This window comes from Gorilla gorilla, chromosome 14 (assembly GCF_029281585.2).
Source record: "Gorilla gorilla gorilla isolate KB3781 chromosome 14, NHGRI_mGorGor1-v2.1_pri, whole genome shotgun sequence".
Taxonomy (NCBI): domain Eukaryota; kingdom Metazoa; phylum Chordata; class Mammalia; order Primates; family Hominidae; genus Gorilla; species Gorilla gorilla.
The window spans coordinates 55,491,296-55,563,384 of record NC_073238.2 but is presented as its reverse complement, the minus strand read 5'-3'; the positions used below and the strand labels follow the sequence as shown (position 1 = coordinate 55,563,384).

The 72,089-nt window shown below is 40.6% G+C and overlaps 1 protein-coding gene across 8 annotated transcripts; it reads left to right on the top strand.

The window, feature by feature from the left end:
- Positions 1-21,702: 21,702 nt before the first annotated feature.
- MTRF1 (mitochondrial translation release factor 1) lies at positions 21,703-68,740 on the top strand. Of its 8 annotated transcripts, none has more exons than XM_063697282.1 (12): positions 21,703-21,916; positions 22,001-22,212; positions 23,154-23,271; positions 24,572-24,994; positions 30,843-30,934; positions 32,438-32,519; positions 32,716-32,823; positions 44,945-45,117; positions 51,376-51,493; positions 58,799-58,935; positions 62,020-62,118; positions 68,485-68,740. In XM_063697282.1, exons 2-12 carry the CDS (start codon positions 22,180-22,182, stop codon positions 68,596-68,598), a joined length of 1,497 nt encoding a protein of 498 aa, XP_063553352.1. In that variant the 5' UTR covers positions 21,703-21,916; positions 22,001-22,179; the 3' UTR covers positions 68,599-68,740. The 8 variants fall into 8 exon arrangements, with proteins under 8 accessions (XP_063553352.1, XP_063553354.1, XP_063553356.1 ...); XM_063697284.1 differs by lacking the exon at positions 22,001-22,212 and adding an exon at positions 23,662-23,796 and having other exon boundaries at positions 21,703-22,000; positions 23,150-23,271; XM_063697286.1 differs by lacking the exon at positions 22,001-22,212 and adding an exon at positions 23,662-23,904 and having other exon boundaries at positions 21,703-22,000; positions 23,150-23,271.
- Positions 68,741-72,089: the final 3,349 nt, after the last annotated feature.

Genomic DNA, 72,089 nt, shown 5'->3' with positions numbered 1-72,089 from the left:
AAAGGTTGTCTCTCCCCAAAATTCCAGAACAACAATTCACAGATCTCCTATTTTACCCTGCCCTAGAATTCTACCCTTACCTTGCACTCATAGCAGTAACTCTCTGTCTGAAAGAGTCTTTGTACCTCCTAGCCAAGGAGGATACCAGCTTCAATAAACCAGAACTTTGACCAAGATGGGAAGTTTATTGATTCTGAAGGAACTCGTCTGTAGCATCCAGCAGGGCCATCAAGTTCAGGAATGCAATGGGTTTGTTGCCAGGCACCCTCTGCCTGCAGAGGGTCAGAAGCCATGCTGGGTGATCCAGGGAAATCACTCTGAATTCCTGCCAGCTACACCAAAAATGTCAGCCAAAATTAAGGCTGTTGGGACAGAAAGAATTTGATAAAAGTTTACTGGAAAGACAAATGTGAAGATCAACCCAGGAAGACACGCCAACCAAGTTGGGAGTTTTCCAGAGTCTGTTACAAGTTGGAAGGCTTTTATAGGAGAGTTTAGAAGAAGGGAAGAGGACTCCTCATACCAGAGTTGTCCTTTTTCATTAGAGGATACCATCATTGACTACAGATTGCAACATATAAGCTAAAATGTCCACATGCCAGACAATAAGTAAAACTTCATGATTCAGAAATAAATCAGCATCCTTTTCATTTCAGTATCAGTAGATCATACATTAATCAGTAAGTCAACAATTCGAGGAACTCACAAAAAGATTATTTACTCAGGGAGATGATGTTGCCATGAATCATAATACCTCCTCAAGGGGAGTAAACTTAAAAGCCTGTTGACAGGCTGGGCACAGTGGCTCATGCCTGTAATCCTAGCACTTAGGGAGGCAAAGGTGGGTGGATCACCCGAGGTCAGGAGTTCAAGACCAGCTGGGCCAACATGGTGAAATCCCGTCTCTACTAAAAATACAAAAGTTAGCCAGTTGTGGTGGCGGGTGCCTGCAATCCCAGCTACTCGGGAGGCTGAGGCACAAGAATCGCTTGAACTTGGGAGGCACAGGTTGCAGTGAGTCGATATCACGCCACTGCACTCCAGCCTGGGTGATAGAGGGAGACTTTGTCTCAAAATTAATTAATTAATTAATTTAGAGCCTGTTGACTATTAAAGTAAACTGCCAAATGTATCCTGTAGATTATCAGAGAAATTTTTTTCCTTTTTTTGAGACACGGTCTCACTGTGTCACCCAGGCTGGAGTGCAGTGGCCTAATCACTAATATTTTTTTTTTTTTGAGACAGAGTGTCATTCTGTCACCCAAGCTAGAGTGCAATCTCTGCTTACTGCAGCCTCTGCTTCCCAGGTTCAAGTGATTCTCCTGCCTCAGCCTCCTGAGTAGCTGGGATTACAGGCCTAGCTAATTTTTGCATTTTTTTTTTTTAGTAGAGATGGAGTTTTGCCATGTTGGCCAGGCTGGTCTCAAACTCCTGACCTCAGGTGATCCTCCCGCCTCAGCCTCCCAAAGTGCTGGGATTACAGTCATGAGCCACCGTGCTAGGCCTAATCAGCTAATTTTTAATTTTTTTTGTAGAGATGGTGTCTCCCCATGTTGCCCAGGCTGGTCTTGAACTCATGGGCTGTAAAGTTCTAATGGAGGCTACAGATAGGAAAGTGTTGATAGAATTAAGGTAAAGGTTTATAGAAAAGTTAGTATGTTTGAACACAATGTAATGTGGTTGCATCTTACCTGATTGTGTTATGGGGATGGACATTGTACCCAACTGGGGAATGTTTCCCCCACCTAGTGCTGTAAAACAGGAGGCATGTCAATCTGCCCTTTAAGCAATATTATTTGAACATGCTAAACGGGAACAAATAAGATTGTCAGAGCTCACACAGAATGTAGAGTAGAAGCTGGAGTCCTGGTATGAACAAATTCTCTGTTTGTTAGCCCTATGTGGAATGTAAACTGGAGCTTAAGGTAAAAGTCTGTGAGCACCTCTCAGTGACAATTAACTGGAACCTTGGACTAAAGAATTTCCAATGAAGGGGCATTTGCTACCTTGATATGGGACATTAATTGAAGCTACCCCCATGACTGAAGGACACAAATGATCTTGAAACCTGATGTCTTGGTCGGTGTCAGAGAGACACTCTAATGGGGACAGCAGTGCCCAGAGGAGTTCCATGATAAAATGGAAATGGTTTATACAGGATCAACCACCTGAGGAATACAAGGAAGGGATAAACAGAGAAAACTTTTCCCCCTAAGATTAAGTCTCAACTGTGTGAAGAGCTGCTAGATTCTATCATCGCATGGATAGTGCCCAATGACCAGCTCTCAAATGACTGACAAAGATCTGCTTAGCTTGTGAATGGCAGTTTCAAGGTGAATGGACATCATCCTATTTGGGAGGATACCACCCCAATCAAAGAAAGTAAAAACAAATCAGCTTGGTGGGCAGAATTATGTGCTATTTTCCTAGCAGTGATGGAAGAATTGAACAGTGGTAAAAAAGTCCTTATGTTTGGGTTTTTACTGACCCAAGGGCAGTGGCCAATGACCTGGCCACACAGTCAGGCAGGAGGGCAATGGAATCCAATTAAAGGGAAGCCCATATGGGGCATAGCCCTATCAAAATTTGAGGCATTCATTAAGTAGGACATGGCAATGCCCATCAAAAGATACCCCTTCCAGATTTGGCGGGTGATAAGAATTATCAAACAAATATCCCCATGTGCTCTCTTGAGATTGTAACTAAACTCAGGTCCAGCCACTCATTGCTTGAAAGCCAAAAACTTAAGGAACAAGTTTTGGTGAAAGGAAAGTTAACTTTATTCAAGAAGCTAGCAACGTAGGGAAGGTAGTCAACTAGCATTCAAAGACTACCTTTCCAAGTTGGGCCTCCAGATCTGGGGCTTTTAAGGGAAATTAGGGAAATGATGATCAAAACATTCTTGTGAAATGTGCACAGTTTCAGACAGGCAGTTAATTATTACTTCTCTTTTTCTGAGACAGGGTTCTGCTCTGTCGCCCAGGCTAGAATGCAGTGGTGCCATCTCACTGCAGCCTCAATCTTCCAGGCTCAAGCAATCCTCCTGCCTCGGCTTCACAAGTAGCTGGAAGTATAGGCACATGCCACCATGCCCAGATTATTTCATTGATTTTCAGAAGAGATAAGGTCTTGTTCTGTTGCCCCGGCTGAATCATTGCTTTCTTGTCAATGTTTTGTGACCTTCTGCAATCGCCATTAGCCTATTCTTACCAGCTGGTCAGCCTATTCCCAGAGCTGTTAGTCAGAGTATTTTCTTTTTTTTTTTTTTTTTGAGACGGAGTCTTGCTCTGTCGCCCAGGCTGGAGTGCAGTGACACAGTCTCAGCTCACTGCAAGCTCCGCCTCCCGGGTTCAAGTGATTCTCCTGCCTCAGCCTCCTGAGTAGCTGGGATTACAGGTGCCCGCCACCACGCCTGGCTAATTTTTTTTTGTATTTTTAGTAGAGATGGGGTTTCACCGTGTTAGCCAGGATGGTCTCGATCTCCTGACCTCGTGATCTGCCTGCCTCGGCCTCCCAAAGTGCTGGGATTACAGGCATGAGCCACCGCGCCCGGCCTGGGCAGAGTATTTTCTTTTACCTTCATTGAAGATCTTGTTTTCCTCAGGCTGTTTTTAGTAAATAATCTACAAATTCAAGCAAAGCAATAATTCCATTCTAGCAAACAAGCTTTTCTCTAACATGGAGTCAGTACTGTTACAAAGTGGCCACCTGGGTCCATGGAATGGGTGGATATGGGGATACTGCAACAATGCAGAGATGGGCTAAATCTAAACACGTTCTTTTTCACCCTCTCAGGCACATAATGCCAGTAAAAACTGTTGTGTCTATCAGCACAAGATATAGAGACTGCCAGTGACTATGGGCAGATTCCCTGGTGGCAAGGCCCTGAACATGGTTGGCAAGTGAGATTGATACTGGTAGCACTTGGGACTACAAATGGGCCTTCACAGGAGTAGACATTGACTCTGGACCTGGCTTTGCTTACCCAATGGAAAATACAAATTCCCAAAGTGCTATTTAAAAAAACAAACAAACAAACAAACAAACAAAACAAACCAGAAGATATTGCATGGATTTGGATGGCTGACCACAATTTCCTCAGACCAAGGAACACACTGTACAGCCCATAACGTCTAACAGTGAGCGGGAAAATCTCCTCCTCAGAGTAATAGTTTGATAGAGGAGTGAAACTGGCAATTAAAACATTGGTTGTCTAAAACAGAGAAAGATAAATGCATGAAGGGCTGGCTTACATGCCTTCCTGAGTGTGTGCTCACACTCGACATGAGGGGTGTCCACACTGGATTCTCCTGTTACTCTGGTTGGTCTGGGGAAGAGGAGGTGGGGACAATGCTGGTATGATATACAATTCTTACCAAGGGAGGTGTATACTGCTATAATGATTGTAGTTTCTTTTGTTTCTTCCCCACGTCACCTCAACTTTTTCTCCGCTACCTGATGCAAGAGTCTTAGGATCAGGGATGCAAATACAAATGCTAGAAGCAAGAATGATTCCTAAGCAAGAAACTGCCACAGTGTGTTTAAACCTTACGCCAAGATTCCTAGGGACCTGATGGAGGTGGGTTGTACCTTCACCCCATCTGGCAAAATTGAGGTGTCAATAAAAAGAGTCAAGCTCTGTAAAATATTTGAAGAGATTTATTCTGAGGCAAATATGAGTGACCAGTGGCATGTAACACAGCCCTCAGGAGATCCTAAGAACATATGCCCAGGGTGGTCAGGGTACAGCTTGGTTTTACACATTTTAGGGAGACATAAGACATCAATCAATACATGTAAGATATACATTGTTCCAGAAAGGTGTGGCAACGAAAAGAGTCAAAATCTGTAAAATATTTTAAGAGATTTATTCTGAGCCAAATATTAGTGACCACAGCCCGTGACACAGCCCTCAGGAGGTCCTGAGAACCTGTGCCCAAAGTGGTTGGGGTGCAGCTTGGTTTTATATATTTTTAGGGAGGCATGAGACATCAATCAAATACATTTAAGAAATACACTGGTTTGGTTCAGAAAGGCAGGACAACTCTAAGCCGGGGGGCTTCCAAGCTATAGGTAAATTTAAACATTTTCTGGTTGACAATTAGCTGAGTTTATCTGAAGACCTGGGATCAATGGAAACGAAAGTTTAGGTTAAGATAAAGGATTGTGGGCCGGGCGCGGTGGCTCACGCCTGTAATCCCAGCACTTTGGGAAGCCAGGGTGGGCGGATCACAAGGTCAGGAGTTCAAGACCAGCCTGGCCAACACAGTGAACCCCATCTCTACAAAAAATACAAAAATTAGCCAAGCATGGTGGCACACGCCTGTAGTCCCTGCTACTTGGGAGGCTGAGGCAGGGGAATCACTTGAACCTGGGAGACGGAGGTTGTGGTGAGCTGAGATCGGGCCACTGCACTCCAGCCTGGGTGACAGAGCAAAACTCTGTCTCAAAATAAAATAAAATAAAGGACTGTGGAGACCAAATTTTACTTTGCAGAGAAATCTCTCAGATACCAGTCCTCAGAGAGAGAGCAGGTTGTAAAATGTTTCTTATCAGACCTAAAAGGGTGCCTCTTAGTTGATTATATCCTAGATCTGGAAGAAAGGAAGGAAAACAAAGGGGAAAGGGGATTTTCTATACAGTGTGGATTTTTCCCATGAGAGACCTTGCAGGGCAATTTCAAGGTATGGCAAGGAAATATATATTTTGGGGTTAAATATTTTTTTCCGTGTCTCATAATGTTATGCCAGAGTCAGGTTGAAAAGTAAGTCATGATATATAGGGTCAAATAAAACCCATCTGATGAGAATTTATGGTTTGTAGGGCATGACTCCCTACACCCCTTAGGTAATAATTTGGGCAAGATAAAAAATCAGAGCTTAGTCCTCAGGAACTAGAAGGGAGGCTTCCAGGTTATAGGCAGATTCAAATATTTTCTGATTGACAATTGGTTGAAAGAGTTATTATCTAAGGACCTGGAATCAACAGAAAGGAAATGTTTGGGTTACGGTTAAGAGGCTGTGGGGGCCAAGGTTTTATCATGCAGATGATGCCTCCAGGTAGCAGGCTTCAAAGACAGAATCATTGTAAATGTTTCTTCCAAGACTTAAGAGTTGGCTGGGCACGGTGGCTCATGCCTGCAATCCCAGTACTTTGGGAGGCTGAGGCAGGTGAATCACCTGAGGTCAAGAGTTCGAGACCAGCCTGGCCAACATAGTGAAACCCCATCTCTACTAAAAATACAAAAAATTAGCTGGGCATGGTGGCAGGTGCCTGTAATCCCAGCTACTCAGGAGGCTGAGGCAGGAGAATTGCTTAAACCCGGGAGAAAGAGGTTGCAGTGAGCTGAGATTGTGCATTGCACTTCAGCCTGGGCAGCAAGAACAAAATTTCATCTCAAAAAAAATAAAAAATAAAATAAAATAAAAAATAGTTTGTTTTATCAGTAATTCCGAAAAGGAGGAAGGGAAGGAGGGTATAACAAGTCATGTTCTGCTCCCCCTTCCCATCATGGCCTGAAACTAGTCTTTCAGGCTAACTCTGGAATGCTCTTGGCAGAGGAGGGGTCCATTCAGATGGCTGGAAGGCCTTAGAATTTTATTTTTTATTTACAGGGACTAAGAGTCAATGTAGCTATATTGCCTGTTGGTAAAGATGGCTTATTAGTTCTTCATCTGTGTTCTTATCCTATCTGAATGAGAATGGACTGAGGGGAAGTAACTTGCTAGACTTGCCTGCAATCTAGACCAATGCAGTGGCCGATACTAGTATCTCTTGCAAAGGTGGAAAAGTTTGGATATTAGTGGAGAGAAGAAGGAATAGTGAGGCAGGGTTTGGAGGCAGGGAACAAAAGGCCAATTCACACTTCAGCTATAACAGGAAATAGCCTCTCCATAGAGCATAGGCCGTAAATGACTTTGTAACTTTACTTCATCCTCTCCATTTACATAGGGCGTATCTCAAGTAACCAATGGAATCCTAGGGGGTATTTAAACTCACAGAAACTCTGTAACAGGGCCTTTGAGCCCCTATACTCAGGCCCACTCCCACACTGTGAAGTGTACTTTCATTTTCAATAAAACCCTATATTCCTCCCTTGCTTTGTTTGTGCATTTTGTCCATTTCTTTGTTTGAGATGCCAAGAACCTGGACACCCTCCACCATTAACAATAGTAGAGAAGGAGGTTAAAGGAATGAATAAATGAGTTATACCTTGAGGGAAATCTAAAATTGCATTAACACCTTGAAAGAGGCTTGGAGCATCTCAGGAACCTGACAAGATGGAATGGAAGCTTGCAGACCTGAGTGGCCTCACTCTGGCAGATATTCACCAATATAATGAACTGGACTGATTATCAATGATTAAATGGGATCCTAGTAATATAGCAGTATCTTTTGAGTTGTATATCCCTTTGATGTAAGAGATTTGTGAGTGGACTGTAGTACAGTGAAATATACATTTGGTCTTTGACCCAGTGTCCTGTCATATAACTCCTAAAATCCCCAAAGTGATATCTGTTGTATGCCAATGAGTTGACTGATGGCTGGCAGCCCCTAGGTAACTTTAGGATGGAAGCTGGTCACCAGAAAGACCAAGGTAGGATTAGAGGGTTGGGACTTTCAGCCCTACTCCCTAACATTCAGGGAGGGGAGAGGGGCTGAAGGCTAATTTGGTCACCAATGGCCAAAAGTTAAATCAGTCATGCCTATGTAATGAAGCCTCCATAAAACCCCAAAAGGACAGAGTTTGGATAGCTTTTGAAGAGCTAAGCATGTGGAGGTTTCTGGAGGGTGGTGCTCCTGAAGAGGACATAAAAGCTTCACACATCTTCCCCATAGCTTGCCCTATGCATCTCCTCTTCTATATCCTTTGTAATATCCTTTATAATAAACTGGAAATGTAACCACCTGATGGGTTCTTCCTGCCTGCTGCACAAATAAAGACCATGGCATTGCAGTAAAGAAAGAGTTTGGCAGGACATGGTGACTCATGCCTGTAATCCCAGCACTTTTGGAGGCTCAGGTAGGCGGATCATCTGAGCTCAGGAGTTCGAGACCAGTCTGGGCAACATGGTGAAACTCCATCACTACTAAAAATAAAAAAAATAGCTGGGTGTGGTGGCATGAACCTGTAGTCCCAACTACTCAGGAGGCTGAGGTGGGAGGATCGCTTGAGCCTGGGGGCAGAGGCCACAGTGAGCCAAGATTGCACCACTGCACTCCAGCCTGGGTGACAGATAGAAGGAGACCCTGTCTCAAAAAAAAAAAAAAAAGTTTAATTGATGTGAGGCCAGCCACAACACCTGAGAGACAGAGTTATTACTCAAATCAATTTCATCAAAGTCTCATAGGTTAAGGGTTTTTCAAAGTTAGTTAGAGGGAAGGGGTGGGGGTGGTTATGCAATAAGTGCTTGCTGCTGATTGGTTGGGGCAGAGATGAAATCATAGGGAGTTGAAGCTGTCCTCTTGCACTGAGTAGCTTCTGGGTGGGTCCAGGTGGAGCTATGGGTGTCAGATATGCAAAAAGCCTGAAAAGATATCTCAAAAGGACAATAGGTTCTACAATAGTGATGTTATCTGTAGGACCTTTGGAACAATGGCTGGCAGTCATTTATGTCTACTCCTTAGCAGAATTCAGGCTCCTCTCCTCCCCCTAGCCTGGAGGTCTCTCATTGCTTTACAAAGGCAGTTGAGTTTGGGGGAAGGCTCATTATCATTTAAACTGTAAACTAAATGTCTTCCAAAGCTAGCTTGAAAGCTAAAGGCAAGAGAGGGGTTGGCTAGATCAGATCACCTCCACTGCCATAATTTTCTCACTGTTATAATTTTTGGAAAGGTGATTTCAGTAAGTGTAAAAAAAAAAAATAACTAAAAGATGATGACAGTTGGAATGACATCTGCTTTCCTCACCATTGAGCCCCAGAGCTTAGCAGAGTGCTTGGCACATGGTAGGTATTTAATAAGAACTGATTTGGCCAGGTGTGGTGGCTCATGCCTCTAATCCCAGCACTTTAGGAGGCCAAGGCAGGCGGATCACTTGAGGTCAGGAGTTCAAGACCAGCCTGGCCAACATGGTGAACCCTCATCTCTACTAAAAGTACAAAAATTAGCCAGGTGTGGTGGCTCACACCTGTAATCCCAGCTACTCGGGAGGCTGAGGCACAAGAATCGCTTGAACCCAAGAGATGGAGGTTGCAGTGAGCCGAGATCAATGCCATTGCACTCCAGCCTGGGCGACAGAGTGAAACACTGTCTAAAAAAAAAAAAAGGAACTGATTAGATGAAGAGAATTTTAGTGACTTGCAATCTAGGCAGAGGAATTAGTAATGTGAAAATTCTTAAAGACTTTGAAATGGGTGAAAGATTATGGGGTGTCCTGTTATGTAAACTGCCTTTAAGCCATGTTACAACTCCTATAAGTTGTAGAAAACTGATAAGAATGCAAATGATTATTGTCCCTAGAAATTCAAATTGTGTATAATGGAGGGGCAAGTGATTATGGTCTCGCAGTTGTTCATCTTTTAACCCTTTTCCCATTTAGGAAAAAAAAAGTGCAATTAACGCTTGCTTAATTTGACATAAATATGCTCTTTGAGCCTGGAGCAAATCTGACTGATTTTCAATGTGAAAATAAAATATAAAAACTGTTCTTAGGCTGGGCACAGTGGTTCACGCCTGTAATCCCAGCACTTTGGGAGTCTGAGGTTAGCAGATCACCTGAGGTCAGGAGTTCAAGACCAGCCTGGCCAATATGGTGAAACCCTGTCTCTACTAAAAATACAAAAATTAGCCAGGCATGGTGGTGCATACCTGTAATCCCAGCTACTCAGGAGGCTGAGGATGGAGGATCGTTTGAACCCAGGAGACAGAGGTTGCAGTGAGCCAAGATCACGCTGCTGCACTCCAGCCTGGGCAACAAAGCAAAAACTCTGTCTCAAAAAAAAAAAAAAGCTGGGCACGGTGGCACATGCCTGTAATCCCAGCACTTTGGGAGGCCGAGGCGGGCAGATCACGAGGTCAGGGAATGGAGACCATCCTGGCTAACATAGTGAAACCCCATCTCTACTAAAAATACAACAAATTAGCCGGGCATGGTGGCGGGTGCATGTAGTCCCAGCTACTTGGGAGACTGAGGCAAGAGAATGGCATGAACCCGGGAGGCGGAGCTTGCAGTGAGCTGAAATCGTGCCACAGCACTCCAGCCTGGGCAACAGAGCGAGACTCTGTTTAAAAAAAAAAAAAAAATTATTGGAGTTATTTCTAAACAGAACTAACATCGGAATTGTCTGAATCATCAGAATCAACTAATTTGGAAAAACCTGATTCATCAAATGAATCTTCAGCCAACAACTGTTCGAGAACGATGTTAACATCATGCATAGGAATGCTAGGTTTTCAAGGATTTGACATTTTCAGTAATCAAGAATTACTATGTTTTGTAAATGGAAGTACCGCAACTAAAAACAGAATGCTATAATAAAATAATGTCTTTTGTTTCTAAAGTCGGTACACTAGAGTGATATGAAAATAATAATAATAGGCCAGGCACGGAGACTCATGTCTGTAATCCCAGCACTTTGGGAGGCCAAGGTGGGTGAATCACTTGAGGTCAAAATGGTGAAACCCTGTCTCTACTAATAATACAAAAATTAGCCAGGTGTGGTGGAGCGTGCCTGTAATCCCAGCTACTTGGGAGGGTGAGGCACAAGAATCACTTGAAAACAGTCAGCAGAGTGAAACTGTGTCTCAAAAAATAATAATAATATTATTATTATATATTTATTATTGATAATAAAATCAAGATATTTCATGTCAAAGTTATCGTGGAGTAAACATTCCAGCCGCAAGCACTGCCAGCAAGTATTCTAGGGCAAACAGGAAAGGGGTTCAACAAATTTGTTTCAGCATTCCTTGTGGTGTACTTATATGTCTTGGCATTTTCTTTAACCAGTTATAACATCTACCGGTTTTCTGATTTATTAATAAATTAATCATTTTGGCACATGTTCAACTTCATATTTGTACAAGGGTCATAACTTTACCTTTTAAAAATATGCTTTAGCAGTATGAACAAAAAAATTAGTTTGAAAGTGTGTTTTCAGGAAGTAAGTCATCCTCGAGCTGAAACATGAGGATCTTGGAGGATGTCATTAAAGTCACCTCACAGTGCTAACAAGAATTCTGGACAGAAATATAGTTATAATTAATCATTAATCCAGTAGCACCTTAGCCTACTTCCTTGTAACCAAAAGTCACATAGCACCAGATAGAGACCGTTTGTGTGTATTCCCATTGTTCCTGTGAAAGTAAAATAAATCTTGGGGCCCCCAAATCACTAAGCTAAAGGGAAAAGTCAAGCTGGGAACTACTTAGGGCAAACCTGCCTCCCATTCTATTCAAAGTCACCCCTGGGCTCACTAAGACAAATGGATATCTGATTGCCTCCTTTGCAGAGGCTAATCAGAAACTGAAGGAATGCAATCATTTGTCTTTTATCTACCTATGACCTGAAAGCTCCCTCCCAGCTTGGAGTTGTCCCACCTTTGCTTTGAGTCGCCCCACCTTACCAGACCAAATCAGTGTTCAGCTTACATTTTTTGTTGTTATTGTTGAGACGGAGTTTCACTCTTATTGCCCAGGCTGGAGTGCAATGGCACGATCTTGGCTCACTGCAACCTCCGCCTCCCAGGTTCAAGCGATTCTCCTGCCTCAGCCTCCCGAGTAGCTGGGATTGCAGGTGTGCACCACCACGCTCAGCTAATTTTGTATTTTTAGTAGAGACGGGGTTTCTCCATGTTGATCAGGCTGGTCTCAAACTCCTGACCTCAGGTGATCCACCTGCCTCAGCCTCCCAAAGTGCTGGGATTACACCCAGCTCATCTTACATGTTGATTGATGTCTCATGTCTCCCTAAAACATGTAAAACCAAACTATGCTCTGATCACCTTGGGCACTTCTTGTCAGGACCTCCTGAGGCTGTGTTACAGGTGCGTGTCCTCAATCTTGGGAAAATAAGCTTTCTAAATTAACCGAGACCTGTCTCAGATATTTGGGGTTCACATTTTGGTAACCATGGAGGGCTTCCTAGTGAAGATGCCTCTAAACTTTTTTTTTTTTTTTTGAGATGGAGTCTCGCTCTATAGCCCAGGCTGGAGTGCAGTGGCGCGATCTCGGCTCACTGCAACCTCCGCCACCCGGGTTCATGCCATTCTCCTGCCTCGGCCTCCCGAGCAGCTGGGACTACAGGCGCCCACCACCACGCCCAGCTAATTTTTTGTATTTTTAGTAGAGACGGGGTTTCACTGTGTTAGCCAGGATGGTCTGGATCTCCTGACCTCGTGATCCACCCGCCTCGGCCTCCCAAAGTCCTGGGATTACAGGTGTGAGCCACCATGCCCAGCCATAGATGCCTCTAACCTTTGACAAATTTCCTGTTGGTGCTTGGTAACAGCATGAACTAATTTTATGGCTCAAATCCATGGGACAATTTGCTGAGGTCTGGGAGCACCCCTCCAGAAAATCCCTGATCTCCCAAAATTTGGTCAAGATCTAAAGTTTATTTTGCTGTGCAACTACCCACCCCCTGCCCCCGCCTGCCTTTTTTTGGCATTTTTCTTGCTTCCAACAAGGAAGGCAAAATTTTCTGCTTCCGTGACGATGGAAGGTTAAGTAAATCCTTCATGTAGTTTGAACTTGCACCCAGCAGGGAAGATGAGTTCAAGTGTTTTTCTTGCTTCTAGGATGGTAGAAGGCAGTCTTTAGCCTGAGACCCATCCCTAGGTAAGTTGCTGAATTGGGATTTTGTCTTGACTGGTTTAACAATAAGCTGGTCTTAATTTCTCCTTACCATTAGAGTGCTCAGTGATGTGATCATATTGTTGGGTTTTGTTGTTGTTACAGTCTTTCTCTCATGAGATTTGACCAACTCTACCTCACTTGGTCAAATCTGAGTGAGAATTCCAAGATATGGGTAATAAAGCCTCTCTAATTTGGCTAAAATTCCTCACAGCTGCAAAAGAGGAAAAACAAAAACCAAAAAATCATGCACTTGGTTTCTATGTTTGCTTCCTATCTTTAAAACAAACAAACAAACAAACAAACAAACAAACAAATGTTCTTTCATTTACTTTTCTTCCACCCTATACCTCCTTCCCCTTTGCCATCTGCAGTACCAAAAAATCTAAAGAAGGTTTTTAATGACTTGAATCCCTGTAAAGAATTCAGAACAAAGGCACCACTGACACTTTTTGTGGTGTTCTGTTTTCTTTGTAAAGTTTCAAGAGTCATGAGCAGATTGTTCTTAGGTCTCAAGCTCTGTTTTTCAAGGTCTGTTTTACATGACCTGATCTCTTTGGTTTTGGGGGTACCAGAGATTACTTTGTACTGTGAGAGGATTTGACTGTGGCATGTGTAATGGCAGATGAGAGCTACAAAGTTAGGGGTGGCTGAGCACAGTTTACAGGAAGTGGTCTTGGCTGTGTTTTTTGTTTTTTTCTCCTAGGAAGTTGTTGTTTAAGGATCCTGATTCTAGTTCAGAGCTGCTTTCTAAATGGTCTTCTCTATTCCTTTTTCTCCTCAAGTTGATCTCAATTCAGCTTGTCTGTGTGCATTTGCATGAGGAAATGAACGGTTGTTTTCACAGGTTAACAGGAGACTGAGTTTTCTCAGTTCCAAAGAGAAAGGGCTTTTGCTCCTCCCAGCAGAATGGCACCCCTGGGTGACCAGGGGCCTTGTAGGAGTGTCTTGGGGGTTGACCCCTGTGATGTGCAGTGGCCCTACTGGAAAATCCCAAACAAAAATTAATTTTTAAACAGGCTCATCCAGGAAATGCACATAAGTGCTGATCACCAGGTGTTTTAAGCCCTCTCGGAGATCATAGACCTCTGGAGAGAGAAACTAAAACATGAAAGACGATGGAAATGACTCAGTGGTGGCACACTGTGTTGTCATGCCCACAAGCAGCACACATCGATCCACTACACAAAAACCCTAGGCCACAGCTCAGTTCCTCCTTTTAAGAAAAACAGTGGGAAACAAATAATCTAAGAATGAGGAGAAAGCAAGGAGAATGACCCCCTTTTGAGCATTCTGTAGGTTTCATGGCTTCTATACTTGCCAGAGTTTATGTAAAATGGAAGTAGTATGGTCTTTGTGCACATTTACATTAAGGAAAAAGAGCCCTAAGGTCAACCTGCAAACTCTAGAGTTCCTAAGTTCTCTTTTCTATTTTCTTTTCTGCCTGCTTTAAATCTGCTGTTATTTGTCTATTAAAATAAAAACCACTGTTTGGATCCAACAGGTTTTTTGCAAGCCAGTGAATTTGTATTTATCTCATATCTAAAGTTTTGAAGTAAAAGCTATATGATGTGTGTGTGTGTGTGTGTGTGTGTGTGTGTGTGTGTGTGCGTGTGTATTTAAAAGGCCTTTAGGCTGGCAGCAGTGGCTCACACCTAGAATCCCAGCACTTTGGGAGGCCAAAGCGGGTGGATGACCTGAGGTCAGGAGTTCAAGACCAGCCTGGCCAACATGGTGAAACCCCATTTCTACTAAAAATCCAAAAAATTAGCCAGGCATGGTGGCGCATGCCTGTAATCCCAGCTACTTGAGAGGCTGAGGCAGAATAGCTTGAACCAGGGAGGCAGAGGTTACAGTGAGCTGAGATCACACCATTGCACTCCAACCTGGGCAACGAGAGTGAAATTTCGTCTCAAAAAAAAATTAAATTAAAAAATAAAAAATAATAAAAAGCCTTTATAATTTGTACAGTTTTATGTTTAATTAGCAATTAAATTCATTTTAATTTTTCTCTAGCATGTCAGACTTTTTCTCTCTGTACCTTATCATGTAAATTTTGCTGTTTGATTTTCACCTAAGTTGTTTCCTTCAATATGCAAATTTAAAGCTATTTAGCTAACAACTGCCTAGGGTAGTGAGACAGGTTATCAAGAATTTGAAAGTATAAGAGCAAAAAAAGCTGTTTATGAATCTGTAAGATGTACTTCTATCAGCATCCCTAATATGTCTATGTATTTATGTGTTATGTACACAATGTTTCACTACTGAAAATATCTAAAAGAGCTCTAATTAATTAACTTAAGAATATAAAAATATGTGAATCAAATATTTTAATCAGGAAAAAAGACTAGTTAAATGCTTTTTCAAGTTTACATAACTTAAATAAAATCTTTAATAAATAAGCTAGCTTTAAAATTATTGGTAATGTTAGAAATGTCATAAAAATTGCCAACATAAATTTTTGTTTGCATTTATTAATCAAGAAATTTCATAATTATCCTAACCAAATACTATAAAGTTTCAAAATTTTGCATAGGGTTTACAGAACTATAAACCCAGCCCAAGATATAATAAACTTTGCTTATGTAATTTTTAATAAACAAGACATTGATATTGGTTTAATGGAAATAGCTACATCTTAAATTTAGTAAGATTACTATAATTTCTAATCTTGTGGCTTTAGGCAGTCTAGTCCACAGGCAGTAAAGTTTGTTTTGGGAAAGGACTGTTATCTTTGTTTCAAAGCTAAACTATAAACTAAGTTCCTCCCAAAGTTAGTTTGGCCTACGCTCAGGAATGAACAAGGACAGCCTGGAGGTTAGAAGCAAGATGGAGTCAGTTAGGTCAGATCTTTTTCACTGTCCCAGTTATAATTTTGCAATGGCAGTTTCATAACTTTAAATCATGACTATCACAGTTTTCATAACTAAAATAGGTAAATGATTAAAATAAAATAATTAGGTAAATGTAATGGGATAAATGTAGAAAAACTCATAATTTAGAATATAAAATTATATTAAATTAATAGATATTTTGTTATTTGGGTATTTTCTAACAAAAATATATTGTAGGGAAACATTCTAATAATAAAGTATGTCCTTTTTTAAAAAAGTGAACAATTTTTGTCTAATTGAAAGCTTATTTAAAGGTTATGTACAAACTAAGGTAAAAGGGCCGGGCGTGGTTGCTCATTCCTGTAATCCCAGTACTTTGGGAAGCCAAGGCAGGCAGATCACATGGTCAGGAATTCAAGACCAGCCTGGCCAACATGGTGAAACCCTGTCTCTACTAAAAATACAAAAATTACCTGGGTGTGGTGGCGCACACCTGTAATCCCAGCTACTTGGGAAGCTGAGGCAGGAAAATTGCTTGAACTCGAGAGGCAGAGGTTGCAGTGAGCCGAGATCAAGCCATTGCACTCCAGTCTAGGTGAAAAGAGTAAAACTCCATCTCAAAAAACAAAAAACAAAAAACAAGGTAAAAGGAACCAGGAAATAAGAGAGATGTAAAGGAAGTTATAAAAATAAAGAGGTTTTGTTTTTGGCAAGAAAGCTTAAAGAGAAATAATTTTATATAAGAAACAATCTTGTATGGTAAATTTAGTCCTAGAATAAAATGACTGGTTGTTTAAAAAAAAAAAAAAAAAAGGGATGGTCACGTCAAACCAGAAAGTCCAAGCATGTCATGAATGGTCTGTGTAAGTCACAAGAATAGGATTTATAAGAAAAAAAACCCGAAAACTTATATATGATCAAGTTATCTAAAATTAATGAGAAATTATAATGGTCTCTCCAGGGATTGGGCTTGATGTAAAAAAAGAAAACACTTATACACTAAATAATTAGAACAATAAAATTAATTTTCTTAAGGGATTGATTTACTCAAAAAATTACAGGAGATTATAGTTTTCTTAACAGAAAGTTCAACTTTTATTGCATCTTGTTTTTGGTTTTCTCTCCCCTTTTAAAGGACATGAAATAGGAACACTCTTCTTCAATTCATTTTCAGCTCATATAAGTTTTGTTTCCCCTTGAGTTCTGTTTGTTGTAGCCTGATGCTAAAATATTTTCTTAAAGGTCTAAAGGAAATGTTTTCTTTTTCTTTTCTTTCATTTTTTTTTGAGACAGAGTCTTGCTCTGTCACCCAGGCTAGAGTGCAGTGACGTGATCTCAGCTTGGTGCAATCTTCACCTCCCGGGTTCAAGTAATTCTCCTTCCTCAGCCTCCCGAGAATGACTTACAATGATCTGTGATATCAAATGTTTTTAAACCTTCGATATTTGACAAACTTTCTAAAATCAAATTATAAATTAAGTCTTTTTTTGATCTAATTAATCCTTTAAGATATTAGTTTCCCTAAAGTCCAAAAATGACATAATTTGGCTTATTTCGTATAAAAATTACACAGGAAGCATTGTCAAATATGAAATGGTGTTTGGTTACTCCCATACCATTACTATCTGCCTAAGTGATTGCTTCTTAATTCCTGAATCAATAGCATTTCTGATGTCAGAATTACAAGGCTTTTGTTTAAGGATTAATTTACATCCCCATTGCTCTTATAGATAGGATCTCTGATGTTAGAATAATAAGAAATTTGTTTAAGAATTGCTTAATATGGTTTTCAGATCCTGAATTTCAGGGGAATAGCTGATGCCAACCGGTTTGAAGATGCTGGGCAACATGATGAAACCCCTTCTTTACAAAAATACAAATAATAATAATAAGATTAAAATAAAAATTAGAAATCCTAGAAATTGTTCAGAAAGCAAGCTTTTTAATTTGATCGCCATTTTTTTTTCCAACAGTTTCTCACTCTGTCGCCCAGGCTGGAATGCAGTGGTGAATCACAGCTCAATACAACCTTGACCTCCCAGGCTGAAGTGATCTTCCCATTTCAGCCTCCGAAGTAGCTGGGACCAGAGGCACACAGAACCACACCTGGCTAATTTTTTTATTTGTAGAGGTGAGGTCTCGCCATGTTGCCCAGGTTGGTCTCAAACTCCTGAGTTCGAGCAATCTTCCCACCTTGGCTCCCTAAAGTGCTGGGATTACAGGTGTGAGCCACAGCGCCTGGCTTTTGATCACTTTTTTACTTTAGAAAAGTTTTTATTTTTCCTTTTCAAAATGACAAAGCAAAGACAATCAATAGCTGATGAAGCAACGTTTCTCTTTATAGAGGTTCTAGCTAATCAATGAAGAATGAGTAATAAAATATCACCATTTTGCCACACCTAGTGAAAAAATGGATCTAGGCAATGAAGAGCTTCTAATATCATTTTAAAAGACATAACTTTTAAGAGACTCCCATAAGCAAAGTACACATAACCACAGAGCATAACCACAGCTATGAAGTAGTTTTGCCAAAAACAATTTAAACCTGAATTTGATCAAGTTTCTAGACCAGTTTACAGGAGATACAGGGAACAAAGGACACATTATATACCAGAAGTCTAGAAAAATCTTAACTGTGTGAAACTCCTCAGGGCTAAGGATCCAGTTTCTTCAACAAATACATTGCAAGGAAAAAAAAAGAAGAAAAGGAGAATCTAAAGATTAAAATAAACCAACAATATAACAACCAATTGCAATCTATGTACTTTATTTGAATCCTGATATTAACAAACAAAATGCCACAAAAAAGAGAAAAAAAATCTGACTCAGGGAAATTTGTTTTTTTTTTTTTTTCTTTTTTCAGACAGAGTCTCGCTCTGTTGGCCAGGCTGGAGTGCAGTGGCCCCTGATCTCAGCTCACTGCAAACTCTGCCTCCCAGGTTCATGCCATTCTCCTGCCACAGTCTCCCAAGTAGCTGGGACTACAGGCGCCTGCCACCACGCCCGGCTAATTTTTCGTATTTTTAGTAGAGACGGGGTTTCACCGTGTTAGCCAGGATGGTCTTGATCTCCTGACCTCGTGATCCACCCGCCTCAGCCTCCCAAAGTGATGGGATTACAGGCGTGAGCCACTGTGCCCGGCATCACAGGGAAATTTGAACACTGACTGGACATTAGATAATATTAAAAAGCTGTAATTTTCTTAAGAGAGAAAGTCTCACTGTTTTTTGTTTTGTTTTTGTTTTTGAGATAGCATCTTGCTCTGTCACCCAGGCTGGGGTGAGGTGGCACCATAGCTCACTGCAGCCTCTACTTCCCAGGTTCAAGTGAGTCTCATGTCTCAGCCTCCTGAGTAGCTGGGATTACAGGTGCGTGCCACTGTGCTTGGCTAATTTTTGCATTTTTAGCAGAGATGGGATTTCACCATGTTGACTAGGGTGGTCTCAAACTCCTGGCCTCAAGTGATCCACCCGCCTTGGCCGCCCAAGGTGCTGGGGTTACAGGCGTGAGCCACCACGCCCAGCCCGATTTCTAAATTTCTAAGTTGTTCTGCATAGTCAGAACAACTTGGCTGCCATAACAAAAAACCATAGACTGGGCCAGGTGCAGTAGCTCACACCTGTAATCCCAGGATTTTAGGAGGCTGGGAGTTTGAGACCAGCCTAGTCAACATAGTGAGACCCCCATCTCTATTTAAAAAAAAAAAAAAAGCCAGGTGTGGTGGCTCATGCCTGTAATCCCAGGACTTTGGGAGGCTGAGGTGGGCAGATCACAAGGTCAAGAGATTGAGACCATCTGGCCAACATGCTGAAACCCCGTCTCTACTAAAAATACAAAAATTAGCTGGGCGTGGTGGTGTACACCTGTAGTCCCAGCTACTCGGGAGGCTGAGGCAGGAGAATTGCTTGAATCCGGGAGACAGAAGTTGCAGTGAGCCAAGATCAGGCCACTGCACTCCAGCCTGGTGACAGAGCGAGACTCCGCCTCAAAAAAAAAAAAAAAACCAAAAAAAACACAAAACCACCAGCTGGGTGGCCTAAACAACAGAAATTTGTTTCTTAGCCTCTTTCGAGATTGGGAAGTCTAAGATCAAGGTGGCAGCAATGTAGGTTTCAGTCTGATACCTCTTCTCTTGGCTTGTAGGTGGCCACCATTTCACAGTGTACTCACGTAACCTCTTCTTTGTTTGGGCAGGGACAGTGAGCAAGATCTCTAGTGTCTTTTTAGAAAGGCACTAATCCTATTATGTCAGGGCTCTACTCTTACGACCTCATCTGACCTTAATCACCTTAAAGGCCCTATCTCCAATACAGTCACATGTATTGGAGGGGTTAGGACTTCAATATATGAATTTTAAAAATAAATATTAGTAATATGCACATGATTATGAATATAAACAATTCAGTCCATAGCAGTAAGACTACTTTTTTTTTTTTTGAGACGGAGTTTCACTCTTGTTGCCCAGGCTGGAGTGCAATGGCGCAATCTTGGCTCACTGCCACCTCTGTCTCCTGGGTTCAAGCAATTCTCCTGCCTCAGCCTCCGAGTAGCTAGGATTACAGGCATGCGCCACCACGCCCAGCTAATTTTGTATTTTTAGTAGAGATGGGGTTTCTCCATGTTGGTCAGGCTGGTTTCGAACTCCTGACCTCAGGTGATCCACCTGGCTCGGCCTCCCAAAGTGCTAGGATTACAGGCGTGAACCACCACGCCCGACTAAGACTAATTTTTTAAGGAGAATAAAGCTTTATATATAATACTCAAGTTATATAGCTGAAAGCACAAATCAGAATAAATAATTAAAGAACTTTTTGGATAACTTAGGAGAATGACTTTATGTAGACCCTTTGGAACTTTTCCCCTACTGGAACATAAGCTCCATGTGGGCAAAGGTTTTTGTCTTTTCTGTTCATTGCTAAATCCTCATGACTAGAATAGTGAATAGCACATAACTGGTGTTCACTATTTATTGAATACATGATTGAAGGTTTTTTCTTTTTTGGAGCAGGGTGGCCCTGTATCAGAGCTTAGGAGCCACAGATCATTAAAGCACATTGCCTTAATTGAGTCTTGGCTCTATCACTTACTGTTTTTTACCTTGGAGTAGTTACTTTAGCTCTGTATGCCTTAATTTTCTCCTCTGCAAAATGAGTATTTTAAGGTTGTAAAAATTAAATGAATTAATAGGGTAAAACCATTTAGAACAGTATTTAGTACATAGTACATAGAAGTAGGTACCTTGAAGTTGCTTATAAACGTTAGATATTATTTTGCATATATAGCTAATTCTCCTTTCTATGTATGTGATTATAATCTAAGAAAATATTCTGTAAAGTCAGTAATATGGTACATTTTTTGCCTTTTCTTTCAGGAAGAAAAATTGAGGCGTGGAGATAGAAAGACTGTAAATTGTGATAGCCAAGGGCTGGATCCCACTGGATTAGTTAAAGTAGGACAATATGCTTGCATTTTCCTGCAATTGTTTATTAACTTGAGTTTTCATTTTTCATTTAATCAGTGATTCATAAGCTATGAATCTAGGTTGAGCCCCTACATTCCCATGTGCAAAGAACATTATAAAATCACTAGCATGTGGAAATACACGGTCTCCTAACTTTTGGGGCTGTTACTACTTTTAAAATACAAATTGATTTGTATTATCCTTTAGTCATTAGGTATTTTCTGAAGCAATGGAAGCTGAAAGTATAGAAATTACACGCAGAATCTTCTACATTTGTGGATGATGTAAAAGGAGACTTTATTTTTTTTAAATATCGGAAAACAGTGCTTTAGGGGCTTCTAATATATAAGGAAATTATTGTAATTTCACATGCAATATGTTCTAAATCTTGATCTCTTAATCAGAATCGTAAAGAATCTCTCTTCTAGGTTTGCAGTTAACGGTGAAAACCAAAAACTCCACATTTGGCTGGATAGTGAGTGGAGTGGGGGTTGGAGGCTGCCGCAAGGTAAACTACAACTCCCAGGATTCTTTGGTGGGCGCTCTGGGAGTTGTAGTTTAGTCCCACCTTGGCCCCTCCCTCCCTCCCACCATCTCCACCCCCGCTCTGGGCTCACGCTCTGGATAAGGACGGCGCGGGGGCGGTTGTCTGATGACAATTTCATTCTCGTTTTGTCATTTTTCTCATTTAGCTCATTTTTGTCATTTTAGTCCCTTGTTAGGCATGCTCGAGGACAACTCCTCCGGAGAGCGGTCGTGGCGGAGGAGGGGCCGGGAGCGTGCGTTAACCCGGAAGAAGTGAACCAGGAAGTGAACGTGATCTCGGGTTTCTCGGGCTGAAATGTGGCGGGTCTCGGAAGGTTCCGACCTCAGTAAAGAGAGCTAACGTGTATATTCTTCTTTTTCTTAGGTACTCACAGTTCTTTCCTGATCTTCCTCGCCGCCTCCTGTATTGCCTCTTTATGGAATCACTCCATATACTGAGTTACACAGCATGGTTTGCCCGTGCTGCTGCCCCGCGGGCTGTCGCTTCTGACCTGCCTACACTCAGAACTTTCCCCAAAGCATCAGAGTAATACTGTTACTGGGATGGGTAATGGAGAAGTCGTGCTGTTCTCAGGTGTAGTTAACCTTGGAGAGTAAACATCTTGTTTTGTTTTGTTTTCCTTAATGTTGAGATTCATGACCTTGAAAATTATGCATTCTACTACTGTTCCTAAAATGGAAATTTTAGCAATAAGTATTCGTACAAACATATATTTGTCATCCTTTTATTCTGTCTGTTAGCAAATGGATACACTTTCTCTAACGTGCTTGAAATACGGGGGTGGTGGAGTGTAACGTTTGTGACAGCTGGCCATTGGTGCTTTCTTCAACAGTTCTTTTAATAATGTGATGTAGTATCCTAAAATCTATCAGTAGAACTCTGGAAACTGAATATTTTAAAGACCATTCTGAATGTTTTATTTCCTAGGTGATAATGCTAAGTTAACAGACTTATAGTGAACAAATGAGCTAATATATCAGTGCACCTCCTAGCATAGTAGGATCACTGGAGACAGTAAAGTTTGATTTTGATAAATGTTGATCCTTCTTTTTTTGAGTTGAGTCTCACTGTGTTGCCCAGGCTGGCCTTGAACTCCTTGGCTCAAGTGATCCTCCTGCCTCAGTCTCCTGGGTAGCTGGGACAATAGGTGCATGCTACTGTGCGTGGCTTGAGCCTTATTTCAACTTTGAACCTCAGAGTTTTTCTTAGAACACTTTATATTTTCCCTTTCTTACTCAGTAAGACCATTGTGTACTTTTGTTAGCTCTTGATTATCTCTGTTGGAGGGGAGGAGAACAGAAAATTATTGTACACAGCCAATTTCACCTAACCTGTAATTTTTTAAACTAATCTTTTTTTATGATTATGAAAGTATTCCATGCTACATGTGCAAGAAACTTGGAAAACACTGAAAAGTAGAAAAAAATAGCAAGCAAAAGGTATTCATAATCTCACAACTAGAGATCATTTTATTAACATTTTGGTATGCTTCTTTTTTTTGTTTGTTTTGAGACAGCGTGTTGCTTTGTCGCCCACACTGGAGTGCAGTGGTGCGATCTCAGTTCACTGCAACCTCCGCCTCCCAGGTTCAAGCGATTATCCTGCCTCAGCTTCCCGAGCAGCTAGGACTACAGGTGTGTGCCATCACGCTCAGCTAATTTTTTGGTATTTTTAGTAGAGATGGGGTTTTCCCACGTTGGCCAGGCTGGTCTCGAACTCCTGACCTCAGATGATCTGCCCGCCTCGGCCTCCCAAAGTGGTAGGATTACAGGCGTGAGCCACTGCGCTCGGCACATTTTGGTATGTTTTTTATTTAACTTTCTTTTTAAAAAATACTCTATGTGCTTTTTTTTTTTCTTACATGTATACCTTATATTGTAGAATATTTTTTAAATGTAATTGAGATTCTATTTTGTTCCTTGCCTTTCTTGCTTAATATAATTGTCACCATTTAATATAATTGTAGAGCTTTTCACCAGCCCTACTTTCTTGGTCTATTAATACTTGAACTTTTCTTCCTTTAGGATCTCAGCTAAACGGGAAGCATTTTTGAAAAGTGATTGCACAATTGAGAGTGAAAATTACTGAGTCCTGAACAGGCAACTTACATTCTAATACCAGCTCTGTCTCCATCCAGCCGACTGAATAGTCCTGATTAAGTTACTTGACTTCCTTGGATATCTAGATCCTTAAAGTTAAAGAATTATACAAGATAATAATATTTTCTTCAAACTTTAGAAAATGACTTTATGAACCGCCTTAAGTTTGTATGTTTTCATAGCTTTCAAGAGCTTGTTTACACACTCAATTCTAGATTCTAGATACTTTCTAGAAAATAACTGACTTAACTCATTCAATTGATATATTTGTTAGTTGTACTCCTACTCATATGCTTCAGTTAATTATATATGTTGAACAGGTAGGAAGCAGTGCTGTTTTTATTTATTTTAATATGTTATTCATACATTTGAAGAATTATGTTCTTTCTGTAGGCAGCTGAATTTTTTTTTTTTTTTGAGACGAAGTCTTGCTCTTGTCCCCCTGGCTGGAGTGCAATGGCATGATCTCGGCTCATTGCAACTCTGCCTCCTGGGTTCAGGCAATTCTCCTGCCTCAGACTCCTGAGTGGCTGGGATTACAGGCGCCTGCCACCACGCCCGGATAATTTTTGTATTTTTAGTAGAGACAGCGTTTCACTATGTTGGCTGTGCTGGTCTCGAACTCCTGCCCTCAGGTGATCCGCCTGCCTCAGCCTCCCAAAGTGCTGGGATTACTGGCGTGAGCCACTGCTGCCGGCCGGCAGTTGAATTTTAAGACTGTGGAGCTGGCTGAGGCAGTAAATGAAACAAGATTTCTTGATGTTCCTTCCAGGTTTATTATGCATGTATCTTTAGAGCTGATTTTTTTTTAAAGACTGTGTTTATTGTATTTCAGATGCTGAGATGAATCGTCACCTGTGTGTTTGGCTTTTTAGACATCCATCTCTTAATGGTTACCTCCAGTGTCACATCCAGCTCCATTCTCATCAATTTAGACAGATACATCTTGATACAAGGCTGCAAGTTTTTAGACAAAACAGGAATTGCATTCTTCATCTGTTAAGTAAGAATTGGTCCAGGAGATATTGCCATCAAGACACCAAGATGCTCTGGAAGCATAAAGCACTACAGAAATATATGGAGAACCTGAGTAAGGAGTACCAAACACTTGAGCAACGTCTGCAGCATATCCCTGTGAATGAAGAAAACCGAAGGTCCTTGAACAGAAGGCATGCTGAGTTGGCACCTCTTGCAGCCATTTACCAAGAAATTCAGGAGACTGAACAAGCGATTGAAGAATTAGAATCAATGTGTAAAAGTAGGTAAAAGATACTTATGTGTCCTGCATAAGGGCTATGAAAAAAAAACCACACACTTATATGCGTGTGTGTAAGTACAGATTTGATTTTCTAAGTTAAAGCTTTATTGAACTTAGTCTTTGTTGTTTTTTTCCACAGAAGCAGGGTCTCACTTGTTGCCCAGGCAGGAGTGCAGTGACTCAATCGTAGCTCACTGTAACCTGTAAGTCCTGGCCCCCCACTTCAGCATCCTGAGTAGCTAGGACTATTGTGCCAGGGCTTTCCAAAGCGATATGATTATAGCCACCAAGCCACTGAGGCTGGCCTGAACTCAGTCTTTTAAAAAAACCTACAAGTAATAAGCTCAACACTTGGAAAGAACAGGACTCTGTACCCAGAGTATTTGACACACTTTAGCTACTAAAGATCAATGTACTAAGTAACCAGGCTCCTCGTGGTACTTCCCGTGGTCTCAAGGTCTGGGAGACAAAATGTTGGTCTTTTCAGAAGCTTTATTTTATTGAGCAGACCTTTATTGAACACTGTACCTACATACTAGGGCTACACATATAGTTCCTACCCCATCAGTGGGCTTCTATGGTCCAGTGAGAGAAACTTATTTAAGTATTGTTTATGACGTGAGACCTGCTCTACTAGAGGGAGGCACAGTTTCATGGGAGCAAAGAGGAGAGGGCACTCAAACCAGCCTGGATTTATTGGGTAAAGCTTCCTGGAGGGGACTGCGCGTTAGTGGAGCCAGGAAGGAAGCTTTTATTTTTTATTTTTATTTTTTTTGAGACAGAGTCTTGCTCTGTCACCCAGGCTGGAGTGCAGTGGCGCAATCTCGGCTCACTGCAACCTCTGCCTCCTGGGTTCAAGCTATTCTCCCACCTCAGCCTCCCAAGTAGCTGGGACTACAGGCGCCTGCCACCATGCCCAGCTAATTTTTTTTGTATTTCAGTAGAGACGGGGTTTCACCATGTTGGCCAGGCTGGTCTCAAACTCCTGACCTCAAGTGATCCACCCACCTTGGCCTCCTAGTGTGCTGGGATTACAGGCATGAGCCACCATGCCCAGCCAGTACTTTATTTCTTTTCATTACTGAATTATATTCCATTGTATGGATATACCACATTTTATTTATCCATTCATCAGTTGATGAACATTGAGTTGTTTCCACTTTTTGGTTATTATAAATAATGATACTGTGAACTTTTGTGTACAAGTTGTTTTGTGGACATAGATTGCTGGTTCGTGTGGTAACTCTATGTTTAACCTTTTGAGGAACTGCCAGACTGTTTTCCAAAGTGACTATAACGATTTTACAGCTCTACACACAGTGTATGAGGGTTCATATTTCTCCACGTACTTGCCAACACTTATTATCCGCCCTTTCAATTATTGCCATCCTATGAATGTGAAGTGGTATGTTATTGTGGTTTTGATTTGCATTTTCCTGAAGATTAATGATGTTGAGCATCTTTTCTGGTGCTTATTTGGCCATTTGTGTATCATCTTGGGAGAAATGACTGTTCAGATCCTTTGCCAGTTTTTAAATTTAATTGTCTTTTCATTATTGAGTTGTGAGTGGTCTTTATATTCTAGATAAAAGTCCATGATCAGATATATGATTTGCAAAAATTTCCCATTCTGTGGTTTTCCCTTCACTTTTTCGATACTGTCTTTTGAAGCATGATATTTTTAAATTTTGATGATGTCCAATTTATCTTTTTTTCTCTTGTTGCTTGAGTTTTGGGAGTGATATCTAAGAAAATTGCCTAATCTAAGGGCACAAAGGTTTACATCTGTGTTTTCTTACAAGACTGACGTATTTTTTATTTTTATCCCATGCCTTTAGGTCTTTGATCTATTTTAGTTATTTTTGTATATGGTGTATTTATTTTTTATGGTTTTTTTTGTTTTGTTTTGTTTTTAAGGGATGGTCCCTCACTCAAACTCCGGGGCTCAAACAATCCTCCTGCCTCAGCCTTCTGAGTAGCTGGGACTACCAGCTATTTTTTATCTTAGTTTTTTATTTTAGTATTTCTCAATACTGCTATTGCCTCTACATTTTTTCTCTTATGAAAATTTTCGAAAATTTTTATACAGAAGTTGAGAGAAAAGTTTAATGAACTAACCTATGATTCAACATTTATCCAGATTTGGCTATTAACTTTTAGTTTCTAGATTTTCTTCTGTGCTTCATCTTGTTTCATTTAGCCTTAGCAGTATTATGTGATATACAGACCAGTCACTGTTATACCTGTAAAGTCCTGGATTTTTGAAGCCTTCCATTTTTCTGCCTTCTATTGATGGTACCACAAGTCTCTTACGTAGGTTTAATGGAGATATTTTTTACTCTTTTGCATAATGCCACACAGATTTGTAGTTCATCAGTTTTGAGAAGGTTGCTTGTGTATAGTAGAAGTTTACGAAATGCATTCTAATTAAATTGGCATAACTTCTTTCAGCCTTGGTTGTGTCATGTATAATATTAGATTGGATTACATCATTTCTAAAGGCTCTACTACCTCTACAATTTTTCTATAATAATAGTAATAATAGCTACATTTACAAAGTCCTCTTATGTGCTAGGCACTAAGCTCAGTGCTTTACAAATATTATCTCATTTGAATGCTCAGGTAACCTTATGAGGTAGGATATATGATTATTCCCCGTCCCCCTTTTTGTTTCTTTTAAGAGACAGAGTCTTGCTCTGTGGCCCAGGCTGGAATGCAGTAGTGTAATCATAGCTCACTTTAACCTTGAACTCCTGGACTCAAGCAATCCTCCAACCTCAGCCTCCCAAGTAGCTGGGACTACAGGTGTGTGCAACCATTCCCAGCTATTTTTTTTATTTTTAGTAAAGATGAGGTCTCACTGTGTTGCCCAGCCTGTGTTTTCCCTCATTTTACACATTTTATAGATGAGGACATTGAAAGGTTAAATTTGCAAAGATCACTCAGCCAGCGAGGGGAGAAGCAAGGATTTGAACCCAAGCAATGAGATTCCAAAGCCTCTGCTCTTATCCACTGCTTGATGGATGATTCAAAGTCCAGTAGGGTCTACCTCTGTGATGTAGCTTGCATGAGTCCTGTTCTATTCCTTCCACTAATTTATACCTTCATTACATCTCTGACTTAGCTGATTGCAATCAATTCCTAACTTGTAGCCCTACCTCTAGGCGTTCTAGTTCAAGTACAATCTTATTCATGTTACTCACCTGTTCCCATTGTCTATAAGTAGAGATTTCTTGGTTTGGTATTTAAAAGCCCCTGCAGAGTAACCCCAGCCTCTCCATGTACTATGTTAATTCTCTTTGCATATTCTGCCTTCCAACCAAAATAGACAACTTGCCATTCTCTGGATATATTCATGCTGTCCCATGTCTGTATCTTTGCCCATGTTGTTAACATGCCTGGTTCACCTTGTTAAAAGCCAGTCCTCTTACAAAGCTTGGCTGAGATGTCATACTTTGGCTTCAGTACCCTTTGCAAAACAAGTGTGGTTACCTTTCTCTGTTTTGTATTATAATCCTTTATGTAACTGTCTTAACCTAAGCCCCTAACCCCATTGTCTGTTCTTCAAGGTCAGGTCCTGTGTCTTACTCATTTTTCTATCTTCTGCAGCATGAAACATGGGACATAATAGGTTCTCAAATTTTTGTTGATATAATAAAATTGAATTAGACGGATTCTACAGGTTTACAGCAAATAATAAGAGAACACAAAAATAATTTTATATGATTGCAAATCAGAAGGTTTTTCTGATACCTTTGAATCAGCAGATATCTATTAAGTAATGTCAGCCTGGTTTCCATTTGTGGCATATGTGCACAATGTGGTACTAGTGGTGACATTAAAATTCTACAACAGACCGGGTGCGGTGGCTCATGCCTGTAATCCCAGTACTTTGGGAGGCCGAGGCGGGTGGATCAGGAGGTCAGGAGATCAAGACCAGCCTGCCAACATGGTGAAACCCTGTCTCTACTAAAAATACAAAAATTAGCTTGGTGTGGTGGTGCGCACCTGTAATCTCAACTACTCAGGAGGCTGAGGCAGGAGAATTGCTTGAACCCAGGAGGCGGAGGTTGCAATGAGTCGAGATCACGCCACTGCACTCCAGCCTGGGCAACAGAGCAAGGCTCCATCTCAAAAAAAAAAAAAATTCTACAACAGATGATCTGTAATTAGAATTAGTTCTGATGACACCTTAGCCAGGAAGCTCTCACTAACTGCTAAAGTCTGGTTTAGTCCCCTTCATTTATGCCCCCATGGCACACTGGCACTCCCCCATCTCATATTGTAATCATGTGTATGTGTTTGCCACCAGACTGGGCCACTTGAGGCCTGAAGCCATGTTTTTTTCTTCCTTGTCTCCCCAGCAACTAGCAGAGTGTCTAGCAAAATGTTAAATGTTGAAAGCTTGAATGAGGCACAGAATCCCACCAGAGCTTAATGACTTCCATGACTAGAGAATAATTTAAAAGAGTCTTCTCTTCTTTATAATTGTGATTCTTCATTTCTATTTTCTTTATTATTAAGGGTCGGAATTTTTTACCTCAATTTGCAGCAATGGCCACTGACAAATAAAGTCTCCGAGCCTCTAAAGCAGTGGAGTCAAAGGTCATGAGGTCTACCATCCTTGGTCAATAACTAGATCATTGTTATCTTGTTTTGCTAGAGTTCCATGATTTATCTCCTTTGGAAATAACAGAAAAAGGCCCATTTTCTCCATACAGGACAGGTTACAAAAATATATGTTTTGTCTGACACACGTGATATGTATTTTATTTTTTTTAAGACAGAGTCTTTCTCTGTCACCCAGGCTGGAGTGCAGTGGCATGACCTTGGCTCACCGCAACCTCCACCTCCTGGGTTCAAGCAATTCTCCTGCCTCAGCCTCCCGAGTAGCTGGGGTACACACGTGCACCACCATGCCTGTATAATTTTTGCATTTTTAGTAGAGATGGGATTTCACCACTTTGGCCAGGCTGGTCTCGAACTTCTGACCTCAAGTGATCCGCCTGCCTTGGCCTCCCAAAGTGCTGGGATTACAGGCATGAGTCACCGCACCTGGCCATGATATGTATTTTAAGTACCGTACTAAGCCAGGCACAGTGGCACGCACCTGTAATCTCAGCTACCTGGGAGGCTGAAGCAGGAAGATTGCTTGAGTCCAGGAGTTTGAGGCTGTAGTGTACCATGATCACATCCGAGAATAGCTACTCCAGCCTGGGCAACATAGTGAGTCCTCATCTCTCTTAAAAAAAAACAATGTGAACTGAGTATGAATGTATTAAGAGATTTTAAGAATTCTTATTTCTGACTTCTCTTGGATAATATGGAAGTTGTAGCTGTGCTGGACCATGTCACAGTATGCTGAGTTACAGCTGCTACCTTTGGACAGGAAATGCTCACTCCAATTTGCTCCAAATCTTATCTTATTTGGGTTTATATTTAATTAGCTAGTAGCTTTTTAAACCTGTTTGATCACCAATTTATATAATTATAGACATTCAAATAATGAGCTTTGTAAATGTGGGTTTCTATATTAAGCATATTTTTGTTACTACTGTTAATAGATTGATTTGTTTAGAGATGAAATGTTTTAAGCTATTTTACCTTTAAAAAAAAAACACAAGGTTTTGGGAAGCATGATTATATTGCTTTTCACATTGAGTTTTTTGGAAATGCTTAGCAAATACTTGTTAATTGACATTCTCCAAATATTCTAAATGTTCCTTTGTATAATCCCTTGCCTTTGCAACTGAAATAAAACTTAGTAGCCAAAGAGGAACATGGCTACTTAGGAGTTTCTCTGTAAGTATTTAAAAACTTTATCATTATTTCTGTTTCTGGCTTTTAGGCCTAAATAAACAAGATGAAAAGCAGTTACAAGAACTTGCACTGGAAGAAAGGCAAACCATTGATCAAAAAATCAACATGTTGTACAATGAGGTAGGTTTTCAGAGGTCGACTAGTTTCAATAGTGCTGTATAAAGGAATGCTGTTTTTGCTAGACTCTGCTTCGGTGCTCAAAGTGGTTTCCAAACACTGTTTTAAGTGTTCTCTTATGATAAGTGATCAAGCTGGTCTCCTGTAATTTGCTGCAGAATGAGAATGAAGAAATTACGATGTCAAATAATAAAGACTCCCAGGGTAAAAAAAAAAAAAAAAAATTCAAAGTTGAGTCTGTTAACTTGTTAAGCAAGAGAATACATGCTGGTAAAGAAACTTAGTTCACCACAGGGAAGAGTCAGAGGATTTTAAGAGTGAGAAGAGGAGGAGGAGTTCATGGTGGCTGTTAATTAAGGATTGGAAATTTGCACTCTGGATAGAATGGAATGAATCCAAAGGTGTAGAAATAGTTGGTTAACACACATCTTTAGTTAGGTCTAGTAAGGGTGTGGCATACTGGAGCCTCTCAGGGTTCATGATACTGTATCAGCATCAGCTGATATCTCCTAGACATGGAAATGGAAGATTTCCCTTCCATAGTGGTCTCTTTTCATTCTTGCTTAATGGATGGTTTGTCTACAAAGACAATGAAGAACACACTACTGTATACCATGTTTCCCTCTGTCACATTTGCCATCCTCCTACCTTCAGTCTTTCTTACTCTGGGAATCCAATAGAGGGGCTTTTTGAAAAGTTAAGGGGGAGGTTACATGGGATATCAGTTATTTTTATTACAAATTGAACCAGTTAATCAAAGGCAGAAGATGTCTGACTCTTAGTCTGTCTCATATTCTCTCCCATAGACTATATCATTTCTAGCAGAGATGGAGTATTTCAGAAATTGGCAGTAGGCACAGTCATGACACATAGGTACTTTTACTTTGATTTGAAAAACCTTTCAGTAATAATGAAATTACTTCCCTTTTCTTCCTAAGAGGAAAGTTGGTTACTTTCTTTATTAGGAAGCCCTTTTTTTTTCTGGTCACAGCTGAGAAACTCATTTCGAGCCTTATCTTGGGAGCCCTCAACATAGTCTTTAATTAGAGCGACTCTGCTGAGAAGGCACAGCATGGCTGGTGTCTGCTGTCAGTTATAGCAGGAGATAATATGAAATCATTTCTCAAAGTGAAGACTTTCAAAGCCTTGCTTCATTCATTAGATGAAAGAAGCTACTGTTCAGAACTAATTATAAGAGCCAAAATCTGAAGAAAATTGAATGGAACATGCTGGACTTTGATCTGAACTTCTGCATTCTAGAAAATTAAGATAATCTGATAACAGTGCAGAAAATATACTGACAAGTAACTCCATTGTTAACATGAATTGATCACCTATTTTAGGTCTAATTAGTTCTACTTATTATAGCATTTTTGGAATACCCTGTTTGGGATACTATATGATTTTGCCAATTATTGATTTTTTTCAGTGTTTTTCGGGCCTTTATTTAATTCAGTAATAGTGTACCAGGGAAAATATACACACAAATGCTGATTTTTATTCCAGCTTTTCCAGAGCCTTGTGCCAAAGGAGAAATATGATAAAAATGATGTTATTTTAGAGGTGACAGCTGGAAGGACTACTGGAGGTCAGTAAACTTACTTTATTATTTAAATGATCTAAAAAGTCCTTGAATTTTACCTTATTTGATAACACTAACTTTAAAAGTCCATTAAATGTATTTAAATTTGGAAATAGTTATTCTTTATTTCCCAAAGGACTTAGTCTTAAGGGTGGCTTTCCGAAATTTGTTCTGACTAAATATTTTTCGTATTTTGTTTTAGGTGACATCTGCCAACAATTTACCCGAGAAATATTTGACATGTACCAGAATTATTCGTGCTATAAACACTGGCAGTTTGAACTTCTGAATTATACACCAGCAGATTATGGTAGGCATATTGAGGAATTTGCCTGTAGGAGATACTGAAAATTATTTTACCTCTGATCTTGATTAGAACCATATTGTCCCATTTTTTTTGAAACTTTTGGTGTATATCTACTAAACACTGTGGCATAGGCTCATCAATCACGGTGGCTTACTATTATAGTAGAGTTGTTAGCTAGGAGAAGACAGTAGAAAGGAGGGAAGCATTTGCTTAGGGAGAAATATGTGAATTAGAGAAAATTCCCCTGAGGAACTTAGATACATATCTTGCCTCAAAATCATTTTTCTCTGTTATTGAAAGCAAAGGTATATTAAGGTTTTTACTTTAAATAACTTTATTTATAAAATAATATAAGTATTACTAATTAGACTAAGTGGCTAATGTGTTTGATTTTTATGAGAATGCAGAAAAAGTTAATCATTTGTCTTTATTTTCAAGAAACTTCTCTTTTGGCTGATAAAAATTTATAACGGCTGGGCACTGTGGTTCACGCCTGTAATCCCAGCACTCTGGGAGGCCAAGATGGGTGGATCACCTGAGGTCAGGAGTTTGAGACCAGCCTGGCCAACATGGCAAAACCCTGACTGTACTAAAAATACAAAAATTAACTGGGCATGGTGGCACGTGCCTGTAGTCCCAACTACTCGAGAGGCTGAGGCAGGAGAATCGCTTGAACCCGGGATGGGGAGGTTGCAGTGAGCCAAGATCACGCCAGTACACTCCAGCCTGGGCAACAAAGTGAGACTGTCTCAAAAAAAAAAAAAAAATTATACAACATAGACAAACAGTGCAGTTCTTTACCTTTAAATACTCAAGTATATTGATTCAAAACATGATGATAATTCTCTCACTTGTCTCATTCTTTTAATCCATCTGAAAGTTTTCCTCTGCTTGGTTACACAGTGATACATTGTAGTAGACAGAGGAGTCATCAGTAATAAACCACAAACTATCAAAGTGGGGAAAGAGGATTCATCTAAGTTGAGCAGTAAAGGGAAATAAGAACCAGCCTACAGCATAAGGAAGTTGTACCTGGTACAGATTTCAGATACAACCAGTGGTCAGGAAAGGGGATTATCCGTGAGCGCAGAGAGAAGAAACAACCTGAGCAGCAGCATGCTGGTGGGAGAGGTCTTGGTGTGTGGGGAAGGGAGTGGGGAGGCCAGTTTACCCGTAGCTTGTCAGGGAAGTAATCTCTGAAGTAGGTTTGAGTGGATAGATTTTGAACAGCTTTGATTGATGGGCAATAGGAAGCTGTTGAAAATTGCGTTAATAAGAATATGATTTGATAAAATATATATTTTAAGGAGATTATTTTGACAATAGTGATGGATGGATGGATGGATGGAAAGGCTAGATTTAGTGCAGACTGCAAAGAGGTTATTAGAGTAATCCAGATATGACTAAGAGTTAGAATGGGGACTAGAAGTATCTGTCAGAGACCTGCAAAGGATGAATAGGCATAATTTGCTAAGTAACTAGATATGAGAGGGGCTGTTGTTTATCCAGTATGTCTTGTGTGCACAACTTCACACCCTTGTGAAATAGATATTACTAATCTCATTTTACAGATGAGGATCTAGGCTCAGAGAGTAAGTAACTAATCCAAGACCACACAATAAGTAATGGCAATCCTGGGATTACATTTTAGTCTGTTTGATCCAGAGCTGCACTACATCCCATTATTCTATTCTGACACAAAGGAGATGAGCCACAGGGAGTCTAATATTTCTAGCTGAGAAGACTGTGATACTCATTCATGCCATTGAATGGAATAGAAGTTGGAAGGCAGAAACCATTTGGAAAGAATAATGATGAATGGTTTTTGAATCATTAAGTTTGAGGTTATAGTGAGCATCCACTTAGAAATAGTCAGTAAATAGGCTGGGCACAGTGGCTCACGCCTATAATCCCAGCACTTCGGGAGACAGTTTGAGACCAGCCTGACCAACGTGGTAAAACCCCGTCTGTACTAACAATACAAAAATTAGCTGGGTGTGGTGGTGCACACCTGTAATCTCAGCTACTCGGGAGGCTGAGGCACGAGAATTGTTTGAACCCAGGAGGCACGGGTTGCAGTGAGTTGAGATCACACCACTGTACTCAGCCTGGGCGATAGAGTAAGACTCAGTCTCAAAAAAAAAAAAAAATTCGGAGTAAATATTGAAATTGAGTAACCAGATCTTTGGTGAGACAACAGAACTCAGGCAAGCTATTTGATACCTGTTAGCTCAGAGATAATGTCTGATACTGAGAGAAGAAGTGAGGGAGAGTCTATAGAGAGAGAGCATTCAGGGCAACAAGCTTTGGAGAATGGCTACGTTTAGAAGGATAGACCAGTTAGCAAAATAAAAAGAGGATTCAAGATAATCAGAAAAAGGATGAGGACAGTAAAATATTATGGAAGCAAAAGAGGAGAGAGTTTCAAGGAGAATGTAAGAAGAAACAGCAGCATTATGAAAAGGAGAGTAGTAGAAAATATCCTGAGTGAACTCTGATAGGTGTATTTCGAATGAGACTTTCAAGAATAAAAGGGAGATAACCTCAATAACAGGAAGAGAGATTCTGTTCCAGATTTGTAGAGCAGCCTAAACAATGATTGGGAAAACTTTCCTTTAGACACACTAACTCACTGGCAAAATAAAATAAAAATATTTTGAAAAGCTAAAAGCCCTCTTTAAAAAAAAAAAAGAAACATTACAAATATTTTACTCATATATCTTTAAAGTTAAAGACTAAGGGCTGGGTGTGGTGGCTCATGCCTGTAATCTCAGCACTCTGGGAGACCAAGGCGGGTGGATCATTTGAGGCCAGGAGTTTGAGGCCAGCCTGGCCACCATGTCTACTACGAATACAAAAATTGGCCAGGCGTGGCAGTGCGTACTTGTAATCCCAGCTTCTTGGGATGCTGAGGCATGGGAATCACTTGAACTCAGGAGGCAGAGGTTGCAGTGGGCCAAGATCGTGCCACTGCACTCCAGCCTGGGTGACAGAATGACTCCCATCTCCAAAAAAAAGAAAAAAAAATTAAACACTAAGAATAAACCTTTATTCATTGAAATTATAATTTCTAAAAAATTGATTTCTTTCTTTTTTGAGGCAGAGTTTCACTGTGTCACCCAGGCTGGAGTGCAGTGGCGTGATATCGGCTCACTGCAAGCTCCGCCTCCCAGGTTCACACCATTCTCCTGCCTCAGCCTCCTGAGTAGCTGGGACTACAGGCACCCGCCACTACGCCCGGCTAATTTTTTGTATTTTTAGTAGAGACGGGGTTTCACTGTGTTAGCCAGGATGGTCTCCATCTCCTGATCTTGTGATCCACCCACCTCGGCCTCCCAAAGTACTGGGATTACAGGCGTGAGCCACTGCGCCCGGCCTAAAAAATTGATTTCTTTATTAGAAGCAGTTAGGAGAAGAAAAGGGTGTGGATAAAGAAAGGGCAAAAAGCACCTACCTTATAATATATACATGTTAAATTACATATATGTGCACACAAATTTTTTTTTAATGTTTAATTGAAATGGAGAGGAACTCATAGATAACCACAGAGATTCACATAGCACTAGAAGCTAAAGTTGAAAAGAAATGTACAAATTCATACATTAAGTGACTTTCAAAGTCATGTCATTTTGTGGCAATAGGTACAGATAGAGACAATATTTAACCATTTCAGAAATAGTTCAAACTAAATGATAACAAGATAGTCTATGGAAGCAGTGGAGGGTAATGGCTCTAGATATGTAGTGTAAGTCTGACACTATTGATCTGTAAACCTGGTATCAAATGAATTGAAATATTTTCCACATTAAAGGGATTCTATGAAATATATTGCATTATCTCCCCAGCCCTTGACTGATGAATGTTTATAATTATGTTTTGTTATTCTCTACTCAAGAGTTGAATTTGGGGAGTAAGTCACTGTAATGTAATTGTGAATTTTATGTGTCCACATGACTCACCTTTCACCACAACTGTGAGAAACATATTTGTCGGGAAGCCCCAGCATCCTTCAAGAGCTCTGTGATCAGTCTTCTCTGTAGGTCAGACCATACAGTGGGAACTTTGGTCACTGAATTGGGAAACCTAAATGTAGTAGGAGTAATTCGATCCCAGGGTGGCAGGGGCCAACTGGTGGTACCCCACTGCCAAACACCAAGTAGTAGGCAGAGTTACCATCAGACAGCAGAGTCAAAATAGAAAGCAGAGGCTGGGCGCAGTGGCTTACGCCTGTAATCACAGCACTTTGGGAGACTGAGGCAGGTGGATCACCTGAGGTAAGGAGGTCGAGACCATCCTGGCCAACATGGCGAAACCCCGTTTCTACTAAAAATACAAAAATTAGCTGAGTGTGGTGGCGCGTGGCTGTAACCTCAGTTACTCAGGAGGCTGAGATAGGAGAATCACTTGAACCCGGGAGGTGGAGGTTGCAGTGAGTCAAGATCGCACCAGTTTCCAGACTTGAGCCAATTTCCAGACCCACAATACCTTGAGTGAAGGGAAGTGTGTAGGTCCCCTTGAGGAAACACTCTAGGATACTGCCAGAACTTTTCCCCAGCCTCCGCAAAGGGACTTACAGCCTTTTAATACGGTAACTATGCTTTGGAGAAAAGAAAATAATCAGAACTTTTGAGGACTTCTAGTCACTGTCTGTAAGCCAACACTAATTCTAGGACATTCAAAAATGTCACTGTGATCTACTAGTCAGGATAGGGGCTTGTGTCGAGGTCAGATGATCAATGAGTTTTAGCTCATGCCCATCTCACAGTGGGCCCAATGTGAAAACAACCAATTCTGTGGTTATTTTGTGGTTTTTTTTTCCAGTTCCAGAATGCACAATTGGAGTAGACATACTCAGCAGCTGGTAGAATCCCCACACTGGTTCCCTGACCTATGGAGCAAAGGCTATTATGGTGGGAAAGACCAAGCGGAAGCCACCAGAACTGCCTCTAGGAAAATAGCAAACTAAAAGCAATACTGCAGTTCTGGAGGGATTGTGGAGATTAGTGCTACCACCAAGGACCTGAAAAATGCAGGAGTGGTGATTCCCGCCACATCCCCATTTAGCTCTCCTATTTGGCCTGTACAGAAGAGAGGTGGATCCTGGAGAAATGATGGATTATCGAAAGCTTAACCAGGTAGTGAATCCAATTGCAGCTGCTATACCAGATGTGGTTTCATCAGTTGAGCAAATTAACATAACCCCTGGTACCTGGTATACAGCTGTTGATGTGGCAAATGCCTTTTTCTCCATCCCTGTCAATAAAAGCCACCAGAAGCAGTTTGCTTTCTTCCAGCAAGGCCACAATACACCTTCATTGTCCTCCGTTAGGGTATATCAGCTCTCTAGCCATTTGTCACAGTTTAGCTCATAGGAAGCTTGACAGCCTTTGTCTTCCACAAGATTTCACACTGATCCAGGAAAGCCAATGGCATAGTTCCAGTTATTACTGATACCTCTCGACAGCTACATGTCAACACTGTACTAAATGTTCTGCATGTATTTATCTCAGTTATTCCTCACAAAAGCCCTTGGAGAGTAGATTGAATTTCAAGGCTGTGTTGTATGCCCGCATATGCCTTGAGGCACTACTCATATACTCTTCAGTGTGAATGTTTCTTCCTTCAGGTGTGCGGTGCTGTAGCCCTAGTTATATACTATTATTATTTACACATAAGGAAACCAAAGCGTGGAACTAACTTGCCTGTGGACAGACAGCTAGGAAGAAGAGAAGCTTGAATTTTGAACTCAGATAGCCTAAGACTGGCTGTTTTAATCTATACCAAATAAGTCACAGTCTTCTCTTATAATATTCAAGTATTTGCACATGACATGAAGTAAAGGGGATGGAGGAGTAATTTTAAAGTACAGTGTGAGTATGAGATGGGGAATTTAAATTTGTGGCATCACTCTGTTTTAGTTCCTGAATAATCTTTCATAGTATGTCCATCCTACCACACTGAGTATGAATGTTAAACCATTTGATTTTTCATATCATCTGTGCTCTAAATGCATGTTGGACTTATTAAGAGACAGTATGCCAGTCTCTCATAAGACACCTTCCTAAGGCATTTTCAAGGGTAATCTAAAACTATACTCAATTTTTGTCTAACATGCTGACTTTAGAAACCAAATGGTTATATCTTCATCAGAAATGCATTAGGAAGATGGCAGCTGCAGTAGCAGCATAGTTTTCAGTCTCTCTGAATCCCCATGCAAAAACACATATAGCAACTAGATAGCAAAACAAAAAACCCATGGATAGCATTGACAGCATTCAGTTGCAGGGTATACCCACAAAACCCCAAAACAAACCACCAATTGCCATAGAACCTGCATGGTCTAAGCATCTGTGCAGGAGGAAGAAGGAAGCAATGGGGTAGCATCTGCCAGATCGAAAAACTGGAGAACCCTCTCATAACTCATGGTTATTCTCTGGAATTTGGGAGCCAGTTATGAACATGAGCTGGAGCTGGGAGGAGTTTTACGCTCTCCAATAATGAGTAAGTGTTCAGGCTGTAGGTAAGGAGATTTAAAGAGGCCAGAGCAGTCAAGCCTGCATGACCTCTCAAAACAGATCCACTAGGGCGCCCTTCCAAAACAGGCCCCCACACTGAGGAAGGACTGCTGGGAGGAGAATCAAAGTTGAGCAGGACAGGGATAAAGAGGGAGGAAGGGAAAAGAAGATCTAATCCAAAGTCAGAGAGAACAGCCAGGAATTCCCAGAAAGCAGGTTGCTATTTATTTGAACATTACACAAAGCCACAGAAAAGAGAACTCTGTGAAGTTAGAAAAGCCTTCCTGGACTCATTCTAAAACATATGGAAAAGTAATCTCACAGAAAAATAAACCATAGAAAAGTATTAAGGTTAAATTCCATACAAAGTTTTATGAGAAACAAGAGAGTAAAGAGTAGAATAAGATCCCTACAGACAATGAAAGCACATTAGAAAGATATGACTACAAAATAGGTCAAAACTATCATGTGCTATTTCAAAATAAGTAATTAAAAGGCTGAGCACGGTGGCTCACACCTATATTCCCTAGCACTTTGGGAGACCAAAGTGGGAGGATCGCTTGAGCCCAGGAGTTTGAGACCAGCCTGGGTCCCACATGGTGAGATCTTGTCTCTACAAAAAATTTTAAAAATTAGCTGAGCATGGTGTCACACGTCTGTACTCCCAGCTGCTCCAGTGGCTGAGGTGGGATGGCTTGAGCCCAGGAGGTCAAGGCTGAAGTGAGCCAAGATTGTGACACTGCACTCCAGCCCAGACAACAGAGTGAGACCATGTCTTCAAAAAAACAAAAAGCAATATGAAGTGTCAAAGAATCTGATAAATCAGGATTAGAAATGAAATGACAGACTCAGGAAATAATTAGAAAGCAAAGAAAAATCATTTTAGAAATGAATAAATCAGAAGGAACATATGAGCAGATAAACAGAACATTTAATGCCTTAAGAAAGTAGTAGTTAAAAAGGAAAATTTTTTTGAAATCAAGAAGAAATGAAGAAAGATAATAAAGGAGTGAAGAAAATGACAAATATTGTTGATAGGCAAAAAGATTGATTAGATGATAAAAGTCAGAGCAGATACTATATTTGTTATTTATTGCTGTGTAACAAATTACCCAAAGCTTAGCAATTTTAAAGCAACAAACATTTTTTATCTCACAATTTATGAGGGTCAGGAATCAGCTGCTTTTTTGAGTGGCACAGGGTGTCTCATGAGGTTGCATTAAGCTGTTGGGTGGGGTTGTTGTCATCTCAACACATGACTGGGGTGTCAGGGCCTGCTTCCAAGCTCACTCATGTAGTTGTAAGCAGATACCAGCTTTTCACCACGAGGGCCTCTCCACAGGGCTATTCCCAACATAGCAACCTGTTTCTCCCAAGTAAGTGATGCAAGGTGGAGGCCACGGTTCTTTATAATCTAACCTTGGAAGGTGACATAGTATCACCTCTGTCATACCATATGCTATTGATCATACAGACCAGCTGGGAGGGAACTGTAAGGGTATGAATACCAGCAGGCAGGGATCCTGGGGGGCCACCCTTGAGGCTGCCTGTGACAAACGCTAACATCTATATTTCCAGAGAACTCTTCTGAAATAGAAATAAAAGATTTGAAACCATGTGCACATCTGAAAATATCCAGCTAGAACGACCAACACTAAGACATAGGCTAATAAAATGTTTGGACTTACAAAAAAGGGAAAAGATCCATTAGGCACGTAGAAACAAAGACCTTGAGACTCATAAGGGAAGGATTAGATTTCCTTCAGACTTTTCAGTAACAACACTTTGTGCCAGAGAGAGAGTTCACTGAAAGAAAGACAGTTGAGTTAAGGATTTTATAATCAGCAAAACTGACTTATAAATGTGAAGGGAACAAATTGTTATCATTATGCAAGAATTCAGGAAATACTCTTCCCATGATCCCTTTCTGAGGAATCTACTAGAAAACAAGCTTCAGACAACTGAAATGAGAGATAGCAAAATAAGGAGTAGGGGTGAACATTAAATATGCAGTTACCTGAAGAACTGGGACTAGTTGAGGGCTAAGGGGAATAAATTTGTTACATAAGGACTGTATGATCTGACAGTATAGATATAGTAGAATCATTTGAAAAATGGGAGGCAAATGGCAAGAGCATATGCAAAAAAGTTTTAATGTTTTTAGTAATTGTATTGGTAGAACTAGTATTAGTATTCTGAGACTGTTAGGTGTGTAGTGTAATATAAAAACAGATGAGTAATCTTGGGATATTTTAATTCTAATGCCCTCTCTTTGAGAACCAAGATTCTTGGTATGGGAAGAAATACAATAAAAGTGTAGTAGAAAAGAGGTTGAAGTTCAATTTAAATTGGAAGTGTCAGTTGTAAAAACTCTGAAAGGTCTGAGATTTTACCCTACTTGCAAGCTAACAAGTTAGCCTGCTGCTGTTTCATGGGTCAGCAGTGAAGGACAGTTTATTACTCAGGGTTATAGCAGTAGCCAGAGTATCAGCATTTTTGTGCCAGTTCCCTGAGCCCAGAGTCCCACAGGGCAACAACTAAGAAGACCAGATGATACCTGCCCACACGGTAGGTTGCATTATAGGAGAAGAGCACTGAACTTAAGGAAATTGAGTCTTTTTTTTTTTTTTTTTTTGAGACAGGGTCTCACTCTGTCTCCCAGGCTGGAGGGCAATGGCACCATCACAGCTCGCTGCAGCCTCAACTGGGCTCAAGCCATCTTCCCATGTCAGTCTCCCAAGTAGCTGGGACTACAGACACGTGCCACCACGCCTGGCTAATTTTTTTATTTTTATTTTTTTAATTTTATTTATTTATTTTGAGATGGAGTCTTGCTCTGTCACCCAGGCTGGAGTGCAGTGGCACGATCTCAGCTGACTGCGACCTCCGTCTCTCAGGTTCAAGCGATTCTTCTGCCTCAGCATCCTAAGTAGCTGGGATGACAGGTGCGTGCCACCACGCCCAGCTAATTATTGTATTTTTAGTAGAGACATAGTTTCATCATATTGGTCAGGCTGGTCTTGAACTCCTGACCTTGTGATCTGCCCGCCTCGGCCTCCCAAAGTGCTGGGACTACAGGTGTGAACCACAGCGCCCGGCCATAATTTTTGTATTTTTTGTAGAGATGGAGTTTGACTGTGTTGCCCAGGATGGTCTTGAACTCCTGGGCTCCTGCTGTCTGCCCCCCTCAGCTTTGCACAGTGCCAGGATTACAGGCATGAACCACTGCTCCCAGCCATTTTTTTAAATGTGCAGTAAGCATGCTGCACGTTGCTCTAGAAAGAGACACTATCTCTGTCTTCCAAGGCTGTGGAAACTTGTCCTTTGCTCTGGAGGGACACATTATTTCCAAGGCTGTTCACTACACAAACTGCCTTTAAAAGATATTTTAGAGCAAAATAGCCAGCAATGCTTCATTTGTTAAGATGTGCAGGAACACAGGAGACCCATGGAAAATTGGGTCTCAACATCATATGAACTCATGAGGTATTTCCTATTTCTGGCCACTGAAAAGGCTTAGAAATTATAACCAAATCCAGTAGTAGTGGACAACCCTAGCCCCCAAATTGTGATTTTCAAATACTATTTTTCTCTTGAACCAGGGCTTTTTGGAGACATGGCTGATTCCAGGTCTAGGGTAAAAAATGTTCAAGATAATCCTGGAATATCTTGTTATGCCATACAAATGGGGCATGTCCCATACAAATGGGGCATGTCAGAAGAATTCAGAAGTCAATTTGAAGAGGCTCTATGGGCCAAAGATGGGACTAGTTGAGCTTTAATAATAATTGTGCTTGATTTAAACGTGCTAGATGTGTTTCAGTCCTTGAGTTCATAATGATAATTTAAACTTTTAATTGGTCATCTTCAGAGGATTAAAATGAACCAGTTCAGTGTATTACAAAAAAAAAAAAAAAATGTTGGTATCTTGGTAGAACTGGTAAAAGGGACAGAGTCAAACATTTATCTTGCTTTTCCTATGTAATTGTATCACCAGGTAATCAAATGGTAGACAAGGGGAAGTGTCTCTTTATTAGTGTGTTTTAACTAATAAGTGAGAAAGGAATGATAGAATTAGACTATCACCATTTTGTAACCCCAGTGATGCATTCAGTGTCAAAGCCTGTCAAGACTGTAAAAAGAGAGACATCCAGACACTGTATACCTCCTGTCGTCTTGCCAAAGGGCTCGAGCTGGTGTCTGATCCAGTGTCTGCATCCAGCTGCCTAATTGCTGCCGATACAGAGGGCAGCAGAACAGGGTGACTTGCACCAAGAATATGCAATCTGCAAAAACAGACTGTTGGAAATTCTACAGGTCAGCAGCCCAAGTTCTTCACCAGATCATTTGTAGGAAATGAAAGCAATGGATGATGAGCATGTGGACTAATAGACTAAAAAGATACACCAAACATTTTTAAATGGGCAGGACTAAACTGTAGTGCCTAGGGCTACACGTTTAGGTAATGAAGTTATGATAAAGAAAGGAATAAAAGTCAGGATAATGATTACTCATAGGGAAGAGAGAGGATTATGTCTGGAAATGGTATTTGGGAGGGCTTATGAAGTGACTAGCACCGTTCTTTTTCTTGACCTGAGTGGTGGACTCTAAACCACATATTTGATTTGTGTGTTTTTCTGTCTTTCATATATTATTGTATCATAAAAAAGATTTTTAAAAAAACATTAGATAAGAACAAGCGGCCGGGCATGGTGGCTCACGCCTGTAATCCCAGCACTTTGGGACCCCAACGCAGGCAGATCGTGAGGTCAGGAGTTCGAGGCCATCCTGGCCAACATAGTGAAACCCCGCCTCTACTAAAAATACAAAAAATTAGCCGGACGTGGTGGTGGGTGCCTGTAATCCTAGCCACTCAAGAGACCGAGGCAGGAGAATCACTTGAACCCAGGAGGCAGAGGTTGCAGCGAGCTGAGATTGCACCACTGCACACCAGCCCCGGTGACAGTGCAAGACTCTGTCTCAACAACAACAAAAAAAGAACAAGCTAGCCTAGGTGTTAAGATTCTTTGTGATACTCTTCCCACTCCATAGATAAGCAAGAGCTGACTTTCAATAAATTCTTGAAAACTTGGGAGGATCTGTAGAGTTATTCAACAGTATGAAATTATTCTCCTATTGAGCATTCTTTTATATATGATACCATATTAGCCTAAGACTACACAGGGTAGTTCAATACAGAAAACATCCCAGTATTATTTTTTTGTTCTAATAGTAGTTTTCCCTTATTATAAAAATAAAACTTGTTCATTATAGAAAATTTGGAAATAAAAAAGTCTATTATTCTATTCCCCAGACATAACAAAATAATATTTTGGTATGTTTCCTATTGTTGCATCACTAGCTCCTATAATTAATTACATTTTGGTATGTTTCCTTTTGTATTTTAATACATTTGCATTGGAAAACTGTAGTTTTGTGCATACTTTATGTCCTCTTTTCTTCTTCTTCAGAGGCCCTCGTTCTCCCATGCTTTATGTTCTCATCTTAGGCTCTGTACTCAACATTCAGGCCTTAGATTAAGGACATTTAGGATCCTGATCTGTTCCAAAGGATAATTCATTACTATTTCTGGATTGTTGTTCCCCTAGGTGGACTACATCATGCAGCCGCCCGAATTTCCGGTGACGGTGTCTATAAGCATTTGAAGTATGAGGGTGGGATTCACCGAGTTCAGCGCATCCCCGAGGTGGGCCTGTCCTCAAGGATGCAGCGCATTCACACAGGAACAATGTCGGTTATTGTCCTTCCTCAACCAGATGAGGTAACCTCAGCAGGAGGCACGGGAAACTCACTCCATGTCAATGGGTATTGTGCTGGAAGCCTTAGCTTCTAGGAAAATCTGTCTTTTTTTTTTTGAGACAGAGTCTCGCTCTGTTGCCCAGGTTGGAGTACAGTGGCACGATCTCTGCTCACTGCAACCTCCACCTCCCTGGTTCAAACAATTCTCCCGCCTCAGCCTGCTGAGTAGCTGCAATTACAGGTGCACGCCACCATGCCTGGCTAATTTTTTTGTATTTTTAGTAGAGACAGGTTTTCACCATGTTGGCCAGACTGGTCTCGAACTCCTGACCTCGGGCAGTCCGCCTGTCTCGCCCTTCCAAAGTGGTGGGATTACAGGTGTGAGCCACCGCACCCAGCCGAAATCTGTTCTTTTCATGGCTACAGATTGGACTTTATAGTCTCTAATGGGAAATGTTTAACTCTCCCCCAGGCAAAGTTGCCACTCTTATCATTGACCAAGATGTTTTGTTTGCTTTTAAATAGAAGTCACTTATTTTCAAAAAAAAGTTCATTTAATGTTGCTGCCTAAATTTTATCTTAAGAAAGAAAATGAATTCCAGAGATAATATTTCAAGGTCAGTTGTATAATATCAGTATGGGGACCATATATCTATCTTTTTAGTTGAATACAGCCATCTGCTCTATATTTTTCTTTTCCCTAACCTTTTTTTTTTTAAACATACAGAAAATTTAAAGGATACCACAATGAAAATTTTATAACCTTCACTTGAGGTCAGTTGTTTACATTTTCTCACATTTGCTTGATTCCTGTATATATGTGTATACATTTATTTAAATGAACTATAAAGGATACAGCAGACACCATGAGACCTTACCTTCCAAATCTTTCACATACATCTCTTAGGGCATTCTCCGATATAAGCACACTACCATTACCTATGAAAACTAAACATAATTGTATAATATCTAATATCTAGTACATTTAACAGTTTCCCTAATCAGCCCCCAATTTTTTTATAGCTATTTATTTATCTACTTTTGGAGGCAAGGTCTCGCTGTGTTGCTCAGGCTGAACTTGAACTCCTGGGCTCAAGGTGATCCTCCTGCCTTAACCTCCTGAGTAGCTAGGACTACAGGCATGCCACTATACCTGGGTATAGTGATTTTTTTTTTTTTATCCAGGATCCTGTCAAGTTTCACACATTACAATTAGTTGCTATGTTTCTTTAAGTTTAGAACAGTCTCCCAACTTTTTTTTTTAGTGATAATGACTTCTTGAAAAGTCTAGACCATTTGTCTTGAAGAATGTCCCACATTCTGGATTCCTCTGACTGTTCCTCGTGGTACTCTTTAACTTGTTCCTTTATCCTCTGTATTATGTTGAAAGTTATATCTACATGTTCCATTCTGTGCAGGTTACACATTTTGAGCGAGAATACTTCATAGGTGCCGTTATAGTCATGTTGCATCTTATCAGAAGACACATAATGCTAGATTGTCTCACTTTTAGTGTACCTTAGTTTTAGTAGTTAGTGAAGATGGTGACCACAGAAATATCTCCATTGTAAAAGTATATTTCTCCCTTTGCAATTACTAAGTAATTTCTAGGGTACATATATCCTGTTCCTAATTACCTTTCATCCATAGTTTTAACATCCATTGGTGATCCTTGCCTGAATCAGTTCTTTACTTTGGAGTTGCAAGATGGTGATTTTCTAATTCCGTCATTCCTTCCACATTTATTAACTGGCATTCTTCTGTAAAGAACTTTCCTCCCTACTACCTTCTCACCTCCTACCCCACACTTTCTTGCATTCTTTTTCTAGTATATGATTTCATTATAAACTCATGTATCAAGTTTCACGTATTAACCTCATTATAGACTCATGGATTCATGTTTTAATTCACTTATTTATAGTTACTATTCTTCTTTACGTTCAAATAGTCCCAGATTTGGTCTATAGTAGCCTTTTAGGGTACCCCTTTTGTCCTTTTGAAATGATACCATCATTTGAGTGCATCTATGCTTTCTGACACAGTTAGACTCCCAGGCCCATTTTGTACTATCCTGCCTCAGACTTAGAGTCAGCCTGGTTCATTTTAGTGGGGAATGTATCCAGAAATCAAGATCTAGATAGTAGGTCTGTTCATTATCATTAGTGTCGTTACTTGTAGACTCTTTCAGTGGCTATAGCCAGGAAATACATGTTTTGAAATCAAAGTTTCATATTATTACTACCAATTCAAATTTAACGTTACAGAAATTTTTGTCACCCCTCAACTTCTTGCATTTTGTGTTTACATCTCTCCGTTAATATAAAAAATCTTGTTTCATAATCACTTTAATATGTTTATTTGGTTTATTATATACTATATATAAAATAGTTTCAAAATTACAATATCAACATTACTAATAGTAAACTACTGAGTAATGTTTAAGATTTTTTCCCTTAGAATATATTCTACCAAGAATGTATAGTCAGGCTGGGTGTGGTGGCTCACGCCTGTAATCCCAGCACTTTGGGAGGCCAAAGCAGATGGGATCATTTGAGGTCAGGAGTTCAAGACCAGCCTGGCCAACATGGTGAAACCCTGTCTCTACTAAAAATACGAAGAAATTAGCCAGGCGTGGTGGCGCGTGCCTGGAGTCCCAGCTACTCAGGAGGCTGAGGCAGGAGAATTGCTTGAGCTCATGAGGCGGAGGTTGCAGTGAGCTGAGATCATGCCATTGTATTCCAGTCTGGGCGACACAGTGAGACTCTGTTTCAAAAAAAAAAGAATGCATAATGTGAGCACTATGCTCAGAGATCATCTGAAATAATTTTTTTTGTGTGTGGTTATGTTATTATGATAAATATTTTGGTTCATTTATTTCTGTTTTTATTTCATTTTAGGATTTGATTTTTCTTTTCTCTTTTACTTAATTATATTTTTATATATTAAACATTTACATGGTTAAAAAAGCAAAACCATAGAGTTATCTTGCTTCAATCCTTATTTCTTCTACCCCATTCCCACTTACCCTGTTTTTATTGTCATATTCTTTTTTTTTTTTTTTTTTTTTGAGACAGATTCTCACTCTGTCACCCAGGCTAGAGTGCAGTGGCCCCATCTTGGCTTACTGCAACCTCTGCCTCCCAGGCTCAAGTGATTCTCCCACCTCAGCCTTTTGAATAGCTGGGACTACAGGTGTGTGCCACAATGCCCGGCTAATTTTTATATTTTTTGTAGCGACGAGGTTTCGCCATGTTGCTCAGGTGGTCTTGAACCTCCTGAGCTCAAGTGATCTGCCTGCCTTGGCCTCCCGAAGTGCTGAGATCACAGGCGTGAGCCACAGTGCCAGGCCTGTTTTCATATTCTTGAAAATTAAACTCATTCAGTGGCATTTCACTATTCTAAAAGTACAAGGTTATGTTCTCTTAACTGACATTTAAAATGCTTTATCTGCCCTAAGTCACCATTTCTGTATCCAGAGTTCCCCAAAAGTCATTAGATCATTTCTGTAACATTTGGGAGAATGTGACATATGATATCCACACATTTTCTACATAACTACTTAATATACTATAGCCACATGAAATGGTAAGTCACTCTTATCTCTTCAGTATTTATTGATGTCTTAAGGCAGCCAACTCTAACATATATTAACAAAAGCTGTATAATCTTTTTCTTCACTGTGTTGCAGTCACTTGAGAGGAAACATACAAAAGAACAATCAGCTAAACAGTGTATTAGATTCCAGCCTTGACCCAGTTACTAGTTACTTTTCAAAGAGAAAAGTCACATTTGCTTTCTGTCATTCACACTAATAAATGATGAATGTGGAACAAAATGTTAGCTCTCCCCTAAAAAACAGCATATTTGTTGTAGGCCGGGCACAGTGGCTCATGCCTGTAATCCAGCACTTTGGGAGGCCAAGGTGGATGGATCACAAGATCAGGAGTTCAAGACCAGCCTGGCCAACACGGTGAAACTCCATCTCTACTAAAAATACAAAAAGTAGCTGGTAGTGATGGCACACACCTATAATCCCAGCTACCCGGGAGGCTGAGGCAGGAGAATCTCTTGAACCTGGGAGTCAGAGGTTGCAGTGAATTCTGAGGTCACGCCACTGCACTCCAGCCTGGGCAATAAAGCAAGACTCTGTCTCCAAAAAAAAACCAAAAAAAACAAAAACAAAACAAAACAAAAATATTTGTTAACTGTGTGTGTGTGTGCGTGTGTCTGTGTGTGTGTGTCTGTCTGTCTGTGTCTGTGTATAAGTTTCCAAACTCTTGAACCTGGGAGTCAGAGGTTGCAGTGAATTCTGAGATCACGCCACTGCATTCCAGCCTGGGCAACAAAGCAAGACTCTGTCTCAAAAAAAAAAAACAAAAAACAAACAAAATAAAAACATATTCGTTAACTATTTGTGTGTGTGTGTTTGTGTGTGTGTGTGTGTCTGTGTCTGTGTATAAGTTTCCAAAGGCTGCTGTAACAAATTACCACAAACTTAGTGGCTTCAAATAGCAGTAACTTATTATTTCACAGTTCTAGCAGCCAGAAGTCCAAAATCAAGGTGTCAGCAGAGTTGTGCCTCTCTGAAGGCTCTGGGGAGAATCCTCCCTTGCATCTTCCAGCTTCTGGTTACTCCAGGTGTTCCTCGGCTTGAAACGATAACACTCTTCAAATTCACATGGTCTTCTCCTTTACTGTCTTCTCTAGTTGTTTCTTATAAGGACACTTGTCATTGGATTTAGGGCCTATCCTGATAATCCAGGATAATTTCATCTTAATTACATCTGCAAAGAACCTTTTTCCGAATAAGGTTCCCTTAATTAGAATATGAACATATCTTTTTGGGAGCCACCTTTCAATCCGCTAATAAACACACACATACACGTATGAAGTTGATTTTCATTATTCCCAGTAGTTATGTTCTGTAAAGTTGCAGCAAACACTAATTTAGTAGATTCTGAACCACTTGGGAGTAATGGTTCAGTATTTGTTAAATCAGTGTTAGGAACAATGGTTCAATATTAGCTAAATCCAGCTGAGCGTGGTGGCACACACCTGTGGTCCCAGCTACTCAGGAGGTTGAGGCAGGAAGATTGCTTAAGTCCAAGAGTTCAAGGTGGCAGTGAGCTATGATTGCACCATTGCACTCCAGCCTGGGGAACAGAGTGAGACCCTGTCTCAAAAAAAAAAAAATTTTAGCTAAATTCATACACACACACAAACACACACTGAGCTCACATAGATTATAATCTTAAATTCTAAAAATAACCCATCCTGGTAGATTCTCTATACTTTACAAAAGAGAAAACGAGGCTCAGGAGTGTCAAGTGACTTGCCTGATGCTGCTCCACTAAAAGGTGCTAGAGTTCAGATTCAAACCCAGTCCAAATTGGCCCCAGAACCAGAGCACTGCTCTGCTCTGCCCCCTACACCTCCATTCTCTGGTCATCTCTGCAGGAGAGCTGCCACAAGAAGGCAGAGTGTTACCTTGTCCTACTTCAGCTGGCAATGGGCAAATGTGAAGCAACTCATATTTTTCACTGCCCTATGCATGTCTGCAAATGACTGTGGAAGTGCCTGGGGTGTTGATTTGTGGATACAAATAAATTTTAGTGAGTAGGCAAATTTGCAAATAGACATTCTGACAATAATGAGAATCAACAATATATAGTATATATGTGTGTATTTTATATATTTTGGGGGTTTTCTTACATGTAACTTTGGGATGATGAATGATGAGACTTTTGAAAGATTGAAAACTCAGTGATCTCATAACATCCTAAATCAGTGCTTAAAAATGGAATCCCAGGGCCAGGTGTGGTGGCTCATGTCTGTAATCTCAGCATTCAGGAAGTCCAAGGTGGGAGGATCGCTAGAGGCCAGGAGTTCAAGACCAGCCTGGGCAAAATAGCAAGACCCCATCTGTACAAGAAATTTTTAAAATTAACATGGCATGGTAGTGCGCACCAGTAGTCCTAGCTACGCAGGAGGCTGAGGCAGGATGATCACTTAAGCCCAGGAGTTTGAGGTTACAGTGAGCTATGATTGTGCCACTATACTCCAGCCTAGGCAACAGAGGGAGACCCTGTCTCAAACAAACAAAAAATAGCATCCCATTGGAATGGGGAGTTTATTGCTCTTTCTTTGGTATAAGTTACTTCTCTTAGTCTAAAGGCTATAATTTATCTTAAAACAATACAGTTTATTTGAAAAATCTTGGAATCGATTTTATATTAAAGTATTCACGGAGTGTAGAATTATGCCATGCCTTCTGTTCTAGGTGGATGTGAAATTGGATCCCAAGGATTTGCGAATAGATACATTTCGAGCCAAAGGACCAGGAGGGCAGCATGTTAATAAAACTGATAGTGCCGTCAGACTTGTCCACATCCCCACAGGTAAGCAAGCCCCTTGGCTTTGTACTTTTAACCCTTTTTCCATCTTACTCAGCATTTGCAAGGAAATAGTCCTATGTGAGTGTCTGGTTCCTTGCACAGCTCTTTAAAAATGTCGCTGGGGTTGTGGATCAGGATGGCTATTGTGTTCATATTTCCCTTCTGTTTGGAAAGATTCCTTTCTGAAAAGATGCAGACGGTGAGCAGACCTATTCAGGGAAGCTTCCCAGGTATGCTGGATGGGAGTGAGCAAACAGAGGTGCCCCAGCCTAAATACAGATGAAACACAGAAGCAGCCTTGCACAGGCCACCACCGTGGATATTCTGTCACCTTGTAGCATGACAGCTAACTCCATTAGGCTTTGCAGCACTAATGCTTTTATTTTGAATATTGGTAATTTTGGTATACTCTGAGGTAGTTTTGCTGTCCGTAATGTGATTTTAAATATTCCTACCGTTTTTCAAATTAAAATTTTATTTAACTCCTTAATTTTTTTAAATTAATTTTTACATTTCATGTATATGGTTTTAAAAGTCTAATGGCAAAGTCCTATAACAAAAAAACCAACAGCTCTCTGGACTTGTTCCCACCCTCTTCCTACTTCCTCTACTCTCAGTTCCCATTTCCTAAAGACAACCACTTTAAATTCTTTTAACTCACTTCTCTAGCTGCAAAAAACAAACAAATGAACCTCTTTTAGCTATTTCTTCTGGTAATTACCTCAGTATTTCTAAATAATAGGCAAATACTGCTCTTCTGACCAACTATAAAGATTATATATTTACGTCTTAATGTGGTAGATGAGAATTTTGCCCTTCTTATATACCTTTTCTTCTTCCAAATATTTATCTTTTGGCAAAATTAATTTTCACTGTGTTCATATAATGAACAGATAGTGTTTGACGCTGAGCCCATTAGTATACAGTCCTGTGATTTCATTTCCTAGAGTTAATAATTACCTCATTGATTTTTCATTTGCCTACTTTTCTTTGACTCTGAGTCTGCTTACATCTTCCAAAAGTTGTGTAAAATGAAGTCACTCCAGTGCTCTCTGGAGACTCCATGACAGAGCACTCCATCATCTTGCTTCAGTGTGGACCAGCTGCTCCCCAGGACATTGCACAGGGGTTGTCCTGGTCATCAGCAGTTGGGGAGTTCCTTTCATCTCTGTTCTGTGTTGGATCCTCCCGTTTCTTGTGTTCTATATCATCTTTTCTCTTTGTTACTCTGTCATTTTAACAAAGCTCATCTTTAAGTGGCTTCCTGAGAAAAGATTTGTGACATGTAAATATTTCAAGGCTTTGTAGATCTGAAAATAGCTTTATTCTAACTTCACACTTCATCGATCATTTCATGGAAATAATTTCCCCTTAGAACATTGAAAGTCTTTTTCATTCCTTGTATTTGTTGCTTTCAGTTTAGAGACTCATGCCTTTCAGCTCTGAAATACTTTCTTCAATACTTTCTTGCATAACATTTTATTTATTCTTCCTGGGATTTCTATTAGTTAGATGTTAGACCTCTTGAATTTGTTTTTTCCTCATATTGTCTGTCACTTTGTTTTTTAGTTCTTTTTCCTACCCTTTTTTCTGATTGTAAAAAAATTATTTTTTTAACTTTTGAGAGCTCTTCCTTGTTCTCAGAATTGTTTTCTCATAGCATCCTTTTCTTATTTTGTTGATACTTCTTTTTTTATTACTGAAGGATATTAATTTTAGTTTCCCTGAAGTTCTCTTCTGCTTTCTGCAGTGTCTCTGTTTCTTCTGAGTTTATTTTTGTTTCATTCTTGCTTTACTTTTCTTTTTTTTCTTTTTGAGACAAGGCCTTGGCCTGTTGCCCAGGCTGGAGTACAGTGGTGTGATCACAGCTCACTGCAGCTGTGACTTTCCCAGGCTCAGGTGACCCTCCCACCTCAGCACCACTCCCCCGCCCCAGCTTCCTGGTAGCTGGAACTACAGGCGCTTGCCACCGTGCCTGGCTAATTTTTGCTTTTTTTTTTTTTTTTTTTTTTGGTAGACACCAGGTTTCTCCACATTGCCCAAGCTGGTCTCCAACTCCTCGGCTCAAGTGATCTGCCTGCCTCAGCATCCCAAAGTGTTGGGATAACAGACATGAACCACTACACTCAGCCCATTCTTACTTTCATGTTGGAAATTTCTAGGAATTCTTGGCTGTCTGTACATATTTAAGAGCCAGGTTCTGAAGCTCTGAGTGCACGTATCCACATACCCATTAGTGAGTTCCACTGTAGAGCAGTTAGAGGATTAATCAGCTTTTTTATTAGGGACCCCCAGATGTCTATATCTGTAGACCTTTTCTCTTGTGAGTTTGTTTTCTCCTGAGAAGGATCTTCCAGGATACAGCTGAGAGTAAGGTCAAGGTCTCACCGTTCAATAGCAGTCGTTTACTTAATCCTCTTGTCTTCCCGCCCATACTCCACACTTGCCCTCCCTTATAACTAGTCCCAGGTCTGGAATTTTCCTGATTTAATTATCCAGAAATATACCTCCTGCCTTCTGCAGATTGAGGAAGGAGACTTGAGGATCTATTTGTTATTATAGGCTTTCTGTATTTAGCCCTAGCTCCTCAAGCCTGACTTCTGAAATACCTGGTGTCTCTATTTCTGAGCCTTTCTGGCACTTAGCAGGGCAAAGTGGCCAGTTTCTGGTCAGCATCTCCCTCTACAGGGAATTAAGTCTCACCTTCCTTCCAGCTGCTAAGTCATTTACCATTCTTCCATCCACTTTCTGTCTTTAATAGATCATGTTTGGGGATTATATATATCACCTAGTTTTATTTCAGATGGAGTTTGTGTTTCTGTTCTTTGTTCTTGTTGTAGTGTGATTTTAAAAAAGGGGGGTGGGGGCCAGGTGCAGTGGCTCACGCCTGTAATCCCAGCACTTTGGGAGGCTGAGGCAGGCAGATCACCTGAGGGTCAGGAGTTTGAGACTAGCCTGGCCAAAATGGTGAAACCCTGTCTCTACTAAAAATACAAAAAAATTAGCTGGGCGTAGTAGTGTATGCCTGTAGTCCCAGCTACTGGGGAGGCTGAGGCAGGAGAATCAGTTGAACCCAGGAAGCAGAGGTTGCAGTGAGCCGAGATCATGCCATTGCACTTCAGCCTGGGCAACAAGAGCAAAACTCAGTCTCAAAAAATAAAAAAGGAAACCATCTTGAAGTCAGACATGATTATGATTGCTTGTATTGTTTGTTGTATGAAAAGTTAAAACAACCTAAATATCCAACAATAGGATAATTTCATACTTTCTCTTAAGTTTCCTTTATTGATTTTTATTCCATAGGAAACTGTTAAAAAAAAAAGGCCCGGTGCAGTGGCTCACGCCTGTAATCCCAGCACTTTGGGAGCCCAAGTCAGACAGATCACCTGAGGTTGGGAGTTCAAGACCAGCCTGACCAACATGGAGAAACCCCATTTCTACTAAAAATACAAAATTAGCTGGGTCTGGTGGCGCATGCCTGTAATCCCAGCTCCTCAGGAGGCTGAGGCAGGAGAATCGCTTGAACCTGGGAGGCAGAGGTTGCAGTGAACTGAGATCACGCCATTGCACTCCAGCCTGGGCAACAAGAGTGAAACTCCGTCTCAAAAAAAAAAAAGAAAAGAATATATGCATGAGCAAAAGAACATAAAACATCCGTAATAATAACCCAGTAACCATTGTTGGCATATATCTTTGGTATACATCCTTTCAAATTCTTTTCTGTACATATAAAAATATGCCATTTTTTCCCCAAAAATGAAGTTATACTTTTTTTTTTTTCTTAGATGGAGTCTAGCTCTGTCACTCAGGCTGGCATGCAGTGGCCAGTGAACCTTGGTTCACTGCAACCTCTGCCTCCAGTGTTCAAGCTATTCTCCTGCATCAGCCTCCCAGGTAGCTGGGACTATGGGTGTGCACCACCACACCTGGCTAATTTTTGTGTTTTTAGTAGAGACGTAGTTTCACCATGTTGGCCAGGCTGGTCTTGAACTCCTGACCTAGAGTGATCTGCCCACCTCAGCCTCCCAAAGTGCTGGGATTACAGGCACGAACCACCATGCCCGTCCTGAGGTTATACTTTTTGTAACTTGCCATAATTTATTTCAACAATCCATAAATTGTTGGATATTAATGTGTTTCACCTAAACCCTGTATTGTTGGATATCATTCTATATTATACATAGTCCAGAACAGTAATAATTAGCTTAAGATGAATTAAAAATTAAAATGGGTAAAAAATTGGGTAAAAGGTGATCAAAACTCTGACAAACCAGAATACTTTAAAACTTAAAGTTGTAAAACCACCCTATGTAGCCATAAATTGCTGACTTTACAAAAAGTGACTTACAGAGAGTAGAACTGTGGTTATTAGAGACTAGGAAGGGTAAGGGGGAGGGGAGGATAGAGAGAGGTTGGGTAAAGGATACAGAATTACAGCTGGATAGGAGGAATTAGTCCTGGTGTTCTGTAGCACTATAGCATGAATATGGTTAATATAGATTTATTTATTGCATATTTTCAGAAAGCTAGAAGAGAAGATTTTGAATGTTCACAACACAAATAAATGATAAATAAATTTTGAGGTGATGGATGTGCTAATTACCCTGATTTGGTCATTCCACATTGTATCGAAATACCACTCTATATCCCATAAATATGTACAATTATTACATGTCAACTAACAATAAAAGGAAAAGAAAGTGACTTATCATTGTGCTACCAGACTTACCTTGGGCCAATTATTTTTTAGCCACTTAGATCTGAGTCTTTGGTTTCAAAGAGGCCTGAAGGCCTACCCTCAAACCTTCCCTTTAGGCAAGCAAGGCATGTCAAGACCTAACCCTTATGAAGCCATGCAGTTATGACCAAGTGATTTCTTCAGCCTACTTCTTCCATATTTTGAGGATTGCCATGGTTTCAGCATCTGCTTCAAGGAAAACTCAGCCTTTCTTCCATTTCTCCCATTCTTTCTTCCATACTAAGACCTTAGACTAGGAACCGTCCCTGCTAGAATTCAAAGTGAGAACTATATAGCTCATTCTTCTATTTTCTCCATGTCATGGAAGAATCGTATTTTTTTTCTAACCACTGCTTCTAGATAATTTCATTTTCCACCATTGGAAGAGTTATTCATAGGGGTATGGTTAAATGTTTATACAGGGGAATATTACCTTTCTTGGGAAAATTTATCCCAAGATAAGGATGAAGACAAATGAATATTTTGTGCATTAAAGTGGGCTTTTTAGTTTATTACCAGTTGGTGAGTAAAAGATGGCCTCTGTAATTCTTTGTTTTTCTTTCTTTCTTTTGAGACTGGGTCTTGCTCTGTTGTCCAGGCTAGAGTGCAGTGGCATGATCATAGCTCACTGACTGTAACCTCGAACTCTTGGCTCAAGCCATCCTCCTACCTCAGCCCCCTGAGTAGCTGGGACTATAGGTGCAGCTACCACGCTGGCTAGTTTTTGTATTTTTAGTAGAGACGAAATCTTGCTGTGTTGCCCAGGCTGGTCTCAGAACTTCTGGCCTCAAATAATCCACCCGCTTTTGCCTCCCAAAGTGCTGGGATTGCCGGTGTGAGCCATCGTGCCCAGCCCCCTTCTATTATTCAATACACCTTCCCTCCCTCTACATCTTCTATTCTTAAGGGAGTACTCATTATTAAATACTCCTCTATAGAAAGTACTTTATAATAAAATACATAATAAAGTGATTCCCTTAGGAATTACTGAGATGGAAAGTAATAGTTTTGATCTAAAAGTTCTAACCTGAGTGAGTAGATAGGAATAATACAGGTGCTTAGGCAAAAATCAGTACAGATCAGCTGACAAGAAGAGGAATGTGGAGGAGAGCTCATGAAAGCCTGGCCGTCTTAAAATGGAAATGTTCATATTCTTTTGGGTAGTACAAAAAGGATACGAGAGTCAAGGAAACTCCAGACAAATACCTGGAAGATGGGGGCCAGCCAGTGCCCCCAGTCCAACCAGATGGCTGCAGTAAAGCAGTCAGGAAGTGATTAAACTAGTAGAGGTGAAACCTCAGTGCCCTACTAAAAGTATTAGCAGGTAGTGACTGTAGCTTATTTAGACAGGGAGAAAACATAGTTCAGAGAATAGAACTTTATAGAAATTCTTTACATCTCCAGCAAAATATTTACCGCTGTATCGGTGCAGATAGGCTAAGCTAATGGGGCTTTTGGTTTTTAGTTTCTGTGATTCAGAAAGAAAATCCCTTTCTCCTCTAATGTACTGAGGAGCAGGATTAGACACGGACCTCAGAGTGGTAGCTGCAAAGTTAAGAACAACACAGCCTCAAGAATTGATCGTTTCAGAGCTGGATTTGGGCCAGGAACTGGACTACACAGTGGGCCAAACCCACCCAAATGCAGAAGCTGGCCAGCCAAAACTTGTGTGTGGTTAGATGTATTGATTAGCTGGACCCCAGCTAACTTAGACTATGCAGAACAACTTAGAAATTTAGAACTCAGAAAACTCAGAAACATTCACTATAAATTCTTCTTTTTAAAGACTCTGAGTAGCGGCTTTTCATTGGCTTTTTTCTATAAAGTTTTGTTGTTGTTGTTGTTGTTGTTGTTTTTGTTTTTGTTTTTAACGGAGTCTCGCTCTGTCGCCAGGCATAATCTCGGCTCACTGCAACCTCCGCCTCCCAGGTTCAAGCGATTCTCCTGCCTCAGCCTCCCAAGTAGCTGGGACTACAGGCACATGCCACCACGCCTGGCTAATTTTTTGTATTTTTAGAGATGGGGTTTCACTGTGTTATCCAGTATGGTCTCGATCTCCTGACTTTGTGATCCACCCACCTCGCCTTCCCAAAATCCTCGGATTACAGGTGTGAGCCACTGTGCCCAGCCATTATAAAGGTATTTTTAAAACCTCAGCTCTGTGTATATTTGTGACTGAAAGGGGAAAAGGCAAGTTCTTCTTGAGTTGGACAGAGAATGGAGCAGCGCAGTATAGGGAGTAGCAGTAGTTTGCTGTTTGTTGAGCTGCAGAAATGCCCGGATGAGCTAGGAGGAAGAGGCCAAGCTGGGGGACTGAAAGGACAGGTAATCATCTGTGGATGCTGCTGCTTTCTGGGTGCTCATATGGAATTCTCATTTACATATCAGAATCTAAAGAGCCAACTACAGCTATAATCATAACCCAGCTAGTTTCTGAAGTGTGCTAAACCTAAAATGTTTGTATCTTTTGTGATCTTTTCCTGATTAACCTGTCTCATTTAACTGTTCCTTGGTTCTATCTTAATTTGGTGGAAGCTATAGTTTACCTTCTGATCCCTGTTATTTTTCAGGGCTAGTAGTAGAATGCCAACAAGAAAGATCACAGATAAAAAATAAAGAAATAGCCTTTCGTGTGTTGAGAGCTAGACTCTACCAGCAGATTATTGAGAAAGACAAGCGTCAGCAACAAAGTGCTAGAAAACTGCAGGTAAGATTTACTTGGTATAATAATTTAGTGACTGTTTAAAGAAAAGTCATTTTCTGTAGAGAATGCAGTGTCTGTTCTTGCTTAAATGGGAATGTTTTAGAGCATAGAGAAATGTGCTCCTTTGTAAATAAGCAGTAACTCAGTACAAATGAACTGATGGGTTATGGCTAAACTTGGGCATACCAGTTTGCAAGTTAGTAAATGAAAGATGTATAAACTAAAAATTATTTCCTAGTTGTTTCCCTCTTGTGTTTATATCATTACTGTCTTAAGAAGAAAATGGTTTAAAAGACAAATAATTCTTTGAGAATTAAGAACGTTTTTGATTTCTAAAAATTAAAACCTATGCTTGTACTATAACTCCATGTGAGATCAAATACAAATGGCACTGCAAAAAACTGGGAACAGTGAATCCTACTGATGGAGACTAGGGACAAGGGGTAGAAAGGAAATTTATTTTTCATTATGTACCATTTGATACTTTTTGAATTTTGTACAATATATATGGTATAGTGTTACTTTTTCAAACAGATAAATAGATGAATTCTAAGCAAAATGAATAAATATCATTATTTTAAGTAACCCTAATATATAATTTAAATTCTTTTTTTTTTTTTTTTTTTTTTAATGACGGAGTCTCGCTCTGTCACCAGGCTGGAGTGCAGTGGCGTAATCTTGGCTCACTGCAGCCTCTACCTCCCTGGTTCAAGCGATTCTCCTGCCTCAGCCTCCTGAGTAGCTGGGATTACAGGCACATGCCACTACACCTGGCTATGCTACAGTAATTTAAATTTGGAAGATTTTGTGGCCTTTTAGGATAATGAATTGTCTAAACCTAAGCATTAGTTATACTTTTCATCTAGATGTGTCCTAGCTTTTTCACACTTTCACGTTTCTAGCTTTCTTTACATACACGCTAACTTGCAGGTAATAAAAGTGACAGGATAAATAATATTAACACTATTAGTGGTAATCCCAGATTGTAGCGCATCATCAGTGTATACACTTGCAGATAGGAATGCTCATTTACAAACCATAACTTATTTTTGTTTTTAACAAGCAAACAATATACCCTGGGTATACACCATCACTTCTTGGCAAATAAGTGATAACCACAGACACTATGAACTCTGCCACATTTGAATTTTAAAAAGACATTTGGATTTACTTGCCATTTAACATTTTGGCACCAGCCGTTGCACAAAGTTTTTTTTGTTTTGTTTTGTTTTTGAGACAGATTCTCTCTGTCACCCAGGCTAGAGTGCAGTGGCACGATCTTGGCTCACTGCAACCTCTGCCTCCCGGGTTCAAGCGATTCTTGTGCCTCAGCTTCCTGAGTGGCTGGGATTACAGACATGCACCACCATGCCTGGCTCATTTTTGTATTTTTTACAGAGATGGGTTTTTGTCATGTTGGCCAGGCTGGTGTCGAACTCCTGGCCTCATGTGATCTGCCCACCTGAGCCTCCTAAAGTGCTGGGATTACAGGTGTGAGCCACTGCACCCAGCCCACAAAGTAATTTTTAAAATAGGTATTCAAGATTGGCTTTATGCAAATTGTTCATGTGTCTTTTTCAGTAGTCTGATTGATGAGCCAAAAAAGACGTCACTGCCTCTTGAATAACTTATCCACCTACCTGAAATGTTTTAACAGGGATTTCTAAGGCTTAGAAGTTTTTTCTTCAACCAAGATATACACTTGGCTTTTATACAGAAGGCATTCTGCCACATTCCCAATCCTGGTTCCACTGATCACCTAACAAGCTTTCGTAGATGCCCAGGCTCCACCCCAGAGATTCTGATGTAACTGATCTGGAGTGAGGTCCTGGCCATTAATATGGTGCTTTGGGACAGTGGTTTCCAAACTTGGCTGATTGTCAGAAGAGATGATCTGGGATGTTCTCAAAATACATAATTCTGATCCATTATATCTGAGGTTGGGCTTAGGAATCCATAATTTCAAAAAATTCTTCTAATGGTCAGGAGTTTAGTTTCATATCGCATGCCTTAGGGTTTAAGACAGTAAGTTATAGAAATATCTTATTTTAAAAAGTGACAGCAATTGGGACAGGGTTCTGTGTATATCGGGTGTTGGGGAGGTGGAGGAGATGAGCAGACTAAGAAGAATGCAAATAACTGTAGCATGAGACAAACTGTGGTGTGCCATGAAGAACATTCCAAGTACAATGGATTTCAGGGAAGAAGAGAATGTATTTCAATTGCTGGGGCCGGAAAGGCAGAAATGGTAGGAGAGTATTAGAGAAGGGCATCCCTTGAGATGATGTTTTATAGCAGAGATAACCGACACACACATAATAATGACATAGTATTATTAGTGGCATTATGGAGATTAATGTAATTTTCAGAAATAACATTGGGAAGATTGGCCACGTTACAAAGTACCTTGAATGCTGAGTTGGGTTGTGTCTGCTCAGTAGACAAGAAGGAACCAAAGAAAATTTATCAGAAAACTGTACTGTAGGAAGAGTAAGCAGGGCAGCACAATGTGAGCAAAAAAATGGGAGATTAATCAGGAGATTTTTGCAGAATTGTAGGTGAAAGTAATGAGTCCATGAGTGAGAGTAGAAATGGAAAGGGCAGGATATAATAAGAGACCCATGAAACCAATTGGAAATGGGCAGTTGGAGAATGGGATGAATTGAAGATGGTCTCTCCCCCCGTGTGCATCTTTGTCAAAGCCTGGCATAGTAAACTCAGACCCACAAAATGTTTGATAAATTGCAGAATGTCAGAATTTTCTACTTGGATAAAAGAGAATACATGGTACTGTCATTTATAGAAACCAGGAGGAGGAACTGATTGGAGTGGAAAGATGATTAATTTGATTTTAAGGATTTGGAGTTTGAAATATCAAAGAAACATTCCTTCTTATTCTATAACTGAGCTCTACAAACCTGTAGTATTAAACATTAAGTTCTGCCCATTCTTTTTCTTTGTCATTTTGTATATATGACTTTTAGAAAGTATCTAAATTGTTGAAATGGTCATTTGCCAAGTGCTTTTTCCATTGTAATGAAGACATTTATAAAGGTAAAATACAAATTGCTTTTTGTTATGGCACAGGTGGGAACAAGAGCCCAGTCAGAGCGAATTCGGACATATAATTTCACCCAGGATAGAGTCAGTGACCACAGGATAGCATATGAAGTTCGTGATATTAAGGTAATACTACTGAGTATGCTTTGCCTACCTTTGATTTCAGAAGAAAATACAGTCAAATTCTAGAACCTATATGTAGATGTTACCAAGTATATCTAAAATATTACCAAGTAATTTAAATCATTAAGCCACCCTAAAATTTACAAACACTTTTATTAGTTTGCTGGTTAAAAAAATAATGATCTTTATGCCATTTTGAAACAATGGTCTTTTCTTTTTTTTTTTTTTTTTTTGAGACGGAGTCTTGCTTTGTCGCCCAGGCTGGAGTGCAGTGGCGCGATCTCGGCTCACTGCAAGCTCCACCTCCCGGGTTCACGCCATTCTCCTGCCTCAGCCTCCCGAGTAGCTGGGACTACAGGCGCCCACTATCACACCCGGCTAATTTTTTGTATTTTTAGTAGAGATGGGGTTTCACCGTGTTAGCCGGGATGGTCTCGATCTCCTGACCTCGTGATCCGCCCGCCTCGGCCTCCCAAAGTGCTGGGATTACAGGCGTGAGCCACCGCGCCCGGCCAACAATGGTCTTTTCTAAATTCCAAATTCTTCGTTATGCAATCACAATGCATGAACGTATATTCAGTCTGCTTATATACATGGGTATTGGTTTTCTATTGCCAGGTAACAAATTACCACAAATATAGCAACTTAAAGCAGTACCCATGATTAAAGTATTATCTCATGATTTCTGTAGGTCAGAAATCTAGGAACAACTGAGCTTAGTTATCTTCTCAGGATCTCACAAGGCTGAAATCAAGGCATGGCCAGGCTCCATACTCTTCTGGAGCTTGGGGTCCTCTTCCAAGTTTATGTGGTTGCCAGCAGAATGCCATTGCCTTCGATTGTAGGACTGAAGCCCCCATTCCCTTGCTGACAGTCAGCTGGAGGCTGCTTTTCAGCGTGTAAATACTGTTGGAAGTTGTTTCCCAGTGGCTACCTCCAGAGACTCTCTCCCACTTTGAATCTCTTCTTGCAGGAATGACTCGGGCCTTTTTAAGGGCTCACCTGTTTAGGTCAAGCTCACCTGGATAATGTTCCTTTTGATTAACTCAAAGTCAACTGCTTAGTCACCTAGGCACTAGAATGATACTCCATCATTTTCACAGGTCCTGTCTGCACTGAGAGGGAGTTATTCACAGTGTGTACACCAGGGGGCATCTTAGAATTCTCCCTACCACAATGTGTCTTCATTAGATTGAGGTGTTACAGTTAGGCTGTTGGAGAAAAGACTCGGTCAAGATTGTTCGAACATTAACCTATCTAAATCGCATCCAGCAAAGACCACTGACATAAATATATAAATATATTAATGATGAAGCACAGAAAAATGTCTTTTTTGTTGCCACTGAAGGAGAAAGTGAACTGGTCCCATAAAGGACTATGTGGAAAAGGCAGCAGACAGAAAGCTTTGATGTTTTTCCTTGGTGCCATGTGATACCTAAGGCTTCTTTCACTTGACTCTGTCCCATTCTATTATCAAAATTAAAGTCCTAGTTTTACAAGGGAAATATACCTTGTAAAAAAGTCCTAGTTTTACAAGGTTAATATGTTTGTCAATTTCTGTATGTCTTATGCCACATCCTCTGTCTCCTCAGCAGGATAAGGCTATCTTGCATAGGAACATAGTAGCCATGTTGAAAAGGAGGAAAATATTTGCTAATTTCCCTTTCCTCCGGAAACACACAGTATTAACCAAACGTGTTTGGCCATATTGTTCTAATTACACTATGTTCTTTCAGTTGTTTTTCTGGTAGTGGTGACAATTTTTTTGGAGACAGCCACATTCTTATGACCAGTAATATCTTTTAGATGGGACCATAGGTGCATAGTATAGTATTCGGTTGTGAAACAAAGGGAAGGTAACTAACTGGCTTCTGTAGTTATAAAATATCTGACTTTGGCCTAAATAATGATATATCACTAACCAAACTAGCATGCCAGACTCAGAAGTAATAAGGAAAATAACATTGGTAAGCTCTAATAATCACTAACTAGTCTACTGGAAGAAGACATTCCATAGTAGTGAAAGGAACAAAGTTTGAAAACAGCATGAAAAAAGGTAGCTGTAGTAAAACATTAAAATCTGTGTGAAGGACAGTAAAGAGACTAGTAAGAGTGAATAATTGGCTGGGCATGGTGGCTCACGCCTGTAATCCCAGCACTTTGGGAGGCCGAGGTGGACAGATCATGAGGTCAGGAGATCGAGACCATCCTGGCTAACATGGTGAAACCCCATCTGTACTAAAAATACAAAAAAAAAATTAGCCGGGCATGGTGGTGGGCACCTGTAGTCCCAGCTACTGGGGAGGTTGAGGCAGGAGAATGGCATGAACCTGGGAGGCGGAACTTGTAGTGAGCCGAGATCGCACCACTGCACTCCAGCCTGGGTGACAGAGCAAGACTCTGTCTCAGAAAAAAAAAAAAAAAAAAAAAAAAAAAAAACAAAAAAACCAAGAGTGAATAACTTAGGAACCAAATCATAGATGAAGCTGGAAAAGTGATAAGGATCTTAAGCCCAGGGCAACAGCTGTTGGACAAATGGAAGGGGTAGATAGGAAAGAATGTGAGCGTTTTTAGAACTTTTTGCCTAGCTTTCCTCCCTTATTCTAGAACTTGCCCTTTGTACCACATCCACAGTTTCTGACAGAGCTGCTGCATTCTTACATGATCATGATCCTGACCCAGGACAAAAGTGGATTTGTTTGGAGTGGACACCCAAATAAGTCCTAGCCAGTGAGTTTCTTCCCAGGAGTTTAAAATCAGAGATGGAGAGGATTATTCTCTCTCTTGGTGGCTGAAACTGCAATATATAAAGCATGTAAGAGGTTAGAAGCCACATTTTCAGCCACCAAGAGAAAGCATCTTCAGTGAGAAGAGAATGAAATTGATACACGGAGAAAAGCAAAAATGAGAAATAGACAGAAAGAACCCTGATGATATGAGTCCCTACATTTATTTATTCCCAAGGCTCAGTCTCATTCCACGGGTGGTAGTCGTGACCCTGCACATTCCACATTCCTGTCCTTGGGTTCTGTGAGATCACCTGGTATTCTCATTATGACTTCTTCTGTTAGGTAACTTTCTTACTTTTATTTATCGAGCTAATAAGCACAGAGTACCATATAATGTATTGTTTCACATTTTTGTTCTGTTTCTCAATGTCCTTGTGCAGATTTCTTCACATCAGCCTTATCTCCTGCTCTATATTCCAGTTACATTGGAAATTTCCCCTGGCCTTAGAGATTTAAATGTACTTTGTTTTCCTGGTTTTTTTTTTTTGGTTTTTTTTTTTTTTTTGAGACAGATTCTCACTCTGTTGCCCAGACTGGAATGCAGTGGTAGAATCTCTGCAGCCTCTGCTTCCTGGGTTCAAGCGATTCTCCTGCCTCAGCATCCTGAGTAGCTGGGATTACAGGTGTGTACCACCATACCTGGCTAATTTTTCTGTGTTTTTAGTAGAGAAGGAGTTTCACCATGTTGGCCAGGCTAGTCTCGAACTCCTGGCCTCAAGTGATCCACCCACCTTGGCCTCCCAAAGTGCTGGGTTTACAGCCTGAGCCACCGCGCCCAGCAGTTTTCCTGTCCTAATACTCATTCTTTTTTTTTTTGAGATAGAGTTTTGCTCTTGTTGCCCAGGCTGGAGTGCAATGGCGTGATCTCAGCTCACTACAACCTCCACCTGCTGGGTTCAAGCAATTCTCCTGCCTCAGCCTCCCAAATAGCTGGGATTACAGGCATGCACCACCATGCCCAGCTAATTTTGTATTTTTAGTAGAAACGGGGTTTCTCCATGTTGGTCAGGCTGTTCTCGAATTCCCGACCTCGGGTGATCCGCCTGCCTTGACCTCCCAAAGTGCTGAGATTAGAGGCGTGAGCCACCACACCCAGCCTCTAATACTCCTTCTTTTGATGGAAATGCCCAGCTCATTTCTATTCGGGAAAATACTATTCTCTTTGTAAAACCAAATTCAAAACTTTCTGGCTTCCTGAATCTTTCCCTGATGCCACCTTTCTTCAAAATTCATGGCTCCTTACAATCCTTCCTTTCTTCTCCTTCATTTTTTAATGTATTATATTGTTTTGTGATGCTTATGTATTTGTCTAGCTGTTCTACTTAGACTGTTAGCCTCTGAAAGTTAGGAACTATGACTCATTCATCTTTGACCTTTGTATCTCCTGCACTCTGGTTAATCCAGTTGAATCTAATGTGTTTGACTCCCAGTAGAGGGATAATCCTTTTTACATCAATTCCAAAGATGATTACCTTGGCAATACTATAATAATTTGAGTACCAGGTACATTTTTTTTTTTTTTTTTGAGACAGAGTCTTGCTCTGTTGCGCAGGCTGGAGTGCAGCGGCGCGATCTCGGCTCACTGCAACCTCCGCCTCCCGGGTTCAAGCAATTCTCCAGCCTCAGCCTCCTGAGTAGCTGGGACTACAGGCACACACCACCACGCCTGGCTAATTTTTGTATTTTTAGTAGAGACGGGGTTTCACCATGTTGGCCAGGCTGGTCTCAATCTCCTGACCTCAGGTGATCTGCCCGCGTCGGCCTTGCTAAGTGCTGGGATTACAGGCATGAGCCACTGCTCCTGGCCTAGTCACACTGATTTTAAAAGCAATTTCATATTTTGCTCAAAGTGATATAAACCTTAATTTTAAAGTTATATCATAGTGTTTTTGCTTTCTGTTTAATTTCAGAGTTTGAGGTTTTACTATATGCTGGTACTTTGGGGAATACAGAAATAGTAAGATATATCCTTTACCTTAATTTGAGAGATATGTGTGTACACTTCCTAAAGTCCAACTTTAAGACCATTCAAGAAAGACTTAACTATAAGATTAGTTCATAACTATATCAAAACTAAATGTTTTGTGTTCCAGATGCCAACATTAAAGTATTTTCATTAAGCCAGTGTCTAAATTTCAAGCATTTCTAAAATGGCAATGTACAAATTCATTAATCCCAACAACTTTACTACACAGAATTTCTGTTATACAGGAAAAGTTCTTGAAGTCATTAATTTAGTCATTTTTCAGAGAACTGTAGACAAGACTTCAGGGAAGTCAACTGAAAACAGTTTTCACCCAGTGGAGTTATTTAGTGGTAAACATGAAAATTTTTTTTCTCAACTTTTTATTTCAAACTTTTTCAAGTTTACATAATGTTTAAAGATTGGGTCAGCTGGGCACAGTGGCTCACACCTATAATCCCAGCACTTTGAGAGGCAGAGGTGGGAGGATCGCTTGAGCTCAGGAGACCATCCTGGGCAGCATGGCAAAATCCTATCTCTACAAAAAATACAAAAAAAAAAAAAAAAAAATTAGCTGGGTGTGTAGCATGTGCCTGTAGTCCCAGCTACTCGGGAAGCTAAGGTGGGAGGATTGCTTGAGCCCAGGAGGCAGAGGTTGCAGTGAGCCGAGATCACACCACTACACTCCAGCCTGGGCAACAGAGCAAGAGCCAGTCTCAAAAAAAAGAGATTAGTCAATCAGCACAATATAGACTATACCTAGATTCAACAGTTGTTAATATTTTACTGCATTTTCCTTCTCTTTCCCCCACCATTTCGTCTGTCTCTCTATAAACCTGTGTTGCTCTTGAACCATTTGAAAGCAAATTGCAGACCTCAAAGACACTTCAGCCCTAAATAACAAAAATATTTTTCAGTTACACAGGACTTCTAGATCATCATGTTTTCGGTTTAAAAATAAAAAACTATCATAAACCACTTACAGATGAAATAATCTAAACTTTGAGGATTAGCAGAAGGGTGAGCTTGAATGGTCGGGGGAGGCTTCCTCTCAGCCAGATCCAGAGGAGTTGGCAAGGAGCAGTATGTGCATTAACGCACAAAATGCTTGTGGAACAAAATGCTTGTGGAATTGAGACCTTTCAGTCTTTTTCCTTTGGGAAATAACATAATGTGAGTGAAAAGGGTAGAATTTTCAGGACAAGAATAAAAGCATTTTTTTTTAGGGTACAATAAGAGAAAATTCAGCAAACCCGTTCTCCTAAAGATGGTTTGAGAGCCTAGAATGGTGTTGTCATAAAAGCCAATCAGTGGAATTTTAAAGGGAGGGAGGTGGTCAATTTCAAAAGTCCATCTAGATCTCTTTGTTTTGTTGTCTCTGGAGTTGTTAGGAAAATCCAAATCTCAGAAGATTTATTTTAAAATAAAATGCTAACTGAATTTTTCTACAGAGTGGGGATCTTCCCAAGTTAGCGATTGTGTTCATTGTATTACAGAACATTAGTAATCCTTTATTGTTATTAAATAATGACTGCAAAGAAATTAAACAAATAAACACTAAAGTCTTTGCTTATATTTCTAATCATTAGGTTTCATAATAGCTCTCTCTTTTACCAGGAATTTTTATGTGGTGGGAAGGGCCTGGATCAGCTAATTCAGAGACTGCTTCAATCAGCAGATGAAGAAGCCATTGCTGAACTTTTGGATGAACACCTTAAATCAGCAAAATAAATACTAACTTATTATTATTTATGATTATATAAATGAAATGGACCTATATCAAGAGGCAGACTGAAGCTTGGAAATCATTATGAATATTTGTAAATTACAGCTTTAAGAACACTTTACACATAAATATATGTTTTGTAATTAATCAGAGTCACATTTCCTGACCTAAGGATTTATTTTAGGTTTCCTGTAAAGTACAATCCAACTCATCAAGTAGAAAATAAGCATGCATCATTGAAAAGAGAAAGTATTGAGAATTGATTGTGTCATTTAGGACAAGTCACTTGTTCTCTTTATATGCCTTTTTTCCCCAGCCATCTATGAATTAATTTAAATGTATTTTTAATCTACCACTTCAGGAAAATATGGTAAAATTTAGTAAAATATGAGTTTTAGACTTACTTATAAACCTTTTATTTAAAGACAAAGTACCTTGGCCTATAGTGGATGCTTATGCCTGTAATCCCAGTGCTTTGAAGGGCCAAAGGGGGAAGATCTCTTGAGGTAAGAATTTGAGACCAGCCTGGGCAAAATAGACCCCATGTCTACAAAAAAACTCAAAACATAAAGAAAAACCATAATACTGTTAATCATGTTAAAGTTAAGATTTAGACTGCAACTTTTAAATAAAAATTATGAAGAATATGAGTCATTCAATAACAATGAGCATCTAGGTACAGACAGTAAAGCCCTTTGATTGCTGTATGAATTCCACACTATATAAACAATAAGCTGATATTTTAAATAGACTCTCTGTTTGACTTCTATTTCTTTTTTTTTTTTTTTTTTACTCCTGGCAAGCTGGAGTAAAAAAGTTGTTGTTTGCTGGCTTAACTTAATGAGCATCAACAGACGTGGTGTAATATGAGTAATACACTGAGATCAGTTTTGTGCAGCATTATATGAAACCCAGTCCTTACCTTAAAGAGCTTGCAGTTGACTAAAGGATTTAAACATGTAAATCACCAACTAATACAAAGTGGCATGATGTATTTAGTAATTGTTCTGAAGACGTTTCAAGTTAAAAAGAGAGGAATGGCTGGGCACAATGGCTCATGCCTGTAATCCCAGCACTTTGGGAGGCCGAGGCGGGCAGATCACCTGAGGTCAGGAGTTCAAGACCAGCCTGGTCAACATGGTGAAGCCCCATCTCTACAAAAATACAAAAACTAGCCGGGCATGATGGTGGATGCCTACAATCCCATCTACTCAGGAGGCTGAAGCAGGAGAACCGCTTGAACCCAGGAGGCGGAGGTTACAGTGAGCTGAAATCGCGCCACTGCCCTCCAGCCTGGGTGACAGACCAAGACTCCATCTCAAAAAATTAAAAAACAAAAAAAAAAAAGAAAGGATTATTATTTTAGATACTCCTCAGAGAAGAATTTATGTGCCAAGAAAGACCAGTTAAGAGTTTTAAGGCCAATGGAATTGTTTGTATGTAAACATTAAAGAGGAAGGTTTTCCCTAATTTTTATTTTGAAAATATTCAAGCATAATGAAAAGTCTAAAATAAATTATTCATTTATTTATTTTTGAGATAGAGTCTCGCTCTGTCACCCAGGCTGGAGGGCAGTGGCATGATCTCGGCTCACTGCAACCTCTGCCTCCTGGGTTTAAGAAATTCTCTGCCTCAGCCTCCCGAATAGCTGGGATTACAGGTGCGTGCCACCACGCCCAGTTAATTTTCTTGTATTTTTAGTAGAGACGAGGTTTCACCATCTTGGCCAGGCTGGTCTTGAACTCCTGACCTCATGATCCACCCACCTCAGCCTCCCAAAGTGCTGGGATTACAGGTGTGAGCCACTGCGCCCAGCCAAATTATTTTTTTAGAGACAAGGTGTCACTCTTGCCCAGGCTGGAGTGCAGTGGCATGATCATAGCTCACTGTAACCTTGAACTCCTGAGCTCAAGCAATCCTCTCACCTTAGCCTCCCAAGTAGCTGGGACTACAGGCATGCATCACCATACCCAGATAATTTTTTTATTGTTGTAGAGATGGGGTCTTGCTATGTTACGCAGGCTGGTCTTGAACTCCTGGCCTTAAGTGATCATCCTGCCTCAGCCTTTCAAAGTGCTGGGATTACACATGTGAGCCTTTTTGCCCAGCCACAATAATTTTTAAGAAATAGTTCAATCAGGAGAGGCCTGAGCAAGATGGCTGAATGTAGAAACCTTTACCAGTTGTCCCCCAGTGCAGCAACACTGATTTAACAACTATTTACACATGCAAAAAGCGCCTTCATAAGAACCAAAAATCAGGTTAGCAATCACAGTACCTGATTTTAACTTCATATCACTGCAAGAAGGTAGGAAAGATAGTCTTGAATTGGTAACGCTGCTCCTCCCTCGTTCCCCTAGCAGCAGCAGGTGCTGTGCCCTTGAGAGAGGGAAAGCACAGCAATTGTGGGACCCTGCATTGAACTCAGTGCTGCCTGGTCACAGCAGAAAGCAAAACTGAGTTAAACTCAGCAGATGCCCATCCACAGAGGGAGCATCTAGACCAGCCCTAGCCAGAGGGGAATTGCCCATCCCAGCAGTCAGAACCTGAGTTTCAGCAAGCCTCAACGCTGTGGGCTAAAGTGGTCTAAGGTCCTAAATAAACTTAAAAGGCAGTCTAGGCCACAAGGACTGTAGTTGCTAGGTATATCCTTGTTCTGTGCTGAGTGCAGAGCTAGTGGACATGGGACACCAGTTGGGTGGCTAAGGAAGGGCTTGTGCCACCCCTCCCCCAACCCCAGGCTGTGCAGCTCACAGCAATAAAAGTGACTCCCTTCTGCTTGAGGAGAGGAGAGGGAAGAGTAAGGACTTTGTCTTGTATCTTGGATACCAGCTCAACCACAATAGGACAGGGCACCTGGCAGAATTGAGGCCCCCATCCTAGGCCCTAGCTCCCAGACAACATTTCTAGACACACCCTGGGCCAGAAGGGAACCCTCTGCCTTGAAGGGAAGTACTCAGTCTTGCAGGTTTCATCACCTGCTGACTAAAGAGCCCATGGGCCCTGAGTAACCAACAGCGATGCACAGGCAGTATGCTGTGGGCCTTGAGTGAGACTCCGACATGCCAGCCTCAGGTATCAGCTTGGCCATAGTGGTGTAGAGCACCAACGGGCTCTTGGGGTCCCCAGGTCCAGGCTCTTGGATAGCATTTCTGGACCTACACTGTGCCAGAGGGGATTTCACTACCGTGAGGGGTGAGTTCCAGGCCTGGCAACATTTGTCACAGCTGACTGAAGAGCCCTTGGGCCTTAAGTGAACACTAGTGGTGGTCTGACAGAATTCGTCACGGGTCAGTGGTGGCAGAGGCCACAGGGAGAGGCCCCTCTGCTTGTGGAAAGGGGAGGGAAGAGTGTGAAGGATTTTGTCTTGTGGTTTGGGTGCCAGCCTAGTCACAGTAGAATAAGACACAAGGTAGACTTGTAAGGTTTTTACTGCAATCCCTGGCTCCCAGACAGCATCTCTGGACCTGCCTGGGGCCTGGGAGAACTCATCATC

Bases quoted from the DNA above. Each gene is read 5' to 3' on its own strand.
- MTRF1 (XM_063697282.1), top strand. From the start codon at position 22,180: ATGGGTAATGGAGAAGTCGTGCTGTTCTCAGGT. The intron at 30,935-32,437 runs GTAGGTTTTCAG...TTTTTATTCCAG, and splicing joins TCAACATGTTGTACAATGAG to CTTTTCCAGAGCCTTGTGCC. The intron at 62,119-68,484 runs GTAATACTACTG...CTCTTTTACCAG, and splicing joins ATGAAGTTCGTGATATTAAG to GAATTTTTATGTGGTGGGAA.